We start from the raw sequence: 72,089 nt of genomic DNA, 5'->3' as shown, positions 1-72,089 counted from the left end.
TCAGTTACCGTGGTAACTTACTCTGTGAACCTAACCTGGTCAGGAACCTGTTTTATTCTCTAAACTAATGGAAGCTTACTGTAGAATATCGGGTATGCGGAGCATATTAGTAAGGCCACTGTATGCAGAGCTGTACAGAAAGTGTGCTTCGCTCTGAAACGCTGCACATTTGTGTAGTGTTTCCTGGCCACAAACCCCTGGGAGTCATCAAAGAGGAATTTTACAGAATTGCTGGTCTGTAGTGTTCAAATGTTTTTAATATGAAAAAATATATATGTTCAGTTAATGAAATTTTGCTGTGCCCTCTGAAAGTAACCTAATATTCAAAATTACCTTCAGGATTTCCCAATGTGGTTGGATGCATTGATGGCACGCATATCTTTCCTATCTTTGCACCAAGTGAAAATGAGGCATACTATGTTAACAGAAAGTCAATCCACAGTATTAATGTGGAGGTACACTGAGTTACATGCAGTTTAGAATGGTGAAATACCATATAGCAATACTATATCTCATATCTTATTCTTTCCACTGTGAAGATCATATGTGATGCTGCACATATTATCACCAATATTGAGGCCAAGTGGATCGGCTCTGTTAATGACTCACGAATATATATTGTGAGTCTACCCTAAGCAGTGGTAAGTAAATGTATGCATTACACACTTGGGCACTTCAATGCAGCACTAAACCAATGTAAACTTTTTTACAGCTGCTTTTAAAGCAGTTGACTGCTTTCTACTGGGGGATAGGGGCAACCCATGCCAGCCTACACTGGTAACCCCTTACCCAGAGCCTGAACAAGCACCACAGCATTGATTCAGTGTGGCACATAGTAAAACTAGAGGCAGTGCCAGTGCCTACGTCACCTCAGGGTCCCCTGAGAGGGCCTGCGGCATCAATGTGGCATGTGTAGTTCTCCATAATATTGCCATTTTTAAAGGGGAACAACAGCCTGCCCTACACATACATGACCCAGGGGAAGACCCCATCCACACTGCAGATTTCCAGGATAGAAGCGTGGTCCAAGACCGTATAAGCAACTATTCATTCTCTGATTAATTCAGCCACCACCACAAAAAAGAAAATTAAAGAAAAAATAGGTCACAACAATTTATTTGGTCTTTATTCCCTACAAATTAAAAAGCAACTGTTAAAATTCTATATTCTTTCCAAACTTTTATATAATCCACTAATCACAATACACACCTTAACTGTAGCTTGTGTTTCAGAATCTCGATTTTAGGACCTGTCGATTGTTTTTTTCTATTTGTTTAAGCAGATGCATTCTATATAACTTCTTTACTGGTAACTGAAAATACAGTAGATTAGGGTTACATTATGTTGTACATGACTTCCATTTAATTAAACTCTGGCGTTTACGGTACATCACTGAACTGTGCTCTCTGGATCAGCAGAAATGGTGTCCTCATCCCCTACATCCTGAGAAGATGAGCATTTGGTTTAGCACACTTTATAATATTACCCAACTCAATACACCAGAAATTAGGACACTTACAACTGCCTGGGTTTCTGTTAAGACAGGAGGATCCGCAAAAGGCAGACATTGCCATCAGAATCTTTTGAGACCAATCCAAAAATGAAAGAAAATAAGTACATTTTATATAGTGTGTGTGTGTGTGTGTATGGGTGTGGGTGTGTGCAGCCCTCTTACATTTGTGTCCTGGGGAGTGACTGGCTCTGATGAACACCCTACAGGAATTCCCTCAGCCACTGGCCTTCCAGAGTTCAGACTCAGGGCCATCTCCTCAGCATTTGTGAGTGGTGGTGGCGCAGGGCCTCCCCCAGTCTGGCGAGCGTCTGCCTTCTTTCTGTTGGCTGAAGAGACATCAAATGAAAAAGAGCACTGTATGAAAACGGCATTAGACATTTATTGCCATTTACATAAGTGTCATTTGTAAAATAAAAAAATACCTACATCCATGACATGCTCAAACCTTACCTGATTGAATTATGTTACAATTAGATTCAATACCATAGTTTTTCACTACTGGCTCTCAACCCCCCTCCTGCAGGAGGCTTCCCCTCCTGCTTCCCCACCTGCGGCCCCACCAGCACAAAGAAATGTCACCACAAATGTGAGTGTCGCATGTTATTGTTTTAGGGGGCCAGGACACATAGCCAGAGTCTATTATGCAGTGCTATGTGGTACAGCCAGAGGATGGCAGAAACGGACAATATATACTGTGTATATTGTGTTATTGATAAACCTCTCTTGAACAAGTGACAAATTTGCACAGTACTGTTTAAAATGAGGCGAAATATTTTGAGAAAAAATATTAATTCATAAATTACACTTCTCTGACGTGTCAATGATTTATTAATGAATTTCATGTCATAATATTGCAGATACTTCTTGTAGGTTTTCTGTCTATATTATGAGCCATTGCTTCAAGTTGTGGGAATAGGCATAGAGACAACTTCTGGCCCACAAGGTGGCATTACAGTCTCATTTTTGTGATTAACTTCCCCACCTGTTTCTTCTGTGTCCTGATCGACCTGCTTCACCTGCTTGCATTTAATTGAATTCAGCAGACACAATACAGCAAATTACGGCAAACTGCTTCTCTTTCTCTTGTCATGCAATTTTTGAATTTTCTATGATGTTTCAATAAAGGTTTTTGAAAAAGCGAGAGCAATTACACATTTTCTGTGTTAATTGTGGAATTGACATTTACAGCTGCTAAAACTGAAATCACAACCTGTCAGAATTTATTAAAAAATAAAACATTGAATGTATGCTTACATTTAACATTTTTGCATTTTATATTAGACAAATGGTTACTATTATCTCTCAAAACATCTCCGTCAAAAAATATTTTGCTGCACTATCTTTTGTGCACTGTGCCTTGGGACTAGCCTTGCTACTAGAAAAGACCTGATGTTAAATAGCCCACCTCAGGTGGACCCACCAAACTCGAGATATGAAATAAAAAAGATATTAATAGTAATAAACAAATATCTTTTGAATTTTATGAGCAGCTAAGGCATCAGCTTTGATCAGGAAATGTGCAGAAAAAAATGCACACCTGGTAGACCCTCCTAAACAAGATGATTGGCTCTGTGCAGTTCAGCCCACTCTAAGATCACTACAAATACAGCAGGAATTCTTCACACACACACTTTTGCTCTCACCTCTTGCACAACCTTCAGGAGTACGGGAATGGCTTCAAATCCTGTAAACAAGATTTTTGTGTACGAGCATCCTGACTTTCAAGGAGTGAGCCGGGAGTTCACTGAGTATTGTCCAGACCTTCGGGATGTTTAGTTTTAATGACTGTATCTCCTCTGTGAAGGTCATAGGGCAGCATGGGGTTATACGAACACCCCCCACTGTCAGGGTGCCCAGTTCTACTTTGAGGAGGGTGAATGTCGATCAGTGGGTGTGGCATGATGCAATTTCTTCATTGGAACAGGTGAAAGAAGATCCTGACAATCCTCCGATCACACTGTATGAGAATCAAAACTATGGGGGGTAGGAGCATTACCCTCAACTGTGAGACCAACTTATGTTTTGGCAGTTTCAATGATATGATTTCTTCCTGCCGAGTGGACAGAGGAGCATGGGTCCTCTATGAGCATCCAAACAGAGGTGTCGTCAATTCTGGTCAGAGGCTGGAAGAAATTTCCAAGCATAGGCTGGATTGACAACCAAGTGTCTTGGGTTCGTCCTCTTAAACCTGGGAGACCCAAGATAACAGCAGAGCTCATCTGTGGACAAGAAAGAAGAAAACACCAAATCAGTCGTCATTGACTCCATATGTGGTGTGAATCGTGGAAAACATGAGCAGACCTTCTCCTCTGAGCTCAGTCGGGAGTATGAAGGTTCTGTCACCGAGAGCTTCACTTCAGCAATGCTACACAGATAAGTTGTGGGGATGTCATTTGGGTTTGATATTGGTATAGTGAATCAGAGGGTCAATGTGTCTGTGAGTAACACTTTCACTGTGGAGAAGGGGGAGCAGCAACACCAAGACGGAAAAGAAGGGTGTGGAAGATCTCCATACCAGCCACCATTCATCCACACACCCAAGCTCACTGTGAATGTAGTGAGAAAAGAGGTTGATGTGAAGGTTTCCAGTCAAGATAACGATCCAGTCAGGCTATAGCTCTTCGACTGAATACGGGGACTACAGGTGTGCCAGGCTGGATAACTCGATCTTGGCTGAATACCAAGAAGAGGACATTTTAAGGCTTAAGTAAAAAAAAAAAAAAAAAGAATTATAACCCTATCATATAGACAGCAAACTAAATACTACTTACTAATAATAAACTTAATTTTTACTTTGTAATCTTATACGCCATAACCTATAGAGCATTTCTTGATTTCATTTTTCCATAACTAAAATGCTTAAAATGTAAGTCTGTCAGTCTTTATATATTGGTGTACCTCTTGTGATTTACATAAAGCTGGTGTGATTTTTCCTATATGTTAACCTAAATTTATTAGTACAAGTGAAAGTGATTGTCATTGTGGCAATTATTATTAATGATTAGCATTATTAAACTAAGCATTTTTTCTTTGATGCATTCAAATGTTAATTTCTTGTAGTTATGCATTAACTAAGGTCCAGCAAAACAATTATTTTATCCACATGCAATCACATGCCACTGGGGATGCCTGTTACTGTGCATTTGTTCATGCTGGTCCAAGCCACGGTAAACAGGGAGGGCTGCATCAGGAGAGGCATCCAGCATAAAAAAACTCTATTCATGCAGACAACCACACAAGTTGATCAGCAGTGATCTCCCATAACAGGAGATATCAAAGGGAGACTATGAACAGACAATACACAATAATTATGTATATTCTGGATAAGCAGATTTGCAATACCTATGAGAATCATGAGATCAGAGTGATATATTATGGAATAAAATAACACATATGTATATACAGATTAAAGAAATGAAAACAAACATCTAATTTCTGGAAATGTGTTCTCTTTTTAGACATCAGAAGCATTATTGTCTTCACAAATTTCAGAAGAGTTCAGGTTTTTCTCAGAACTCAGTGACTAAAACAACTAAAAGAAAGAAAAGCCTCGTTTTCATTTAAAATGAGTCACCAGTGGTTTAACACACCAGGGGCCTGTTTCAGAAAGGAGGTTACAAGTGAAAAATGTTAAGCCTGAAATGAGAGAAACTCTGGTTTTTCCGTTTCAAAGTGGCAGGTTTGTCAAACTCGAGAAAGCAGGGTAAGTCAAGCCTGTTTCTGAAAGAGAGGTAACTTTTACCCAGAGTCAGTTACCGTGGTAACTTACTCTGTGAACCTAACCTGGTCAGGAACCTGTTTTATTCTCTAAACTAATGGAAGCTTACTGTAGAATATCGGGTATGCGGAGCATATTAGTAAGGCCACTGTATGCAGAGCTGTACAGAAAGTGTGCTTCGCTCTGAAACGCTGCACATTTGTGTAGTGTTTCCTGGCCACAAACCCCTGGGAGTCATCAAAGAGGAATTTTACAGAATTGCTGGTCTGTAGTGTTCAAATGTTTTTAATATGAAAAAATATATATGTTCAGTTAATGAAATTTTGCTGTGCCTCTGAAAGTAACCTAATATTCAAAATTACCTTCAGGATTTCCCAATGTGGTTGGATGCATTGATGGCACGCATATCTTTCCTATCTTTGCACCAAGTGAAAATGAGGCATACTATGTTAACAGAAAGTCAATCCACAGTATTAATGTGGAGGTACACTGAGTTACATGCAGTTTAGAATGGTGAAATACCATATAGCAATACTATATCTCATATCTTATTCTTTCCACTGTGAAGATCATATGTGATGCTGCACATATTATCACCAATATTGAGGCCAAGTGGATCGGCTCTGTTAATGACTCACGAATATATATTGTGAGTCTACCCTAAGCAGTGGTAAGTAAATGTATGCATTACACACTTGGGCACTTCAATGCAGCACTAAACCAATGTAAACTTTTTTTACAGCTGCTTTTAAAGCAGTTGACTGCTTTCTACTGGGGGATAGGGGCAACCCATGCCAGCCTACACTGGTAACCCCTTACCCAGAGCCTGAACAAGCACCACAGCATTGATTCAGTGTGGCACATAGTAAAACTAGAGGCAGTGCCAGTGCCTACGTCACCTCAGGGTCACCCCTGAGAGGGCCTGCGGCATCAATGTGGCATGTGTAGTTCTCCATAATATTGCCATTTTTAAAGGGGAACAACAGCCTGCCCTACACATACATGACCCAGGGGAAGACCCCATCCACACTGCAGATTTCCAGGATAGAAGCGTGGTCCAAGACCGTATAAGCAACTATTCATTCTCTGATTAATTCAGCCACCACCACAAAAAAAGAAAATTAAAGAAAAAATAGGTCACAACAATTTATTTGGTCTTTATTCCCTACAAATTAAAAAGCAACTGTTAAAATTCTATATTCTTTCCAAACTTTTATATAATCCACTAATCACAATACACACCTTAACTGTAGCTTGTGTTTCAGAATCTCGATTTTAGGACCTGTCGATTGTTTTTTTCTATTTGTTTAAGCAGATGCATTCTATATAACTTCTTTACTGGTAACTGAAAATACAGTAGATTAGGGTTACATTATGTTGTACATGACTTCCATTTAATTAAACTCTGGCGTTTACGGTACATCACTGAACTGTGCTCTCTGGATCAGCAGAAATGGTGTCCTCATCCCCTACATCCTGAGAAGATGAGCATTTGGTTTAGCACACTTTATAATATTACGTACCCAACTCAATACACCAGAAATTAGGACACTTACAACTGCCTGGGTTTCTGTTAAGACAGGAGGATCCGCAAAAGGCAGACATTGCCATCAGAATCTTTTGAGACCAATCCAAAAATGAAAGAAAATAAGTACATTTTATATATGTGTGTGTGTGTGTGTGTGTATGGGTGTGGGTGTGTGCAGCCCTCTTACATTTGTGTCCTGGGGAGTGACTGGCTCTGATGAACACCCTACAGGAATTCCCTCAGCCACTGGCCTTCCAGAGTTCAGACTCAGGGCCATCTCCTCAGCATTTGTGAGTGGTGGTGGCGCAGGGCCTCCCCCAGTCTGGCGAGCGTCTGCCTTCTTTCTGTTGGCTGAAGAGACATCAAATGAAAAAGAGCACTGTATGAAAACGGCATTAGACATTTATTGCCATTTACATAAGTGTCATTTGTAAAATAAAAAAATACCTACATCCATGACATGCTCAAACCTTACCTGATTGAATTATGTTACAATTAGATTCAATACCATAGTTTTTCACTACTGGCTCTCAACCCCCCTCCTGCAGGAGGCTTCCCCTCCTGCTTCCCCACCTGCGGCCCCACCAGCACAAAGAAATGTCACCACAAATGTGAGTGTCGCATGTTATTGTTTTAGGGGGCCAGGACACATAGCCAGAGTCTATCATGCAGAGCTATGTGGTACAGCCAGAGGATGGCAGAAACGGACAATATATACTGTGTATATTGTGTTATTGATAAACCTCTCTTGACCAAATGAGGCGAAATATTTTGAGAAAAAATATTAATTCATAAATTACACTTCTCTGACGTGTCAATGATTTATTAATGAATTTCATGTCATAATATTGCAGATACTTCTTGTATGTTTTCTGTCTATATTATGAGCCATTGCTTCAAGTTGTGGGAATAGGCATAGAGACAACTTCTGGCCCACAAGGTGGCATCATAGTCTCATTTTTGTGATTAACTTCCCCACCTGTTTCTTCTGTGTCCTGATCGACCTGCTTCACCTGCTTGCATTTAATTGAATTCAGCAGACACAATACAGCAAATTACGGCAAACTGCTTCTCTTTCTCTTGTCTTGCAATTTTTGAATTTTCTATGATGTTTCACATCATAAAGGTTTATGAAAAAGCGAGAGCAATTACACATTTTCTGTATTAATTGTGGAATTGACATTTACAGCTGCTAAAACTGAAATCACAACCTGTCAGAATGTATTAAAAAATAAAACATTGAATGTATGCTTACATTTAACGTTTTTGCATTTTATATTAGCCAAATGGTTATTATTATCTCTCAGTACTTGCACTATCTTTTGTGCACTGTGTGCTGTGTATCACAATGACAATCACTTCACTTTCACTTCACTTAAAATCAGCCTCTGCAGTGCCCTGCACCTTCACACAGCCTATTAAGAACTTGCTGGGGCTCACATCCTGGTCAATTCTTCAGGTAAACTGCGATTGTCAGCCTGATAGCCCATGTGTTTCATCAAATCTCTTTTGAGATTTGGGGTCCTCAGTCCTTCTCTCATGATAGCGAAATATAGCAGAATACTAGAAGACCTAGTTGACATCAACAGTGATTTTGCAATGATTTAGAAATCGCACAAAAATCTCTTATTCAGCAAGTACAGCCTGATTATTCCATGTTAAAAAACGTCAAACAGGAACCAGAAGATGGCAGTAAAAGGCAGTGCTTGAAGTGGGAAAGCAGTATGACCATTCTTCATTTTTAAGGATTTTAAATTTTAAATGGAAAATTGTATCTTCACCACAATGAAGTTATGCACTTTTAAAATATGGGGGAAAAGCCTCAAGTCAGAGACCTCAGAGTTCTCTCCTGGCCTTCTGTCTGTACATGACAATTTAGTTTTCTATGTATTTAAAGCTTGCTAAGGATGCGCCAGAAGATGTTTGTAATTTTTTCACATTTATTACATGCAGAGTGCAAACATGACACCAGGCAGGAGCCTGGACCTCAAAAATGAATGGGGCCACCAAGCACAATTTATAACGCCCCATTCTTATTTGTGTTTCTCTGCGGCTGCTGCAGCAGCACGCAGTCTGCGGGGACCCTGCATGCCACCTGTTGACGTGGCAGAACCATGATACTAAAATTGGGATATGCATAAATGATTTCCAGACTTGTTAGTTTTCCAAATCTATATGCTTGCCGAACATGAATGCCATGTTTTACAATTACAAAAAACTCCCTATGTTCTGTCTTTGGTGCTTTTGGTATATTTAATCTTTTGTCTAATAACTATGCCATGGCGTGTGAAGGAGGTGCAAATGCCTGACAAAGAAAATTGTGATTTAAGTGCGAATAAACTGAAAACAAAGAAAGCAAACGAACACTGAAACAGAAAAGCATCATGGACAGTGAGACATCAAAAATGCAGGACAAAAGTGTGAAGGAGAAAACCAACATATAAAGAGTTCCATCGAGCAGCAAGTTGGGGTGATTAAAACCTGGCGAGTCCAAGGCTGCTGTAGCAACCCTTGGATCCCAAAAGTGATCCCTTAAAGTTTTCTTTGCTTTATTCAAAATTCATGAAAAAAGCAGGAATTCTTCACACACATACTTTTGCTCTCATCTCTTGCACAACCTTCAGGAGTACAGGAATGGCTTCAAATCCTGTAAACAAGATCTTTGTGTACGAGAATCTTAACTTTACAGGCCTAAGCCGGTCTATCGGGGTGAATACATCTTCTATGAGGAGGGTGAATATCCAACAGTGGAGTGGCATGATGCCATTTCTTCAATGGAAAAAGTGAAAGAGAATCTGACAAATCCTCAGATAATGTTGTATGAACATCCACACTATGGGGGTAAGAGTATTACCCTCAACTGCGAGACCAACATATGTTTTGGCAGTTTCAATGATATGATTTCTTCCTGCCGAGTGGACAGAGGAGCATGTGTCCTCTATGAGCATTTAAACAGAGGTGGAGGTTCAATTGTGGCCAGAGTTGGACAACTACGTCCCAAGTGTCTTGGGTTCGTCCCATTAAACCTGGGAGACCAAAGATAAGAGCAGAGCTCCTCTGGGACAAAAAGGAGGAAAACACCAAATCAGTCGTCATTGACTCCATCTGTTGTTTGAATTGTGGAAAACGTGAGCAGACCTTCTCCTCTAAGCTCAGTTGGGAGTATGAAGGTTCTGTTACTGAGAGCTTCAACTTCAGCAATGCTACACAGATAAGTGTGGGGATGTCATTTGGGTTTGATATTGGTATAGTGAAATCAGAGGTCAATGTGTCTGTGAGTAACACTTTCACTGTGGAGAAGGGGAGCAGCAACACCAAGACGGAAAAGAAGGGTGTGAAGATTTCCCTACCAGCCACCATTCATCCACACACTAAGCTCACTGTGAATGTTGTGAGAAAAGAGGTGGATGTGAAGCTTCCAGTCAAGATAACGATCCAGTCAGGCTACAGCTCTTCGACTGAATACGGGGAATACAGGTGCCAGGCTGGTAACTCGATCTTGGCTGAATACCAAGAAGAGGACATTTAAGATGGCAGGAGGAGTCAAGAAAATAAAGCATTATAACTATATCATATACACTGCAAACTTAATACTGTCACATGATTTCGTCATGTGACCGGGAGTAACACGGAAACGAGGTAACGTGACTCCTATATATTAGGCTGGAGAGCAGCTGCAAATTGCTCAGTCATTGAATGACGCACGCCATTCGACTCGGCTCCGAAAACCCGCTCCCAGTAAGACCGTACCTGTCCTCTCTGTTCTCCTGACCCTCGAACTCCTTCCTGTCGCCCTGTCCTGCCCTGTATCGTGTCTTAATACGCGAACGACAACATCAGTGTGGTGTTGCGGCTTGCGCCGTCCCCGTTCGCAGATTAACGTGGAGGAACTTACCTGCCTCCCTGCGTCCCACCGCACTGAGGTCTCTCGTTTCCTCCTACACGTCTCTCTCGTTCTGGTCCCGGTTCGCGTTACAGAATGACAGAGCCCCAACTACGCGCTTCACAACTCGCTGCTTTATGCGATCGAATAGCGCGGCAGGAGAATCTTTTTGGAAGTCTGTCGCAGGAGGTTCGCTTCCTGCGGTAGCGCGTTCATGAGATGACTGCCGCGCACCGAGACCATGAAGCGGCGAGTGCGGCGCAGAGCCCTCGCCCCCCCGCGGTTCCCGAACCCAGTTTGCCGCTCCCGGAGCGCTGGAACGGGACCGAGGGGAGCGGCGAGGTGCTCCTCACCGCTCTCTCGTTGATTTTCGAGCTGCAGCCTAGCCGCTACCCCAGTGCCCGGTCCCGAATCGCCTTACTCCTAACCCGGCTCGGTGGTTCCGCAGCAGAGTGGGCGGCTGCGCGAATTAGTTCCCCCAGTTCTGCGTCTCTCTCATATGCCGAATTCGTGGAGGAATTAAAAATCACCTTCTGTCATCCGGACGGTGTGGAAGACGTCGCGTCACAGCTGTACCATCTGCGCCAGGGTTCCTCATCAGTCAGCCAGTTTACCGCCAGATTCCGGACCCTGGCTGCAAAGACTCCGCTGGGCGACCACGCCCTCCGGATGATGTACTATGAGGGACTGGCCCCACGAATTCGTGGTGAGATGGTCAGCCGGGAGATGCCAGCAACGTATGAGGCCCTCATACAACTCGCGATGCGGATTGATCGCCACCTGCTGGCACTCCCGAAAACTGCGGCCCCCACTCCGACCCTGCATCAGACCCCTCGACCGCCTCTATCACCACTTCCGCCCACCGTCACTCCTCCAGACCATAGGGGGGAACCCATGCAGCTGGGACGGACAACCCTCACGCCTGAAGAGAAGCAACGGCGTTTTCGGGAGGGTTTGTGTGCATACTGCGCTTCCCCCTCACACATCCGCCTGACCTGCCCTATTCGTCCGGGGAAACAGGACGCCCAGCAGATCAGCACGGCGCGGCCAGCTAGGCCCCTTCCTCCACATCTGATGCCACCGACCTCCCGACTCACTCTCCCGGCCGTCCTGGAATGTAATCAGCGAGTCATCTCCACCACAGCCTTTGTGGATTCCGGGGCGGCTGGAAATTTCATAGACCACTCCTTCATCCGACAACATCACATTCCCCTGGAACTCCTCCCAAGTCCTCTCACAATCACCTCCGTGGATGGTCATCCTATCTCCGCAGGACCCATCATTCACCGCACGGTCCCTCTTCATCTCCGGCTCGACTCGCATGTGGAGAAGATCCAGTTTTTTATGACCAATATTATCACCTCACCACTCCTCCTCGGGTTCCCCTGGCTGTCCCTCCATGAACCCCACCTTTCCTGGTCATCGGGCGTGGTGTTGGAGTGGGGAGCGCACTGCCATCGCCATTACCTTCTGCCACAGCCCTCCCCGTCTGCCTCCTCGAACTCAGAACCGACCCGTCTTGTCCTAGACCATGTCCCCTCCTGCTATCACGATCTAGTCGCCGTCTTCAGTCCAGCCAAAGCTGCCCAGCTGCCTCCCCACCGACCAGGCGACATGGCCATTGACCTGCTGCCAGGAACCACTCCCCCGAAAGGACATCTCTACTCCCTCTCGAAGGCAGAGCAATTGGCCATGGAGCGGTTTGTGGCAGAGGCGCTTCAAAAGGGCACCATCCGCCCATCGACTTCCCCGGCCGCGGCAGGTTCTTCTTTGTGACCAAGAAGGATGGTGGCCTGCGAACGTGTGTGGACTATCGTGGACTCAATAAAATCACAGTCAAAAATCGAACACCTTTACCTTTAACCAACACCGCCCTTGACGCCCTCTCGGGAGCGAAATACTTCACGAAGTTGGATCTCAGGTCGGCCTACAATCTGATTCGTATCCGAGAGGGCGACGAGTGGAAAACCGCCTTCATCACCCCCACTGGTCATTTTGAATCCCTTGTCATTCCATTCTGTAAAAAACCACACACATGAAGACCATGTGGCGAGGAGAAGAGAATAGAGCGTGTAGAAAAAACTCTTTCTCCCTCCACACAAAGCACTGTATTCAACCACTCCAATTTGATGTTACCTGGCAGAAAGAGGCATGGCACAACAGAGGTTAAAAATGAACAGTTTCTAATTTATTAACATCGGTAAATAATTATTGTAGTTACATGTGAATATTGAATGTAAAAAGGTACCAAGGTTACAGAGAAAGTAAACATGAGAAGAAAGGGTAAAGAGGGAGAAGAGAAAGAGAAGGGAAGATAAAAGCCCCAGAAGCCTTCCGGCTTCTGAGGGAAAAACCCCCCTGAGCAAGATAGCTCAGAGGCCTCCTTTTCCACATGTGCGCAGACCTTTATACCCCTGGCCTACAGGAAGTTGTCACTGTCCTACAGGAAGTTGTCACTGGCCTACAGGAAGTTGTCACTGACCAATCAGAACCTGTTGTTTCTGATGTCACGCCCCCGGTGCCTCCCATTTGGTGAAGACAAAGAGGGTGGGCGGTCCTGACGGCTGATACTTCGCACGTTGATGTCGGACAAAAGGCATGTAAAAACCGGGGTGTCGAATCTTCACCCTCAACCATCGACACAGGAATGTCACACTTCCCCCTGCAGACATCTGTTATGCAAGACAAATCAGGCTCCCGCGATGAGGCCATTCAAGCGTTTCAATCTTTGTGTCGTCATTTCACCACCGCTCCCATTCTTCAACACCCAGATCCTACCCTTCCGTTTGTTGTAGAAGTGGACGCGTCAGAGGTGGGTGCTGGCGCCGTCCTCTCTCAACGCGGTCCGGACCGGAAATTGCACCCGTGTTGCTTCTTCTCGCGGAAGTTCACCCCTGCACAGCGGCGATACGGGGTGGGGGACCGTGAGCTGCTGGCAGTCAGGTGGGCCCTCGAGGAGTGGCGGCACTGGCTGCAAGGCAGTGACACCCCCTTTCTGGTCTGGACCGATCACCAAAACCTCATATCAATCAAAGCTACCAAACAACTGAATCCCCGCCAGGCGAGGTGGGCATTATTTTTCGAGCAATTCAACTTTCAACTCTCCTACCGTCCCGGATCCAAAAATCAAAAGGCCGATGCTCTTTCCCGTCAACACGCCCCAGACTCACCATCCTCTGACCCCGAACCCGTCCTTCCTCCTCATCGCATCCTAGGCCCTCTCCGGTGGTCCCTCGAGACGAAGGTCCGGGCGGCCCAGGCATCCGACCCTGGCCCAGACAACACCCCACCCGGGTGCCTGTACGTCCCAAATACCTGCCGGCCTGATGTACTGCATTGGGGCCATTCCTCCGTCCTCTCAGGCCATCCAGGACGCCAACGGACCCTCTCCTTCATTCGCCGAGCATTCTGGTGGCCTTCAGTACGGCGGGACGTACAGGCCTACGTGGATGCCTGTGACGTCTGCGCCCGGGCTAAGACTCCCAACACTCCGGCTGCTGGGCCCCTGCGTCCCCTTCCCATTCCTCATCGCCCCTGGACCCACCTCGCCTTGGACTTCATCACCGGCCTCCCTGAAGCTAGTGGTATGACCACCATCCTGACCATAGTGGATCGTTTCTCCAAAGCGGTCCACTTGGTCGCCCTGCCCGGCCTACCGTCCTCTGCCACAACCGCTGACCTCGTGCTTCAACACGTGGTCTGCCTCCATGGGTTCCCCCAAGACATCGTCTCTGATCGGGGACCCCAATTCGTCTCAGCTGTGTGGAAGGCGTTCTGTCGCCTTATTGGATCGACCTGCAGCCTCTCCTCTGGCTACCATCCCCAGACCAACGGTCAGGTGGAGAGGGCCAACCAACAGCTGGGACGATACCTGCGGTGCTTTGCGTCAGAACGCACCTGGCCCGGGTTTCTCCTGTGGGCGGAGCTGGCCCACAACCTGCAAGTCTCCTCCGCCACCGGCCATAGTCCCTTTGAGATCTGCCATGGATATCAGCCCCCCATCTTCACGCACCAGGTGCCTGCAGGCGGGGTCCCCTCGGCCCGTCAGATGATCCGCGGTTGCCAAAAGGCCTGGAAATCTGCGCGGTCGGCCCTCCTCATCGCCTCCCGAAGGATGTCCACCCAGCACGATCGCCGGCACCCTCGTCGACTGCACTTCCGAGTGGGACAAAGGGTGTGGCTGTCCACCAAAGACCTACGTCTCAGGACTGAGTCACACAAACTGTCCCCTCGATACATCGGACCATTCCGGATCCTCAGTCGGATCAACCCCCTCACATACCGTCTCCAACTCCCTCCTGCCATCCGCGTCCATCCTGTCTTCCATGTCAGTAAACTCAAACCCTTTGTCCGATCCTCGCTTCATCCTCCGGCTCCGGATCCGCCACGCATCGTCGACGGGGGACCCGCCTACACTGTGGAGCGCATTATTGCCTCTCGCCGCAGAGGTCGGGGGGTCCAGTACCTGGTGCATTGGACCGGCTATGGACCAGAAGAACGGTCGTGGATCCCGAGTCGTTTCATCCTGGACCCTTCTCTGGTGACTGAGTACCGGCAGCGTACCGCCGCCGCTCCGGGGCCGTCGGGGGTCGGCCCTGGAGGGGGGGGTACTGTCACATGATTTCGTCATGTGACCGGGAGTAACACGGAAACGAGGTAACGTGACTCCTATATATTAGGCTGGAGAGCAGCTGCAAATTGCTCAGTCATTGAATGACGCACGCCATTCGACTCGGCCCCGAAAACCTGCAACCCAGTAAGACCGTACCTGTCCTCTCTGTTCTCCTGACCCTCGAACTCCTTCCTGTCGCCCTGTCCTGCCCTGTATCGTGTCTTAATACGCGAACGACAACATCAGTGTGGTGTTGCGGCTCGTGCCGTCCCCGTTCGCAGATTAACGTGGAGGAACTTACCTGCCTCCCTGCGTCCCACCGCACTGAGGTCTCTCGTTTCCTCCTACACGTCTCTCTCGTTCTGGTCCCGGTTCGCGTTACAAATACTAGTTAAACATAAAATACTTCTTAATTTTTTACTTTGTAATCTTATAATGTCATAACCTATGAATCATTTATTGATTTTATTTATTTATTTTTTGTGTTCAATTTCAATGTATTTACTGTCTTATTATTTTTTCCCAATGAAAATGATATAACCCTGTTTTGTAACCCTCGGTGCAACTTCTCAAAAATATTCATACACTCAACATTGGCTCATTTTGAAAGTATTCTGCTTCAAGGGCCACAGCAAAAATGGGTATGGCAAGTCAGGATACAACATGCAGATTTTTTTTTTTATATTTGCTTGTAAAAAGATGACCCAACTTACAGTGAGGGGTTTTACCATTATGAAGCCACAGAGAATAAGCACAGCATATTTATTCAATGTCTGTGTCAAAAACCTGCAAACACAGCACATGGGGCACACAACTAAATGAGCCCTCTGCATTTAACCATCACCCTTTGTGAGCAGTGGGCAGGCATGAAAGGCGCCCGGGAAAAAGTGTGTCATTAGACATTCTAAAGAAAAACTGCATGTACCAAGAAACTGATCAAACTGAGCAGAGATCCAACACCCGAGAGTGCGTTGAGGGTGGTGTGAGTGTTAGGGGGGTCTGTTTCTTGATTGCTATCTTGTTGATGCTGTGGTAGTCAGTGCAGGGCCTTAACTCAACATCCTTCTTAAAACCAAAAAAAGAACCCTGCCGCGGCCGGTAAAGAGCCTCAGCCACAAATTGCTATATGGTCTTATTCTTGGATTTTAAGAGGGTGGAAGATGTGGTGGAAAGGGTGCTGCCTTAAATGGACAGAAGATGGCAGCCAGAACATGCAGAGTTACGGAGCAGTGCAAGGAGGCTGGTGAAATCACCATTGTTTTATTCTGAGACAGCGTTTCTTGTAACACCAACAGATTTTACTACTTGCGTGAAAAACACATAAGGAAAAGGCAAGACACAAACACAAGTAAGATGTCTGGACCAATCATCAAAACCTAATCACCATCAAAGCTTCCAAGCAACTCAATCCCTGTCAGGCGAGGTAGGCCATTTTCTTCGAACAATTCAACTTCCAACTATCTTACCGTCCCTCACTGTCCCGACAGCACGCTGCAGATTCCTTATCCTCTGACCCCGAACCCATTCTCCCACCTCATTGCATGTTAGGTCCTCTCCGGTGGTCCCTGGAGACTAAGGTCCGGGCTGTCCAGACGTCCGACCCTGGCCTGGCCATTATATAGATGTACCTATTGTAATTTGCATAAAGCTGGTGTGAATTATTCCATGTTAAATGTATTAAATTAAACATTTGACTTTGTTGCATCAGGTTTTAATTAACATTAACATTTATTTTCTGGTACTTAGGTATATATGGAGGGCTGCATCAAGAGGGGCATAAATTCTTTATGCAGAGAACCTCCCTTGTTGATCTACTGTGGCAACTCCTAACAGGGAAAGTGGAAGGGAGACAACAAATCCAAAAAAATTCCAATGCCTATGAGTATCATAAGATCAGCATCATGCATTTTGACTGTAGATAGGCATTCAGTTAAGTTTCACTGTACACATGACAATAAAACAGGAATTCGAATTTGGAGAAATGTTAACAGGACAAGCACAAACTTCTGAAAGAAAACCATATAACCCTGTCTTACAAGCCTCTTTGCACATTATAAGACATACTGATGCACTCAACATTAGCTCATTTTGAAATTATTTTGCTCCAAGTGCAAATATGCTGCATAACAAATCATGATACAACATGCAGGATATTTTTATTCTTGTAAAAGCATGGTGCACTGAGCATGCATGATTGACTTACAGTGAGTGGTTCTAGCTCTGCACAAGCACAAAGAATGATTACAGCACATTATTATTATTATTTAATGTTTCTGTGTCAAAAGTCTGTGGAAACTCAGTATGTTATAACCTTATTCCAAAATTGATTATTATTATTTTTTTCTCTTTTCCACTGAGGGCATTCTAACATTTCTGCAGGATCTGCTGGAGCAAGGTCACTCATTTTCAACTATAAAGGTTTATATGGCAGCTATTTTAGTTTGTCATGTTGGTATTGATGGTTGATGGTTAAGGTCATTTCGTACAAAACTGCATTGCTGCTGGCGTGGACATCAGCCATGCGAGTGGGTGACCTCACCTGAGGTGTATGCACTTTGCACCTGGTGATACTAAGGCCTCGTTTACACTGTCAGTTAAACGTGACCCAATCCCGATTTTTTGCGACAGATCGGATCTGTTCCATGATGGTGTAAAGTGTAAACACGTGCATTTGGATATTTTGAGATCGATTTCAGGCCTCGTTCATATGTGGAAATAAATCAGATATAAATCAGATGTGCCAATGCGACTGTAAATAGGCAGATCGGATTTTCGTAGACATTGCATTCTGTACGTCATTAAAACTGTGACAATTTAGTACTTCATTTTGGTTTAATGATGTCAAACAACAACAAACAGAAGAAACATGGGGGAGGAAAGTGCAGAGCAGTGGTCGATGGCTGAAGTTACATGCCTTCTTAGCCTGTAGGGAGAATAGTCAGTTCAAGCTAAAATTAAAGGCTCCTACAGAAACAAATCTTTTTTTGAGGATATTTCGGCTGCAAAGGAAGCCCGGCGAAATGTTGTGTCGTTGTAAGAGAGAAATGAAAACGTTGACACAGCAAATCGTAAGTTGGCTTGCTCATTCTAAAATTTCGGACCCACTGCTCCTCGCTAAAGCCCGCCACAATATTCTCCCACCAATCCTGAGATCTCTCACGCACCCAGACATTCCTCTGTATGGTCGAGGCCATAATAACTGAAGCATATGCGCAATAATTGCCCTTTTCCTTCTTCTCCGCCTCAAAGTCATCGTATTATTTGGCAAACTTTGCATATATCGCAGAGCTAGTATTAAGCATATTTTCACATTCGTCCATCTTGGCTATTGTGTGGCAAGTGTAAACAAGTGAATTGGATATGGGTCACAATTAACGTGTAAAAAGAAGGTAAAAAAAATCAGACATCGGCAACAATTAATAATTGAGCATCAAGATCTGCAGTGTAAACAAGGACTAAATTTACAAATATGGCCTATGTGCCTGAAGATATGCCAAAGTCTTTCAGTTCTTTGCCATTCGAGCTGCCCTCCCTTCCTCGACCACCTTTTGTGACGGACATGGAGAGGTGCCTTCATCTGCTCTGCCCATTTTGAACATTGCAGGCGTATGTGCTTCGTACTCAGGCTTTCCGGTCATGTGAGCAGCTGTTTGTCTGCGAAGCCAGGGGAGAGGCCAGCCTCTGTCAAGATTCAAGATTGGTCTATTGTCAGTACAACTGTCGGGCCTCTGTGTCTGTCACATGAGATTGTGGAGGCCAGCTTCTTGGCTTTTAGTTGCAAGGGAATGGTCCCACCAGATGGGGTTAGGGAATACTCTACCACCTCCATATAATGCTGTACATTAAATCAAAGAAATTAATTACCAGGAACAGGACGGACATGGACAAAAAGTTAATTAAAAATAAAGAATAAAAAGAAAACAGAGTAAAAGAGAAAACATGCAGCTATTTGAATTAAATTCAATAATTGTATTAAACATTTAAGGCAACATAGTAAAAGAGTTAAGAAAGGACTGCCTAAGAAAGCAAATAAAACACTGCATAAGAACACTGTATATGAACCACCTCACACTGGGTTAAAAGCCAGGATGTGAGTTTTTTAAACAAGATTTAAACAGTGATTGACGGCGGCTGTCTGACACTGATTGGTAGGTCTTTTAATAATTGTGAGGCAAAAGCTGCCATTAAATTGATAAGCACAAGTAATGTAGAGTTCCCAGAATCATTTGTTAAGAGAATGTCATTAAAAACTGTTAACAGAGCTGATTCTGTACTGTGATGTGATTTAAACCCATTTCTGGTAGGTAGTAGCCTAGTGGGTAACACACTCGCCTGTGAACCAGAAGACCCGGGTTCAAATCCCACTTACTACCATTGTGTCCCTGAGCAAGACACTTAACCTTAAGTTGCTCCAGGGAGACTGTCCCTGTAAATACTGATTGTAAGTCGCTCTGGATAAGGGCGTCTGGTAAATGTCCAAATGTCCAAATGTTCTGTTCAAAAAGGGCTGTAGCTGGACATGAACAACCCACTATGCCACCACTGGCTCATTGGTACAGAAACCGACTGAATTGACTGAAATTTGGTCCAAGTAGGTAAATATTATGCATCATGAATATGTATCATGACAATATGAACAGAGACAAGGAGGGACACATGGGCCAGACTAATGTGCAACAAAAGTTTTATTTACAGTGCGGGATGTGATGTATGCAATCAATCCAAATAGTGCTTTTTACACACCACCATTAAACCCTCAACCACTCAAGAACTATATACAACACCGGCACAGAGCCAGACACTCTAACAAAGGGGAATCCACGCACATACTGTAAAAAAGCACACATGAAGACCATTTGGTGTTGGAGAAGAGAATAGAGTGTGTAGAAAAAAACTCTTTCTCCCTCCACACAAAGCACTGTATTCAACCACTCCAATTTGATGTTACCTGGCAGAAAGAGGCATGGCACAACAGAGGTTAAAAATGAACAGTTTCTAATTTATTAACACCGGTAAATAATTATTGTAGTTACATGTGAATATTGAATGTAAAAAGGTACCAAGGTTATAGAGAAAGTAAACATGAGAAGAAAGAGTAAAGAGGGAGAAGAGAAAGAGAAGGGAAGATAAAACTTCCCAGAAGCCTTCCGAAACTCCCCTGAGCAAGATAGCTCCGAGTCCCCATTTTCCACATGTGTGCAGACTTTTATACCCCTGGCCTACAGGAAGTTGTCACTGGCCTACAGGAAGTTGTCACTGGCCTACAGGAAGTTGTCACTGACCAATCAGAACCTGTTGTTTCTGATGTCACGCCCCCGGTGCCTCCCATTTGGTGAAGACAAAGAGGGTGGGCGGTCCTGACGGCTGATACTTCGCACGTTGACGTCGGACAAAAGGCATGTAAAAACCGGGGTGTTGAATCTTCACCCACAACCGTCGACACAGGAATGTTACACCTCCTCCTGCAGACATCTGTTATGCAAGACAAAGCAGGCTCCCGCGATGTCCATTCTTACAGACGGCCGGTTGATCCCCTGGGGCACTCGAGTATTCAGGGTCCATGGGGATCACAATTGGGTCATGATTGTGTATCTGCTTGCTTCCTGGTCAGTCGGGAATTCAAATGCAGCCGATAGTTGTGGTTCTGTGTCCTTTGTGATCCTCAGGCGTCTGAGGTCACCCTTGTAGGGAAACCTGCCTTCTTGACATAGATCAAACACAGCAGCATACATAGAATATTCAACTTGATCCAGGGCTTTTCACACTTGGTTGGGTTCTTTGTCTGGAGTGTGATGAATTTAAAAGGTTGTAGGTTTGCATACAGATTGTGCATGTAGAAAAACAGTGTTCATCGTACATTAAAACCAAACCAGAAAAACAAATGACAACAATGATCAGATACTGTAATGCAAAAAACATGTAAATATAGTGGGAGGCTTAAAATGATATCAGGGAATTCATAACTCCGCAGATTTGCACTGGCTTATCAAGTCTAATCAACAACAGTGGCCGGAAAAATAAATACAAATAAATAAAAAAGTCCCGCTTGTTGCCATGTGATTGGAGAATTACACCTTTATTAGGGAATTCATAACTCTGCGAATTTGCATCGGCTTAACGAAGTTCAATCAACAACAGTGGCCGGAAAAATAAACACAAATAAAATCCCGCTTGTTGCCATGTGATTAGAGAATTACACCTTTATCACTAAAAGCTATTATTTGAGATTATGGCATTGTTGAGGTGTTCAGAGAGAGAAACAGTTTCACATAAATTTAAATTCTGATCCTAAACATGTTGATCATACTGAACATGAATTTAAAATAAAAACAATTAAGTTTAACAGTGCAATTTCCAATCCCTGATCAGTTATTATCAAATTGTTCACCGTGGGACATGGTTTATGATGTTCAATGTAATACCAGTAATCTAAAATGCCACAAATCCTGGTTATTACTGGTTACAGTTTGGTTTGTGGGTTCATCTATTGTGCCAGCCATATCTACATGCCACATTGTAAGTGATACAGTAATTAGTCTATGTTCATTTTATACCTTGTCGGAGTGGATCTGGATTTAGAAATGCCTCGGTTTCTACGGTCCCGGGCTTTTAGGATATGTAGATCCTTTTATTTAAATTAAATCACATAGATTCTATTCCTCCCTATGCAGTAAAATTCAGATAAAAGAGACTTACGGTCACAGATCCACATCCGAGCATAGGTATCACGTCGGGATCACCATTTGTAAAAAACCACACATGAAGACCATGTGGTGTTGGAGAAGAGAATAGAGTGTGTAGAAAAAACTCTTTCTCCCTCCACACAAAGCACTGTATTCAACCACTCCAATTTGATGTTACCTGGCAGAAAGAGGCATGGCACAACAGAGGTTAAAAATGAACAGTTTCTAATTTATTAACACTGGTAAATAATTATTGTAGTCACATGTGAATATTGAATGTAAAAAGGTACCAAGGTTACAGAGAAAGTAAACATGAGAAGAAAGAGTAAAGAGGGAGAAGAGAAAGAGAAGGGAAGCCCCGAGGGAAACCCCCCTGAGCAAGATAGCTCAGAGCCTCCTTTTCCACATGTGTGCAGACTTTTACACCCCTGGCCTACAGGAAGTTGTCACTGGCCTACCGGAAGTTGTCACTGGCCTACAGGAAGTTGTCACTGACCAATCAGAACCTGTTGTTTCTGATGTTCTGGTGCCTCCCATTTGGTGAAGACAAAGAGGGTGGGCGGTCCTGACGGCTGATACTTCGCACGTTGACGTCGGACAAAAGGCATGTAAAAACCGGGGTGTCGAATCTTCACCCACAACCGTCGACACAGGAATGTTACACCTCCCCCTGCAGACATCTGTTATGCAAGACAAAGCAGGCTCCCGCGATGTCCATTCTTACAATACCAATACACACACTGGCAGAGGTGGGTACACGTAGAAGGAAGAGCCAACATTAAAGTAAAGAACAAAGCACAATGAACAAACAACAATTCCAATCTCTCCCCTCTGAGCAGTACGCTACCGTCTTCTTGTTTCAGGCCTCCTCTTATCTGGCCTCCTGGCATCTGAAGACTAGCCACCAGCCAATGGGAAGAGCACTCCTGCCCCTTCCGGGCTTAAAAAAAAAAGAAAGCACACACACACACACACACACACACACACACACACACACACACACAAAAACAACAGAAAGACAATCAGACACAAAAAACCCAGGGAAGTAACAGGGGTGTGAGTAGAACACTGAAAGATTATGGTTGATGCCGTTTAACAAATCTTCAGATATTCAATATGTTTCTCTTTTTTATTTTCTTTAGGTATGTATACCCACAATGCATTACAGCAAGAACCTAGAACTCATATTGCACAACACACCAATGACACCCCACTATGAGTATGTAAAATTTTCTCCCCGCTCAGCAGGAACAACACAATATAAATAGGACACTGGTGTGGACTACCCAAAACACCAGCATAGCCATTTGGATTATTCTGGTACGTGACAGGCTATGCCTAGGCAGTGGTCAGATTGCAGAGACTAGAGGTCACTCATGAATGCATAGCAGTAGTCCATCGATGAAATCAACACTGTGGAAGAAATATTCTGGGAAATAAGATCTTATGGAGGCTTTAGTTAATGGTTGACTACTTTGGTGCAAACATGCTTATGAGATGATTGGTTCTTTCTCATAAAAAAGAAATCCATTCATCATACTAAGTGTTCACAAAGAGAATGTGTTTTTTTAATGTAACTCAGTGTTTATATTTGCTTTTTATAAACCAGTGTAAATGTATAAATTCTGAACAAAGTTCAGAACCTAACAATGAACAAACTGATAACCTAAGTCTAACACAGATAAGAGCTGTTCAGCTTTTGAAATCCATTGCAAGTTGTAACCGTACCTACCACCACATTTGCAGGCCTACAGCTTCTCTTTCAGTCAACACTTGTGATACCACCATAACAGAATACTTTCAAGGTGCAAATGCAGTTGATAGAGCATTATGAAAATAATTGATTAATTTATTATATGTAATATATATTTTGATTGAAAAGAAATTAGTTATATATCAGCTGTCTCACATATCTAAGGAAATCATTTTTATCTTATATTTTTCTTTTCTAATGTAAAGAAATACACACAAGCCCTGTATTTTAAATAGTGGTGGGCCGTTATTCGCGTTAATGTGCTGCGTTAACGTGAGACTCTTATCGGGCGGAAAAAAAAATATCGGTCGTTAATCTATTCACAAAGTTGGGTTGGGAGCTGGATCTATACTACGCAAGCTATTGTGCCGGAGTTAAATGGTTACACTAGATTTATAAGTATATTTCTTCTTTCTTGTGTCTTTTAGTTTCTTATTTCCTAAAGACTTTTATTTTGTTTCTGAGACCCGGTTTAGTTCTCTTGGACACATGGTGTGAGTTGTGAGGTGCGTGGGGTTTGTGTGCCAAAAGTAATTTCTTTCATTTAAATTTATGTACATATTAGGAATATTTTGCATTTTATGTTCTTTTAATACTGTATATTGTAGAGAGAGGTGCAGAAAGACGCGATGTTCTGACGCAACCTTGCTTTTTGTACAGGAATGCAGTATTGTAAATTGTGAATGCTTTATGTTAATGTTCAGTTCTCTTGGACACATGGCGTGAGTTGTGAGAGAGAGAGGTGCAGAAAGACGTGATGTATGACGCGATGTTCTGACGAGACCTTGCTTTTTGTACAGAATACACTTTGCACAGACAATCTCTTGGGTGTCAGCTCATCATTTGTGGTTCAAGAAACAAAATCAAAGAGTTACACAACGCAGAAGAAGAACCGCTACACTATGATTACTTTCACCTTGATATTTTATCACGGATGTATACCTAGCCGAATTGCACTGTAGGGGGCGAGAACGAGTCTTTGAACTGTGAAATTATCACATCAAACGTGACGTGGTAACATGGATGGAGCTATTTAACTGAATAAACAGTTGGTAAACACAAGTACATCTTATTGAACATAATTTATTTTCATCACCAATTAGAACAGCTTTCTCAAGCAGTTTGTGATGCACTTTGGAAACAGGAGATGAGCCCCTGGTCTAATGCGCCACCCGGCTTGAGAAACCTGTTCTCAAAGACTTACTTTTAGTCATTATTTGGGTAGTGCACATATTCTGAATGCCTTCGGCAGAATTCAAATGAGCCATTTTAATATATATTAATCTAGATTTGTCAGAATTGACTGCATCTGTGCTCAACACCGGTGGCCAATCCTGACGGTGCATAAAACCCCTAGATTTCCGCCCCTTCGAAAGGGACGACATTTTCGTGGACTCTACATGAACTAGACTTTATGTGTTATGTTGTGAGTTCTGGCAATCACCACACGCCTGCGGGTTTGTTTAAGTTTATTCCCCTTTATTTCCCGTTTTGGCCACCGCGGCATTCTTTATTTGTGTTTATTGTTTGTTTAATAATAAAAACCCTTCTCAGCATATCAAACCTCTGCGCTTCCTTCCCCCGTAAATCCGTAGTCGTGACAAGATTACTCTAGATTAATTACAAGATTACAGTGAGATTAATATAGATTAAGAAAATTAATCTATGACCACCTCTAATTTTAAAACACTCGTCTGATATTACTGGCATGAAAGAGGTATGGCACAATAGAGGTTACAAGAATGAATAGTTTCTAGTTTATTAACACCAGTAGATTACTATTGCAGTTACATGTAAATTTTATATGTAAAAATGGTACCAATGTTACAGAGAAACCCAACATAAAGGAGAAAGGGATAGAGGAAGAGAGTAAAAAGCCAAAAACCAAGCTGCAGAGAGGCATAGCGAAAGCAAGACTCAGAAACCCTGGGGAGAACCTCCCAGCTCCTGATGGAGCAGGAAGTGAAGAGCAACCTCAGTCCACAAGAGAAAACTCTTTTATACATTTGACTTCCAAAAAGTTCCCACAGACCAATCAGGATTTGACCTTGTCTTCCTCATCATGACACCCCAAGCCATTTGCTGGCTTTTGACACCTCTTGTTTGGGGATGTCACAGCTTGACAAAGATTCACTGTGTGAATGCAATGGCGCATGGAAAGTGGTGAAAAGTAGAGATGATGGACCATATGAGGTGCAGGCAGTGTTAGGCTGGATCATGAACGGCTGTTTGTTGAGCCATAGACGTTCTCGCCCGAAAATTCACCCGAGTGCTCCCACCGTGAAGAATAAGGTGGTAAATGCATGCATGTACATATCACCCATTGGCCTTTGAATTTCTAAAAGCATGTTGACAGTCATGTTGACCTTCCCCAAAAATCTACGCAACTCCTGTCTAGTGGTGGGTGTAGGAAACTCTTTGCTTCAAGTGTACGAACTTGACCATGCCCCACCTGATTCCCCAGATAGATAACTGTAGCTTTTCCATATTCACATTTTGCCAGGTTTAGAGTGAGACGCGTTGACTCGTGTACACGTGTACCGTGTTAAAACTGTACACAGCATCTCCACATGTTCAGACCATTGGATAAAGCTTTGTTCATTAACCGTTGAGGCACGTTCCTTAATCAAAATGGCATTACAATATACTGCAAAAAAAGTTATGGGAGGTTATGAGGACAGAAATGTCTGCAGCTCTTGGAGTTAGTAACTCCTGCCACTACTACAGGCTCTTATGGTTGAAGTCGAGGTGTAACTGGTGAGCATTGTAGAGACCAACAGTTTACTAATGTGTGACGTGCTGGCGATAGCAGCTACATACTGTTTCAAACATGCAGGATGGTGCAGCAGTCTGTAGTGGTATTCTTAACCTGGGAATATTGATGAAAAAACTCTGGCATAATAGGGGTATTGCCAACAAGAGTAGGTGCATTACCAACAATGATGATTGATATGAAGGAAATATGAATAGTGTCACAGTTGCAGATGTTAAAGTACAGCGCAGATTTTTTAAAGCGTGGAATTACAGAGACAGAGACCAGATCTGCACCTGCACCTGATTCAGAGCCCAAATAGCATTCATTCTTTCTGTCTTGGCTTTAAGAGAGCAGAAGTACTTCCCTGACCTCAAAAAAGAAAAGAGTCCATTGTCAGGGTGACAGGATGACAAATTAACTTTTTATTTTTTCTGGCAGGTGCAAAACCTGCAAGAATCAAAGTGGGATGGATGGTAGAATAACAACAACATTTATTTCTTATATAGCCCAAATACACATACAGTATGTCTCAATGGGTTTTGACAGGCCCTACTTTATAGGTCAAAAGTAGGATTTTGTAGTCAATTCTAAATTTGATGTGTAACCAGTGCAGTGATTGTAAGACTGGGGTGATGTGGTCAAATTTCCTTGTTCTATTTAGACAATCAAAGCAGTGTTTTGATAACATGATATAACATTACTGTTATCAGTTACACACCTTGTGGGAACAAGGAGATCATTTTTCACTTTTTTTAAGTCTGGCCAGTGTTCACTTTTTTCAGTATGGAATGGATTATCTCAACCAATGAGAAGTGATCACTAACGCAGATTTCGACAGATTTGAGATGAATATTTGAGATTTATGGATTGTTTGTGTATGAGTGTGGCGTGAAATTTCCCGTCTGGGGAGCTGCAATAAAGGAAGTCAACTGAATTGATTTTCCAAGTTTATTTACCATGGCCATGGGGGGAACTCGCAAGAAGAACTCCCAACTTCCTGATAGCAGTTCACAGCTTTTATACCACGGGACCTACAATGTCGAAACACAAGCTCACCCCAGATGGTGCCCATCAAGGTCATAGAACCTTCCTTTAATCAGCTTATGTTCCGCTTTTGCATCAACATGAAGCACAGAGAGAATCAACACAGGGAATGCTCGGCTGTAAGGACCTTTGCAGGTACAAGGACTAGACACATTCAGGCCTGGTCCACACGGAAACGATCTCTGAAATGGTACAATTTCTGTCCAATCTAGCCTTGCTTCCACATGGAGAGTGGAGGCATCACAGAGTGAATTTATCTTTTCCACATCTTTGTGCGGATGGCACAGTGGCTTTTCTGTGAAAGCGCCAGGGTATTAGTGTCACGTAACGCCCCGGGAAGGTGATATGTATAGTGTCACATTTGATCCGCTGATGAAAAAGTGATGCGCAGTGAAAATTTTCCGGATGCACTGTAATAGCCATTGCAGAGACAAATTGGTTTCTATTATTTTGTGTTAATTGATGGGAAATGTTGGAATGCTGCCCAACTTTCAGTTTCTCCAGAATGTCAGCCTGTCAGCCTGTACTTTATATCACAGGCCTTCCTATCACACCCCAAGGTTGAGGAAGTTCACATGTAGCTCCTTTTACACAGACAACCCATAGCTGTTGATAAAAACCTACAATTCACAGGACAGCTTATGGTTAAAATCTCTTCATCATTCTTAACAGGCTGTATAACCTGAACTCTGAACAGAGTTCATAGCCCAAACCTACTGACAGCAGTGATGATTCTCATTCATCACCTGTGGACTGCAATGAAGAGAATACTAATAAAGCAGTGTCTATGACAGTTAAAATTTATACACGTTGTGTGAATGGAAAAATGTGAAAGTGATCTTATCTCCTCATTCACACAACGTGTATAAATTTTAACTGTCATACACACTGCTTTGAATGTCCTAAGGTCCTGGTAAGCCAGGTTACAACATGTAGAGTTGTGCATATTTCTCTCATTAGTATTCTCTTCATTGCAGTCCACAGGTGATGAATGAGAATCATCACTGCTGTCAGTAGGTTTGGGCTATGAACTCTGTTCAGAGTTCAGGTTATACAGCCTGTTAAGAATGATGAAGAGATTTTAACCATAAGCTGTCCAGTGAATTGTAGGTTTTTATCAACAGCTATGGGTTGTCTGTGCTTTAAAATCTGCAACTGTGACACTATCAATATTACATTCATATCCACTATAATACTCCACTGCATATTGTTCTTAAATGTGTGTCTTGTTGGTAATGCATCTGCACTTTATCCTTATTGGCATACTGTTTCTATTGTTTTTTGGGTTTTTTTTGCAAAAAGCATTTAATTGCATGACACACAATGTATTGTGGTGTAGGGGACATAAACTCTGAATCTAATTTAGAGGTTGCATTGTATATAACTTTGAAATTTTGTACGTTATTTTAGTATAAAAAACAGGTATCTGCATGCTTGAAAGCTGCCTTGTTTGGAAAAATGTGAAAGTGATCTTATCTTCTCAAACAAGGCAGCTTTCAAGCATGCATAGCTGTTGATAAAAACTGCATAGTTGTTGCAGTTAGTTGTTGTTAAAATCTGCATAGTTATAAAGGGTGGAATTACAGAAACAGAGACCAGATCTCCACCTGGCCCTGATTCAGGGCCCAAATAGCCTGAGGGAAGAAGCTCTTTTCTCACCTCAAATGAGAAAGAGTCCATTGTTAGGATGACAAATAAAAAAAAAATTCTGGCAGGTGCAAAACCTGATAGAATCAAAGTAGGATAGATGGTACAAGTACACCAAGCTTTTCATGTGACTAAAAATGTTTTTAAAGACAAACCAAACGTGAAGTCAATGGAATTGTCTGTTGACCTGTCAGGATTGATGGCACCTGGACTTATCACCTGTGCCCAATCCGGACAGCGTTTAAAAGCCGGGAATTTCCGCCCCTTTGGGAGCGGCGACACTTTCGTGAACTTGACCTTGCAACTGTGTTAGTATTTTGAGTTCTGGCAATCGCCACATGCCTGCGGGTTAGTTTAAGTTGATTCCCCTTTATTACCCGTTTTTGCCCACCGTGCCATTGTTTATTTGTAATTTTTTATTATTATTAATAATTATTAATAAAATCCCCTTCCCAGCATGTCCTGCCTCTGCGCTTCCTTCCCCCGTCAGCTTGATGTCGTGACAGAATGTCAGAGCTGCAGAAGGGGTACAGTCTTTTAAAGGTGGTCAGAACTGGCTTCAGCTGTAGCGATCGCCTGGAGCCAAATAACGGCACGGTGGCCAAAAACGGGTAAAAAAAGGGGGAATCAACTTAAACTAACCCGCAGGCATGTGGCGTGCGGCTTTTAAACTCTGTCCGGATTGGGCACAGGTGATAAGTCCAGGTGGCGTCATATAGCATATAGCAGGTGTAACCGGTGAGCATTGTAGAGACCAACAGTTTACTAATGTGTGACGTGCTGGCGGTAGCAGCAGGCGGTGAGTTTCAGCTGTAGATTCTGTACAGAACATGGTACAGTGGGATGTGAAGCAGGAGCTGCTGTTGTGTTTCAAACATGCAGGATGGTGCTGCAGTCTGTAGTGTATTCTTAACCTGGGAATATTGATGAATAAACTCTGGCATAAGGTGCCTTAGCAACAAGACATACATTTAAGAACAATATGGAGTGATTCAGGGCCCAAATATTCTGAGGGAAGAAGCGCTTCGTCATTCTTTCTGTCTTGGCTTTAAAGGAGCAGAAGCACTTCCCTGACCTCAAAAAAGAAAAGAGTCCGTTGTCAGGATGACAGAATGACAAATTAACTTTACATTTTTTCTGGCAGGTGCAAAACCTGCAAGAATCAAAGTAGCATAGATGGTAGAAGTATGCAGACAACATCAACAACATTTATTTATTATATTGCCCAAACTCCACACAAAAAAGCTCTAGGAGAGAGAAAAAAGAAAGGAAGAAACATTGGGAAGGGGAAGGAGTGATACAGAGAGGGACCCCCTTCCAGGGTAGAGTGAGCCTGCAAGTGGTGTCAGTGCAGGTTTGTGATTGTCCAATAAGAGAATAAGGCCTACAGTTGTATAGGTGGAGAAGTCCAAAATAGTCCAGTGTCATGGTGTACAATACATGTCCCTTATGATGCTACTGGTCCATCGGAAAATCCCTGAAGCATTAGTTGTTACGGTGGTGGTGCCTGTGGTGACCCTCTGGTTCGTTTCATGCTGAGTCAGGAACCAGGATTTATCTGCTGGTCTCTTCACGGGAGTTTGCCAGTAGTCTAGGCGCTTGATTCAGTGTCTCGGAGAGAACAAACAGAAGCAGCGGCAGACGGTGGCATCGTACGACTGATACTGAAATATGTGGCTTTAATGGTATATTTGTGCTCCAGTGGCCCGATACCCTAACTAGGAGAGCCTAACTAAGGTGAATTTAACACTGTCTGTGCCTAACAAGGGTGACTGTGTGATAAAGTGGACTTTATAATTTACACTCTGTTTGGAACTTTAACAAAAGGGCAGATAAAATAGATGTGTTTTCAGGTTAGATTTAAACACTAAGACTGAGTCCCGAACACTGACCGGCAAGCCGTTCCACAACTACGGAGCTGTATAAAAGAAGGATCTGCTCCCAGCTGTGACCCTCTGTACTTTGGGTACCAGTAGTGACCCTGCATCCGTTGATCGCAGGGGGCGTGGCGGGTCGTAAATAACTAAAAGTTCACTCAGGTATTGCGGGGCGAGACCATTTAGAGCTTCATAGGTCAAAAGTAGGATTTTGTAGTCAATTCTAAATTTGATGTGTAACCAGTGCAGTGATTGTAAGACTGGGGTGATGTGGTCAAATTTCCTTGTTCTATTTAGAACTGTAGCATTCTGAACAAGCACATAGACACAGAGAGAACATCGCTACATGGAACACAGGGAACACTCTGGTGACAGGACATTTGCAGGTACTAGACACATTAAGGGTTAGGGTTAGGGTGAAAGTGCCGCTCTGGGAAGTCCTAATCAGGTAATTCCTAAAACATTAAGTCTAGCGGCCCACAATTCAGTGCTCAGTCATTGAGTTCAGCAAATTGCGTTCAATATTCTGCGCTTGCCATGGGGCTCAGCACAAGAAATTGGCATGAACTTTAACCACAGTGCATGCACAAGACTGCTGCAAAATCACTCTTGTGCCGCATCATGGCATCATGGTCTGAAAGTGGCCTTATTTCATCTTCAGCTCCACGACACGTCCCTGATATATTGGTCAGGCTGGAGGTTGGGCTAATACCCTTGAGCACATCATACATACAACAATGGCATATAACATGTTCATGGTTGTGCTACAGTGGCTACAGGACCTCATAAAGCAACTACAAGAAGTCCTCTCTAATGAAAAGGTAAGGCTGGAGACGCGATCTGACAGTTTAACCCATCGCAGAAGAGAACTATATGCAAAACAAGGCGCAAGAGCGGGGAGTTACATTGACATATTTAGAAACTGAAAACCCATTTTAGAGAAAATTGTTATTGTGTGGACGGGCCCTCAAGTTATACTTATACTAGCGACACAGGCGAACGCACTCAAGGATAATTAGGCACACGATGGACACAAAAACATGAGAAATACCTGACCCGGAGTGTCAGGACCAGTTCGGTTTGTGACCACTATGCCTAACTAATAACTTATGAAATAAAGATGCAGCTTGAGTTCCTTGTTCTTCTGACTCCTGCGTGCTGCCTCTACATATACAACGTAAGACACAAGCCATCCTTTATAAGGTTACTTAATTTGCACCAGAGTGTATAATAAGGATTATATGAAAAATCGTTCACTACAGCAGGTCAGTGTTGCATTGATTGTAAAATAACACTAAAAACATCAATTTTAACCTGAATGTTCAAGAAATGTCTGTTATTGTTTGTATAAAATGTTGCTTTTGCACAGTCACTGAAAAGCACAACATTAGGTAACAAATCAACCTGTACTTTTGATCACAGGCCTTCCTATCACACCTTCCTTTCAAAGGTTGAGGAAGCTAGGATATAGCTCAGTGGATTTAAGCTTTCTTGTACACAAACATCCCATATCTGTAGATTAAAAACTTATAATTCACAGAACAGCTTATGGTTAAAATCTCTTCTTCAGTATTAACAGATTGTATAACCTGAACTCTGAAAATAGTTCATAGCCCAACCCTAATCATGACAGCAAGATTTACAAGTCATCACCTGTGAACATTCCACCTTAGGACAATCAAAGCAGTGTGTATTGCTGTTATCAGTTACATACCTTGTGGGAACATGGAGATCATTTTTCACTTCGGCCAAGGATAAGTGCTCACTAACACAGATTTCGACAGGTTTGAGAACAATATTTGAGATTTATGGATCTTTTGTGCATGAAGAAAATATTTCAGATCTTTGGAAAATGGGAGCAAAAATTGTTGCATTTATTTGTTTGTTCAGTGTACTTTGGACAGAGAGCCACAGAGGCAGGATCACTGAAGACATTAAAGAAAGGCTAAACTTAATATATAGTTTTAAGTTATGAATATATGTTTACAATATGTTAAAATATTAAGTGTGACAGATTACTTAAATTTTTCCTGTTTAGGCTGGTTTACTCTTTTCACTGTGAGATACAGAGATAAAGCATCAAAAATAAGCACAGCAGTAGATAAATTAAATTGTGTCAGGATTGCCTGCAGCTGGGCTCCACACCTGACTTCAATCCTGACGCCCCATAAATGCCGGAAGCTTCCGCCCCTTCTGGGTCTCTGGCATTTTCGTGGACTCTCTGCATGAACTTGACCTGGTTTAATTTCATGTGTTTTGAGTTCTGGCAATCGCCACACGCCTACGGGTTAGTTTCAGTTATTTATTTAAGTTAAATCGTTTTTGGCCACAGCGCCATTGTTTATTTGTATTTCTTTGTTTATTGTATAATAAAACCCCCTTCCCAGTATGTCAAACCTCTGCGCTTCCTTCCCTCGTAAGTCCGTAGTCGTGACAGAATGCCAGCGACCCCCCCAAAAGCGCAGAGGTAGAAAGCAGAGGAGAAGAAACGCCGCGAAGGACGCAGCCCGGCGCGGCGAACGCGGACGCCAGGGGAGAGACGCGCCGCCCGTTCTGGTGGAGCCTTTTCTCCCCGAGAAGCCGTGGTACGCGGCGCCGCGTGATGACGTCACCCCCCGGGAAACTCCGCGAAACCCGGAAGCGACAACGTCGGCGGGTGAGTGGGCGGAGCGAGGACGTTGGCGTCGGCAGCAGCGAGGAAGTGACGTGGGCAGCGAGCGCAGAAGATGCGACCCCCACGATCTTCGCCATGTCGAGCCAAGAACTCTGCGCTCTGCTGGCAAGGCTCCCCGTGTACTGGGACGACACGGGCGACGACGAGAGCACGGGAGACGAGAGTTGGGCTCCGCCCATCGCGCCAGTCTGCGATCGTCGCAAGGTCCGTGGGGACCCACGTCACTTCCAGGGGGGTGAGAAGCGGCAAAAACGGCGGCGTTCCTCCAGCGAGGAGGTGGGCAGCCTCCAGCCCGAATGGCCAGAGTACTGCCCATGGGAGCGTATCGCGCCATGGGTCCAGGATGTCCGCAGGGTGGACGACCCTTGGAGTCACCGGTGGGAGGACACGGATGACGAAAGCGATGATGACGTGGATTTTCGGTGGGCGGTCGTTGCCGGGATGGCTCCGCCCAGCGTGCGCGTCCGAGATCATCGCGGCGTCCATGATGACCCATGTGACTTCTGGGGGTACGAGGTGGACACGGACGACGACCAGGATGACGCCGTTTGGGCAGTCGGTGCCGGGATGGCTCCGCCCATCGCGCCCACACCTGCTGGAGGAGACGTCCACCCCCCTCCACACCACACACCTACCACCATCTCCAGCGACGTGCCCAGCCCCGTGTGGGACAGCCCAATTGTCCCGGGACCCTTCAGTGGGGCAGCAGACACAGACGAGACCACCACCATCCTCGCGTGTCTGCTTGGGTCAGCATGGGGCTGGAGCGCAGCCCTCGGGCAGCAGGGAGAGACAGACAGCAGTTTTCGGGACTTCCAGCAGAGACTGAGGGCGGAGTTTGATAGGCCAGAGCCTGAGCCAGGGATCGAACTCTGCCCCTCCACCACATCCAGCGCCAGTCAGGATCCGGGGCAAGAAGACCAAGCAATGGTGGGCGACGAGAAGGTCGCACCTCCCGAGATCCTGGCTGTGCCCCCTGAGGAGGTCCCGGAGAGCCCAGAGAGGGAGCCAGACGACCCTCTCTTCTGTCTGTCTCTGTCTGTGTGTGTCTGTGTGGCATATGTGTCCGTATGTCGCCCCCACTTCCCCTCTTTGTGTCCACCAGATGGTGACCCAGCCGCGGAGCCGAACCCCAGGGAGGAGGTTCCTGACCCGAATGTGCTGGTCCAAGGCGAGGTGGACAAGCCCCAAGGTACCCCTAAGTCCAGCCGGGGGGGGTGCTCCCCCAAAGAATTTTTTGGGGGGGTGCAGTTCGGGTTGGGGACTCCTCCTGAGGGGAGGGTAGGTGGGGAAGCGATGGAGCTGGGTCCTCCGGTAGCCAGTGAGGAGGGCGGGCCAGGCATGGGCCTGCGTCTGCCTCCAGAGGGGTGGAGCGCCATAGAGCCCCCGGGTAGGCATGAGGACCCAGCTGGGACAGGCAGGAAGAGGGCCTGCTTGTCCCAACGGACGCAGAAGGGGCTAGCCGGATGGTCTGGCAATGCCCCCCCCTTGGCACCAGGGCCGGGCAGCGAGAGGGGCTGCATAGTCCCAGAAGGCACCAGCCTGGGGTGCCTGGAACAGTCGCCGGAGGTTCTGGGGACAATCTCCCTGCGCGGTGCAGGGGGTGACACAAGACGTGTCAGAGGAGACGTGTGGAGACAGGGCCCACACGTACCGAGATGGATCGGCCCTGATTATTGTGTGCAGGTACGAGGGTCCGGGGCCGCCATGCGGGACCACGCCGGGGAGCCAGGCCGAGGGTCCGGGGCCGCCACGCCTGACCACGCCGGGGAGCCAGGCCGAGGGACCGGGGCCGCCACGCCTGACCACGCCGGGGAGCCAGGCCGAGGGACCGGGGGCCGCCACGCCTGACCACGCCGGGGAAGCCAGGCCGAGGGACCGGGGCCGCCACGCCTGACCACGCCGGGGAGCCAGGCCGAGGGACCGGGGCCGCCACGCCTGACCACGCCGGGGAGCCAGCCCGAGGGACCGGGTCCACCAAGGGGAGGATACAGCAGGGCAGGAGCCCTGTGGTTGCCGCCGTCCGCCCCGCCGCCTCCACTGATGGTACTGTTGGGGCTCCGAGGACGTAGCCCTTGGAGGGGGGGGCTCTGTCAGGATTGCCTGCAGCTGGGCTCCACACCTGACTTCAATCCTGACGCCCCATAAATGCCGGAAGCTTCCGCCCCTTCTGGGTCTCTGGCATTTTCGTGGACTCTCTGCACGAACTTGACCTGGTTTAATTTCATGTGTTTTGAGTTCTGGCAATCGCCACACGCCTACGGGTTAGTTTCAGTTATTTATTTAAGTTAAATCGTTTTTGGCCACCGCGCCATTGTTTATTTGTATTTCTTTTTTTATTGTATAATAAAACCCCCTTCCCAGTATGTCAAACCTCTGCGCTTCCTTCCCTCGTAAGTCCGTAGTCGTGACAAATTGTCAATAACATATGCGGTCATTCATCCTTTGTCGCTGAGAGAATCAGTTCAGATTGCCACCCCCAGTACAGGAACCACATGGACAAGAGCCACTGGGACAGGAAACCGATTACAACACCGGCGGAGCAAGGTAATGGCAGGCCTCCTGTCTAACGTACACTGCATAGTACGTTAGATAATGTCGCTCTCCTCAAAAGGAAGGTAGTAAGAGATTATAATAATTCCAGATTCCTGTTTAACACTAGAGCCAATATAACCAGGAATAAGACAGAAACGGATACTACCACTCAGTATCATCATAGTAGAAACGATTTTATCAATGTACTTGCGCTTTGGAGCCACTTTCTTCAAGGTTCCTTAAACAAGTAGCACCCGATATTATAAATCCTATCCTCAAAATTGTTAACTCATCGCTTAGCACCAGCCATGCACCAAGTTCGTTCAAGGTAGCAGTCATTATACCCCTGATTAAAAAGCCTGATCTTGATCGCAGTCAGATTTCAAATTATAGACCAATATCCAACCTTCCATTTATATCAAAAATTTTAGTAAAAGTCATAGCCCAGCAGCTGAGCGCATACCTAGACTGTAACAATATCCATGAAGTATATCAATCGGGATTTAGACCTCATCATAGCACTGAGACAGCACTGGTTAAAGTTGTTAATGAACTGCTGTTGGCCTCAGAGACACATCTCGCTGCTTGTCCTGCTTGATCTGAGTGCAGCGTTTGACACTATCGATCACGCTATTCTCCTTGCCAGGTTAGACAATGTTATTGGGATTAAGAGAACGGCCTTTGAATGGTTCAGATCATATCTGACCGACCGTTATCAGTTTGTGGACATCAATGGTCATTCATCTTCACATAGTAAAGTAGAATTTGGTGTTCCACAAGGTTCTGTCCTAGGTCTGTTACTATTATCCCTATACATGTTACCTTTAGGTGACGTCATCCGCAAACATGGTATTAGCTTTCATTGCTACGCTGATGACACACAGCTGTATCTGTCAGCAATGCCAGATGAGAGGCAGCACCTGAACAGAATAGAGAATTGTCTGAAGGACATTAGACCGTGGATACTCATCAACTTTCTTCTTTACGACCCGCCACGCCCCCTTCAATCAACAGGTGCGGGGTCACTTCTGGTACCGAAAGTACAGAAGGGCACAGCTGGGAGCAGATACTTCTCATATAGAGCTCCGCAGTTGTGGAACGGCTTGCCAGTCAGTGTCCAGGACTCAGACACAGTGTCAGTGTTTAAATCTAATCCATCTGTTTTCTCAGGCCTTCTGTTAAAGTCCCAGACACACATTTCACTTCACTTTGACAGTGTCAATTATAAAGTCCAATTTATCACACAGTCACCCTGTTAGACACAGACAGTGTTAAATTCTCCCTAGTTAGGCTGTCCTAGTTAGGGTACCAGGCCACTGCAGCACCAATATCCTACTATTACCACATATTTCACAATCAGTCGTACAAATCAACCGTCTGCCGCTGCTTCTGTTTGTTTTCTCTGAGACACGGAATCAAGCACACAGCCCACTGGCAAACTCCAGTGAAGAGAACAGCAGATAAATCCTGGTTCCTGACTCAGCATGAAACAAACCAGAGGGTCACCACAGCCACCACCACCGTAACAACTACAGCTTAAGGGATCTTCAAATGTACCAGTAACATCATAATGTAGACATTACACTGGACTACACTCTGGAATTGTTCAACCATACAACTGTTGGACTTTTTTTTTTTATTTATTGGACAAATCATCAGAAACCCTGATCTGACACCATTTGCAGGCTCACTCTACCCTGGAAGGGGGTCCCTCTCTGTATCACTCCTTCTGTTTCACAGGGTTTCTTCTTTTCTTTTTATCTCTCGCCTACAGTTTTTTTTGTGTGAAGATTTTCCTTGTGTGCAGAAGGGTCAAGTGTGGGGGGTGTCAACAATGTTGTTGTTGTTGTTGGTCAACAGAGGCGTTCCCTGTTTTCTAAATGGACCAGGCGGCCTCTCTGCAGCTTGGTTTCTGGCTTTTCTCTCAGAAACTAGAAGTGCGGGAAACGCTCTTCAGTCAGTCCTATTATCATTGTCGCCAGAGATTAACTATCCAACTCTCAAGTCAGATCTCCCTAAATTCCATCAACATGTGGACTTTGCGAAAAGAAGGGATAACGCACTGGATATTGTCTACACTAAATTCACCAGTTCATACCAGGTGGAGCCCCGCCCCATCTCAGCCAATCAGACCACATCACTATTATGCTAATTTAGCATACAGACCACTTGTCCAACACACAAAACCTGTTCTGAAGCAGGTGAGAACCTGGCCTGCAGCAGTCGTTTCTGCTCTTCAAGAATGATACGAGTGCACTGACTGGCAAATGTTTAGAGACGCTGCAACCAACAGCGACAACATCATCAACTTGGAGGCGTACACGACATCAGTGAACAGCTACATCAGCAAATGCACTGATGACATTACAGTCTTCAAGTCCATCACCACATGATCAAACCTGTGGATGACTGCACAGGTATGTGAACTGGACTGAAACAGAACTAAAACCTGGGACAGTGACCCCTGGATCTTGGACTTCTTAATTGAGAGACCTCAGTCTGTTCGGATCAAGAACAGCGTCTCCAGCACCACCACACTCGGTGCTCGGTCCAATGCTGTTCACCCTGTTGACCCACAACTGTGCAGTGATCAGAAAGAACAATTAGTCAGCATAAAGAGAGGAGGTGCAACGACTGATGGACAACAATCTATTTCTGAACGTGGGCAAAACAAAGGAGATGATTGTTGACTTCAGAAGACAACGGAGGGACCACTCACCACTGAACATCGACGGATATTGTGTGGAGATAGTCAAGAACACAAAGTTCCTCTGTGTTCACCTAGAGGAGAACTGGATCTCAACACCACCTCAACAGCCAAGAAAGCTCTGCAGCATCTTCACTTGCTGCGAAGGCTGAGGAAAGCCCATCCCCCACCACTCATCCACACCACCTTCTACAGAGGGACTCGTGACGACAGTATCCTAACCAATTGCACCGTATTGGACCACAAGACCCTACGTTGGATAGTGAGAACAGCTGAGAAGATCATCAGAGTCTCTCTTCCCTTCATCACGGATATTTACCACACATGCTGCAGGAAAAGCCACCAGCAGGAAAGCCACCACCATTGTGAAGTATTCTACACACCCCTGACATGCACTCTTCACCCTCCTACCATCTGGGAAAAGGTACTGAAGCATTCAGGCCTTCACTGCCTGACTGTGCAACAACTTCATCCCACAGGCCATCAGAATCCTGAACACTCGGTAAATTTTTGACTCTGACACACACACTATCAGTGGTGGAATGTAACAAAGTATTTGTACTTCGTTACTGTACTTAAGTAGATTTTTACATATCTGTACTTAAGCAAAAATAATAATGCATACTTTTTAGTTTACTCCATTACATTACAATAATCTGTACTTTCTACTCCACTACATTTCTACAATTTATGCCGTTACTCGTTACATTTTATGAACACAATTTCCTCAAAATCTTGCATGGAATAATAGTTAGCTTATTGCGTTCTGCCGTTGTTTGCCATTTCCTACCAGTCAGGCTTTATTAGCTCCAATGATGGCAGAGCGCGCGTCAGTTGCAGCACGAGCTGGTAGACCGGCTTGATTTCAAGAAGACGAGACATTCAACATGGACCCAGAACCTGCATCAACTGAGCATGAACACGAGCCCTGCAGCTCTGAATCACAAAGAAATCCTTGGCCGTATTTAAGAAATTTATTTGAGTACAAAGAATGAGTCCTTGCGATTTCTTTGCATCCCATGCCAGCCTCAACATAAAGAATTGTTGGCATTTAAAAACTCCCCTTCAAATTTGAAAAAACATATAGAGGTAAGCTATGCTATGCTATGCTTTTGGGTATGTTATGACATGTTATGATACTATTATCTAGCGAAATGTATGTTGACTTACAGAAATAGTATAAAAATCACACCAGTGTAGCTTCATCATTTTTTTAACACGGTGGTAGGATAAAACTGGTTTATTAGCTCGGAGAAGATAGCTTAATGTCTTTGCTAGCATAGTGTCCAGCTCAGTGTTGTGCCAGTTCACACTGAAAAAGAACTAGTTCACGTTCATAGTTAATTTTTTACAATTTTGAAGTTCACAGCTGTGCCAGTTCACAGCTAAAAAAACGAACTAGTTCACGTTCGCTCTTTATTTATTTTTTTTTTTCGGACTCGAAGCACCAGCCATGCTAGCCTGTGATCAGCAAACTTTAAAACGTGAGCGCCGTTCAGTCTCGCCAGAGTGAACGTCATTCACATTCACGTTCATAATTTGTAAACTGATTCGTTCAGTTCAGCGTTCACGAAAAACAGGAACGCGTTCAATGAACCGTTCATGCACAACACTGGTCCAGCTTGGCTGGAAGGGGTGCTTTCCGCCTGTTTCACAATCAGTAGTCATCTCAGACTAGAGATGTGATCACAATAGACCAACACTCCTGTATTTCCTGGGTTTGTCACATATTTCTCTCGTAATTATAAGGTTTATATACATAGTTTAGCACAGTAAATAGGCCTAATAATATACTTGATTGTGCTAGTTACTTTGTTCGAAGATCTAGGATTACAAATGTTTTAAATTAAATTGTAAGAATGAATAATTAACACTTACAGTATATCATTGTTATTTTTGCTATCTATTATAGTGAAAGCACAGATCACTTCTGAAGGAGTACCTGGCTGCAACTGCAACTAAAAAGAGGGGAACATCATCTGCTGGTGAGGGTTCTTCAATAAAGCAGCGGAAACTTAACACCAAAGCCTCTCAGAAGACCATGGACCTTGCGGTGGTCAACTTTTTTTTTTTGCACCCTTTTGGTGTAGTAGAACAGCGTGAGTTCGTTAATTTAATGCAGCATAATCACCCAGATTACCCAGTCATGTCACGTACAACATTGAGAGAGAGAATAGATTAGCACACAAAGCGAATGAAAGATGGAGTGAAGAATGCAATGCAGACTTATGACATGCTAGCCAGTACTCTCAATGACATTCATACAGAATACAGCGTCCGTGAAAAAATTGTTAGGACCACTACAGATAATACCTCTGTCACGACTACGGACTTACGGGGGAAGGAAGCGCAGAGGTCTGACATGCTGGGAAGGGGTTTTATTATTAAATAAACAATAAACACAAATAAAGACGGGCGCGGTGGCCGAAAACGATTTAACTTAAATACAGACAAACTAAAACTAACCCGTAGGCGTGTGGCGATTGCCAGAACTCAAACTACGAACAGTGTTACCAACTAAAGTTCACGAAAATGCCAGCGACCCCGAACGGGCTGAAACTTCCGGCATTTATGGGGCGTCAGGATTGGATTCCGGTGTGGAGCCCAGCTGCAGGCAATCCTGACAGAGCCCCCCCTCCAAGGGCTACGTCCTCGGAGCCCCAACAGTACCATCAGTGGAGGCGGCGGGGCGGACGGCGGCAACCACAGGGCTCCTGCCCTGCTGTATCCTCCCCTTGGAGGACCCGGTTCCTCGGGCTGGCTCCCCGGCCGTGGTCAGGCGTGGCGGGCCCCCGGTGCCTCGGGCTGGCTCCCCGGCGTGGTCAGGCGTGGCGGCCCCGGTGCCTCGGGCTGGCTCCCCGGCGTGGTCAGGCGTGGCGGCCCCGGTGCCCTCGGGCTGGCTCCCCGGCGTGGTCAGGCGTGGCGGCCCCGGACCCTCGGCCTGGCTCCCCGGCGTGGTCAGGCGTGGGCGGCCCCGGTGCCTCGGGGCTGGCTTCCCCGGCGTGGTCAGGCGTGCGGCCCCGGTGCCTCGGGCTGGCTCCCCGGCGTGGTCAGGCGTGGCGGCCCCCGGACCCTCGGCCTGGCTTCCCCGGCGTTGGTCCCGCTTGGCGGCCCCGGACCCGCGGCCTGGGCTCCCCGGCGTGGTCCCGCTTGGCGGCCCCGGACCCTCGGCCTGGCTCCCCGGCGTTGGTCCCGCATGGTGGCCCCGGACCCTCGGCCTGGCTCCCCGGCGTGGTCAGGCGTAGCGGCCCCGGACCCTCGGCCTGGCTCCCCGGCGTGGTCAGGCGTGACGGCCCCGGACCCTCGGCCTGGCTCCCCGGCGTGGTCAGGCGTGACGGCCCCGGACCCTCGGCCTGGCTCCCCGGCGTGGTCAGGCGTGGCGGCCCCGGACCCTCGGCCTGGCTCCCCGGCGTGGTCCCGCATGGCGGCCCTGGACTCTCGTACCTGCACACAATAATCAGGGCCGATCCATCTGGGTATGTGTGGGCCCTGTCTCCACACGTCCCCTCTGACACGTCTTGTGTCACCCCCTGCACCGCGCAGGGAGATTGTCCCAGAACCTCCGGCGACTGTTCCAGGCACCCCAGGCTGGTGCCTTCTGGGACTATGCAGCCCCTCTCGCTGCCCGGCCCTGGTGCCAAGGGGGGGGCATTGCCAGACCATCCGGCTAGCCCCTTCTGCGTCCGTTGGGACAAGCAGGCCCTCTTCCTGCCTGTCCCAGCTGGGTCCTCATGCCTACCCGGGGGCTCTATGGCGCTCCACCCCTCTGGAGGCAGACGCAGGCCCATGCCTGGCCCGCCCTCCTCACTGGCTACCGGAGGACCCAGCTCAATCGCTTCCCCACCTCCCCTCCCCTCAGGAGGAGTCCCCAACCCGAACTGCACCCCCCCAAAAAATTCTTTGGGGGAGCACCCCCCCCGGCTGGACTTAGGGGTACCTTGGGGCTTGTCCACCTCGCCTTGGACCAGCACATTCGGGTCAGGAACCTCCTCCCTGGGGTTCGGCTCCGCGGCTGGGTCGCCATCTGGTGGACACAAAGAGGGGAAGTGGGGGCGACATACGGACACATATACCACGCACACACACACACACAGACAGAGACAGACAAAAGAGAGGGTCGTCTGGCTCCCTCTCTGGGCTCTCCGGGACCTCCTCAGGGGGCACAGCCAGGATCTCGGGAGGCGCGACCTTCTCGTCGCCCGCCAGTGCTTGGTCTTCTTGCCCCGGATCCTGACTGGCGCTGGATGTGGTGGAGGGGCAGAGTTCGATCCCTGGCTCAGGCTCTGGCCGATCAGACTCCGCCCTCAGTCTCTGCTGGAAGTCCCGAAAACTCCTGTCGGTCTCTCCCTGCTGCCAGAGGGCTGTGCTCCAGCCCCATGCTGATCCAGTCAGACACGTGAGGATGGTAGTGATCTCGTCCGTGTCTGCTGCCCCACTGAAGGGTCCTGGGACCATTTGGCTGTCCCACACAGGGCTGGGCACGTCGCTGGAGATGGTGGTGGCCGTGTGGCGTGGGGGGTGGTGGACGTCTTCTCCAGCATGCGGGGGCGCTGGTGATGCGCTGCCGTTCAGCTGGGGAACGTCCGAGCAGAGGGAAGGCGGGTCGGCGACTGGAGCTGGGAGGGCATCTTCCCTGTGAGGCAGTTCCGGCAGTGCAGTTGCTGGCTGGCGACCTCCTGTCGCCCTGTTCCACCAGCTTACCCCCGCATCGCTGTCCTCCTCCTCACTGTTGTCGCACCTCTGGGACTGACGTGGGTTTCCACGGACCTCGCAACGATCATGGACGGGCACGATGGGCGGAGCCATCCCGGCACCGACTGCCCAATCGGCGTCATCCTCGTGTTGGTCCGTGTCGACCTCATACCCTCGGAAGTCACGTGGATCTTCACGGATGTCGCGACAATCTCGGACGCGCGCGCTGGGTGGAGCCATCCCGGCCCCGACTGCCCAACGAAAATCCACGTCATTGTCGCTTTCGTCATCCGTGTCCTCCCACCTGTGACTCCGAGGGTCGTCCACCCTGCGGACATCCTGGACCCAGGGTGCGATCAACTCCCAGGGACAGTACTCTGGCCATTCGGGCTGGAGCCTGCCCACCTCCTCGCTGGAGGGACACCGCCGTTGTCGCTTCTCACCCCCCTGGAAGTGACGTGGGTCCCCACGGACCTTGCGACGATCGCAGACTGGCGCGATGGGCGGAGCCCAACTCTCGTCTCCCGTGCTCTCGTCATCGTCCGTGTCGTCCCAGTCCACGGGGAGCCTTGCCAGCAGAGCGCAGAGTTCTTGGCTCGACATGGCAAAGATCGTGGGGGTCGCATCTTCTGCGCTCGCTGCCCACGTCACTTCCTCGCTGCTGCCGACGCCAACGTCCTCGCTCCGCCCACTCACCCGCCGACGTTGTCGCTTCCGGGTTTCGCGGAGTTTCCCGGGGGTGACGTCATCACGCGGCGCCGCGTACCACGGCTTCTCGGGGAGAAAACGCTCCACCAGAACGGGCGGCGCGTCTCTCCCCTGGCGTCCGCGTTCGCCGCGCCGGGCTGCGTCCTTCGCGGCGTTTCTTCTCCTCTGCTTCAAACCTCTGCGCCTTTGGGGGGGTCGCTGGCATTCTGTCACGACTACGGACTTACGGGGGAAGGAAGCGCAGAGGTCTGACATGCTGGGAAGGGGTTTTTATTATTAAATAAACAATAAACACAAATAAAGACGGGCGCGGTGGCCGAAAACGATTTAACTTAAATACAGACAAACTAAAACTAACCCGTAGGCGTGTGGCGATTGCCAGAACTCAAACTACGAACAGTGTTACCAACTAAAGTTCACGAAAATGCCAGCGACCCCGAACGGGCTGAAACTTCCGGCATTTATGGGGCGTCAGGATTGGATTCCGGTGTGGAGCCCAGCTGCAGGCAATCCTGACAACCTCAAACTTTATTAAGGCCTTCAGAGTTTTTGCATGTGAAGATGAAGGAAGTTTAACTGAAGAACAGAGGGAAAATGTAAATGACAGTGTGGAGGAAGATGATCCAGAAGAGGAGACAGAGGGTGTTGAAGTTGAGGCTTTGATGAAGGAAGAAGATGAGTGCTCTGAATATCAACTCCCAAAACATCACTGTTGTGCCTGTCATCTTTTGAATTTGATCTCAACTGTGGATGCTAAAAAAGCTGAATCAAATGTTGTGTACAGGAAGATGTCTCGTGCAGCATTTGCCAAGTGCTCAGCTCTTTGGAATAAGAGTGCCCGCTCATCTATCGCTGCGGAGGTTATTGAAAGGGAGTGCAAACTGCAACTCATCTGTCCAGTTGATACCAGATAGAACTCTCTCTTCCTTGCAGTTGAGCGGCTACTGAGGATATTTAGAGAAAGTAGGGAAGGAGCTGTCAGAGCAGTGACCATTGCACTTAAAGTCCCCATGTAAGTTTGACTTGGAGCAGATGCACAGTTATGATGTGGTTGGCTATGGATTGTGTGCCATAATATTGTTGTTCACTAATCATTTACACCTCGTTTAATTGAACTGCAGTAGTAGAGCCTATAATTATTTAGATAACTTAGTACACAATAAGCATATCAGTCATGTCTGTTTCATATCTATGCTGACAGGCCACAAATTCATATTTTAACAACTTTTTGCAGACACAATCTGACATAATTAAAAATAGTTTGTTGAATGATGTGTGTAATAACATTATGTATATCTAGGTGTGTGACAAATTCCTTATATCACTTGTTGACATTCTGCATATTCCAATACTGTGTATTACAGGTTCAGCCCTGCAGAACTTGCTTTCTTAACAGAATATGCATCAACCATGAACCCAGTATCCATGGCAGTCAACATGTTGCAGGCAGAGGTGGATGTCCACATGTGATGGCTGTTACCAACTATAACCGTCCTGACTGTGAAGCTGGACCGCCTCCAAAAGTCATCCAAGTTCTGCCAGCCACTGATCTCTGCCCTTCAAGAAGGAATACAATGGCGGTTTGGTGACATGCTTGCTGACCCTGAACTCATGCTGCTGCAATTTTACTTCCAAAGTTTCGCACATCGTGGACAAGCAATGAGGATTTGCTAAGGTTGGGTAAGTAATTTAAATCATTCATTTCATTGGCAAGTGTTTAATTGATAAGGAAACCTTGCAAAGAACCTTTTCTGATCCTGCCAGTTAATCTGAAATATGTTGTTGCATCTAGGAGATCATAGGAAATTCCAAAGTGATAATAATGGTTTTTACAAGGTTAGAGAGACAGTACTCTTCATATAAGCTTAATGTTTCCTGTATTCTGTGTTTGGGTTGTTGTTATGTAGGCATGGACTACACCAAGAGTCACTTGGAGGAGTACCAAGCCTCATCACCAGATAGCCATTCTGGGTCAGAGGAGGAGGACTTCTTTGGCCATATGAAGGGAAATGTCCAAGAAACCACAAGACAGCTGGATGCCTACCTGGCCAACTCAGCTGCCTCCATAGATACTCTAAAGTCCAGCAGGGCACATCTTTTCTGCAAAAAGAGGCAGGCTAGGGTCAAAAAACTTGAAATTGAACAAAAATCACTGGTAATGCTGTGCTTATAAGGGCACCAAATGGCACTTATACTCTCATGTTCGTGAGAGAGCCATTTTCACCCTCTGATCTTTGATGGCCTGGCCAGTGGTAAAGTTTTCATTTGATGGTCCTTCATTTTAAGTTTCTTATTCTAAGATCTGCCTTTTGTATTTGTATTGTAAGTGTTGAGTTACACAATATTGTTTTTTTCTGCAAATAATAGATCATTGACAAGATTTACAATTACATCTGTTTTTCATATAGACTCGTGTTTTGTTAAAGAAAAAACTAAACAAAAAGTATTGATAATTCTAGGTTGATTAGGGGTCTGAATGGCATTTATACTGGCATATTCTTAAGAGAGCCACACCCCAGTCAACGGTCAAAATTTTTGTTGTTTCTCATTCTAACATCTGCCTTTTGTATTGACTAAGTGTTGTGTTATCCATTATTAGGCCAATGCTTTTTGCTTTTCTGCAATCATTGGAACATAAACTTTGTATTTACTAGTTTTACAGTTGCGCTACATTTTTTTTTCATGCAAGCCAGGGCAACTCTTGTTGAACAGAATGTGCTGATGATACGAAGTTGATTAAAGGGCTCGCAATGCCACTTGTACTGCCATATTCTTGAGAGCACCACCCCACCACTGGTGTTTGGTTACTGTTGTGTTGCCCTTTTACCGCTCTTAACAGAAGTGTTGAATAGTTTTGCAAGTACATAAATGATTTAAAGATATATCATGTCCTGATTGGTTTATCTTAATGGTATATTAGTGGGTAATACCTAGTATATAACTTGTCATCCACATAATTCTAAGGTACACACAGTATTGCAGAGTGCATGCACAATAAGCACACCAAACTTTCCAATACACATATACTGTATAATTGCTTGTAATTATTCCGAGCAATGACATCAGTACAGGCATAAGTCAGTATATGTACTATGCTTTTACAAAATGGCACACCCCAGATGTTGAGACAAACCATTGTGTGAGTACTTTTACTTAAAAAATATACTTTAAAGTAAATTTAAAAGTAAGTACTTAGGACTTTTACTTAAGTAAGATTGTTGATGTAGCACTTCTACTTTTACTTGAGTACATATTTTGCAGGTTACTTGTACTTTTACATAAGTACTAAGCTTCTGTACTTCCTCCACCACTGCACACTATTAGTGCACCATTCAAAATTCAAAGTTTGCACTATTTTACTTTGAGCATTTGTTACTCATTTCTATAATTTAGTGCTGTCTGTCTCATTGTTGTCTACATCTTGCACTGCCTGTATCCCCTGTTTGCACTTTATGTAGCACAGTTTGTCTGTGTCACACATGTGCACTTTGTCACTATGTAACTTTTTAATTGTTCAAATGTTACATGTAGCACCAGGTTCCAGAGAAATGATAATTTGTTTCACTTTGTACCATCTAACATGTATATAGCTGAAATAACATTTGTCAACATTTAATAAATACCCCCGTTCATTGTCAAAATTCTGCTGCAGCCTGCCACTGAAGGAGCTGCTCAGTGCTGTCAAGGTCTCCTGCATAGGGTGGGAGATGTTGTCTAAAAGGGATGATAGCTTATCTACCATTCTCCTGTCACTCACCACCTCCACTGGGTTCAGAGGGCATCCTTGACCAGAGCTCTCCCTCCGGATCAGCCTGTTCAGTCTCTTTCTGACCCCAGCAGAGATGCTACCTCCCCAGCAGACCACACCATAAAAGATAGCTGAGGCCACCACAGAGTCATAAAAGAGTGGGCCCTTCACCCCAAATGACCTGAGCCTCTACAGGAAGTACAGCTTGCTCTGCCGTTTCATTTAGAGGGCATCAGAGTTGTGAGTCCAGTCTAGTTTATTGCTCAGATGAACACCAAGGTACCTGTAGCTCTCCACAGCCTCAATGTCCTTACCCTGGATGTTCAGTGGTTGTAATGGAGGAAGTTTGTGCCTGCGGAAGTCTACCACCAACTCCTTGGTCTTTCCAGTGTTGATCTGGAGGTAGTTCTGCTGGCACTAGTCAAAGTCCCGAGTCAGTTATCTGTACTCCTCGTCATCCCCATTTGTGACTAGGCCAGCTATTGCAGAGTCATCAGAGATCTTGTAGGTTGTAGGTGAAGTCTACAGTGTAGATGAAGATGGTGAAGAAGAACGGTGCCAGAACCGTTCCCTGTGGGGCCCATCCTACTGCAGACCACCCTGTCTGACACACAACCCTGAGTTCTCACATACTGTGGTGGGTTGGTGAGGTAATACATGTTGTGAGGTGATGATTCACTCCTGTGTTCTCCAGCGGGAGACAAATAAAAGAAGACGATTCTCACAGTGCTCCCAGCGGTCTCCAAGTGAGAGAGGCTTGTAGGCAAACTGAAGTGGGCTGTGGAGTCTCAAGACTCAGATTGTTGCCTCAAGACTACAATCTGACACACATGGAACTTCTTCACCATGTCAATGAAGAGGCAACAAATCACCCCAAAAATAATTTAGGTTGGACCCTGACACCCTTCATCTCAGATTTAAGAAAGGTCTTATTTTACTTTACAAGATCAGAGGGATCATTCTCTGTCCAAACTGTGTAAGGGAAGTTGATTAACAAAGCATTGGTAGCTCTATGGGATTACTCTAGTACTTTACTCACTGCCTGCACTGCTCTCATTGCTACTGATTTAGGCTAGTTCATCGAGTCAAGTGTCAGGTCATGGGGCCACAGCACCACCAGGTGCCATCCTTACCTTGTCATAGCATGTGCTATCCTACTACGTTTATGGCCCTTTATTATCTTTTTGATACATAAATATGTAGTTTAACTAATCTCTGGTGTCGCACTCAACTTTTTTGACTTAATCAATTTGAAGAAAGTCATGCCAAGTCATGTCACATGTAGTGTAAAGTCCCTGACAAAGGTCTTGTCTCTTGTGTACAAATTGACCTCAAGTGCTAAAAAGTTGGGGGTTTTTTTTACAAGAAAAGGCTAATTTTATTCCCAACAGCTTTTGTAATAATATTTCAGTGCAAAACAAAATGGTCAAAAAGTATTTCAATAGTGAAAGCTTGCTAAAGCCCATTGAGTCAATTTTTGCAAAGACATAAGTGTTGTCGCCTTGTCATATGAGCTTCATTGACTAATAATGAATAATTAGGTCTCAGGTGTGTATAAAAAGAAACCCAGTACACTAGACCTTCACATCAACTGCAACACGCCTAAGATTCACCCTGAGACTAAAGTGTCGATTATCAAGAGGCTGAAGACCAGATCCACTGCTGATGTGGCAGACACCTTCAATGTGTCGCAGCGTCAAGCACAGAGGAATAAAAAAAAGATCTGAAGAGACTGGAGACGGTTTTGACAAGCCCAGGTCAGGCAGACCCCGCAAGACAACTGCTCCGTTTGTTGGCTCAAAAATCCAAGGCCAGCCCATTTCATACAAGGTCAACCCGAAAAAAAGGAGTCAGGAGCAGGTGGATGGCATGGAGCATTATCATTTTTGGGCAATGTCATTTTTTTGGGGGCAATTTGGGGTTTTTGGGTAAGGCTTAGCAGCAAAGTGAAATAATCAACAATGAGGAAGCAACGTCCAACATGGCTGCCAGGACTTAATGTTGGATGATGAACTGCTTTGTTCCAGTTCGTGGTCGTTGGTCTCTTGGGCACTGCAGTGCCCCCTGTGGGCCATGAGATGACATGATCGCTATGACATAAGACCACTTGTATATATGACAGAAAATTAAAGCTATTCAAACAGAAAAAACCTGAAATAGCCCACCTCAGGTGGACACGCCTGTAGCCGAACTTGAGATATGAAATAAAAAGATATTAATAGTAATAAACAAATATCTTTCAAAATGTATGAGCAGCTATGGCATCAGCTTTGATCAGGAAACGTGCAGAAAAAATATGCACACCTGGTAGGCCCTCCTAAACAAGATGATTGGCTCTGTGCAGTTCAGCCCACTCTAAGATCACTACAAATACAGTAGGAATTCTTCACACACACACTTTTGCTCTCAGCTCTTGCACAACCTTCAGGAGTACGGGAATGGCTTCAAATCCTGTAAACAAGATTTTTGTGTACGAGAATCCTGACTTTCAAGGCGTGAGCCGGGAGTTCACTGAGTATTGTCCAGACCTTCGGGATGTTAGTTTTAATGACTGTATCTCCTCTGTGAAGGTCATAGGGCAGCCATGGGTGTTATACGAACACCCCCACTGTCAGGGTGCCCAGTTCTACTTTGAGGAGGGTGAATGTCGATCAGTGGAGTGGCATGAGGTAATTTCTTCACTGGAACAGGTGAAAGAAGATCTGACAAATCCTCAGATCACACTGTATGAGGATCAAAACTATGGGGGTAGGAGCATTACCCTCAACTGTGAGACAAACTTAATGTTTGGCAATTTCAATGATATGATTTCTTCCTGCCGAGTGGACAGAGGAGCATGGGTCCTCTATGAGCATCCAAACAGAGGTGGTCGTTCAATTCTGGTCAGAGCTGGAAGAGAATTTCCAAACATAGGCTGGATTGACAACCAAGTGTCTTGGGCTCGTCCTCTTAAACCTGGGAGACCCAAGATAACAGCAGAGCTCCTCTGGGACAAGAAAGAAGAAAACACCAAATCAGTCGTCATTGACTCCATCTGTGGTGTGAATCGTGGAAAACATGAGCAGACCTTCTCCTCTGAGCTCAGTCGGGAGTATGAAGGTTCTGTCACCGAGAGCTTCAACTTCAGCAATGCTACACAGATAAGTGTGGGGATGTCATTTGGGTTTGATATTGGTATAGTGAAATCAGAGGTCAATGTGAATGTGAGTAACACTTTCACCGTGGAGAAGGGGACAAGCAACACCAAGACGGAAAAGAAGGGTGTGAAGATTTCCATACCAGCCACCATCCATCCACACACCAAGCTCACTGTGAATGTAGTGAGAAAAGAGGTGGATGTGAAGGTTCCAGTCAAAATAACGATCCAGTCAGGCTATAGCTCTTCGACTGAATACGGGGAATACAGGTGCCAGGCTGGGAACACGATCTTGGCTGAATACCAAGAAGAGGACATTTAAGGATGCAGTAAAAGTAAAAAAAAGAATTATAACCATATCATATACACAGCAAACTAAATACTACTTACTAATAAAATACAGAATTCTTACTTTGTAATCTTATACGCCATAACCTATAGAGCATTTCATTGTTTCATTTTTCCATAACTAAAATGCTTAAAATGTAAGTCTGTCAGTCTTGATATATTGGTGTACCTCTTGTGATTTGGTGAAACTGGTGTGATTTTATCCCATATGTTAACCTCAATGTATTACTGAAAGTGAAGCGATTGTCATTGTGACAATTATTATTAAATGATTAGCATTATTAAACTAAGCATTTTTGTTTTTGTTGCATCAAAAACAAAATACCCAAAAATTATGTATATTCTGGATAAGCAGATTTGCAATACCTATGAGAATCATGAGATCAGAGTGATATATTATGGAATAAAACACATATGTATGTACAGATTAAAGAAATGAAAACAAACATTTAATTTCTGGAATGTCTGGAAACGTCATAACTGCATTGTCTTTTTAGACATCAGAAGCATTATTGTCTTCACAAATTTCAGAACAGTTAAAAAAAAAAAAAAAGCCTCGAGGGGCCCATTTCAGAAAGGAGTTTACAAGTCAAAATTGTTAAGCCTGAAATGAGAGAAACTCTGGGTTTTCCGTTTCAAAGTGGCAGGTTTGTCAAACTCGAGAAAGCAGGGTAAGTCAAGCCTGTTTCTGAAAAAGAGGTAACTTTTACTTAGAGTCAGTTACCGTGGTAACTTACTCTGTGAACCTAACCTGGTCAGGAACCTGTTTTATTCTCTAATCTGTGAGTTTCTGTTGGTCTCCTCCCCTGTTTTAAAGATGAAGCAGTTAAGAGAAATGCATGTACTTTTTTGGATGAGGAGACTGTATTAATTCGAAGAGAATTACATTGACGCCGGGCAAGGACTTTGAGACCCAGAGTGGATTTCTTTTCTTTTCTCCATACATTTGTGTTTGAGCGTTACCGTTTTACGTTGCAATCAATTACATAAATCCATAATCTAATCCGTTCTTAGATTACTAACATTACCCATTGTGGCCGCGCTCTTACATCCGGGCAGATACTATGTGCAGCTTTACGTTTCTTTGCTAGGGGAAGATTACTGTAGATTATTGGGGATGCTGTGCATATTAGTAAGGCCACTGTATGCAGGGACACAATGGTAGTAAGTGGGATTTGAACCTGGGTCTTCTGGTTCATAGGCAAGTGTCACTCACTAGGCTTCTACCACCCACTGATAAATGCCTTAAATGTAAATAGATAAAGTGTATCCAAGTATTGCTCCCATGAAGCCTGGGCTCTTGAGCTTTTGTGAGCTGCAGGCTGTGCTTCGGCACCTGTCAAGAGAAATTAGAAAGTTCCACACCTACATCAAAAAAAAGCTCACTCCCAGGTTCACGTGAAATCAGAGCGTGCTGTAGATGTGAAGGTGGTGGAAGTAAAAGAGATCTCCGTACTGACAGAGGTGACTGCATTAGTCCAGAAACTGGCTCTCAACCAAGAGGAGCAGATGGATAAACTGTCTGTCTGTTTATTAAATTAATGAATTTCATGTCATCATATTGGAGATCTTTCTGGTATGTTTTCTGTCTATATTATGAGCCATTTCTTCAAGTTGTGGGAGACTGTTTTCTGTTTGCAGAATATAATACTAGAATAGGCATAAAGACAACTTCTGGCCCACAAGGTGGCATCACAGTCTCGTTTTTATGATTAACTGCCTCACCTATTTCTTCTGTGTCCTGATCGACCTGCTTCACCTGCTTGCATATAATTGAATTGAGCAGATGCACTACAGCACTTCTTAATCACCACAAAATGCTTCTCTTGCTCTTGTCCTGTGTCATTTTTTTAATTTTCAATGATGTTTGACATCATAAAGGCTTTTGAAAAAGCTAGAGCAATTACACATTTTCTGTGTTAATTGTGGAATTGACCTTTACAGCTGAAATCACAGCCTCTAAGAATATGTTCAGTTGAAAAACTATACAAATGCCCCACCCAAGGTTACTATAATTATTATTACTTACAGCAGTAATGTTGTCAGCTTCATAAAACATACAATTGATAGTTTAAAACAGTGGTTCTCAACCGCTGCAAGTAGGTGCGAGTGGACCACATGATGGGAGGCAAAAAAAAAAAACTAATTTATGATCTTTGTTTGGATTCATCAGATCTATTTTCGCTGCTAAAATAGACCAAAACAGTCATTATTTCATCAAAAATGTAAGTGACTTAATATTATTAACTTGTTTGTCATATGAAATCAGTGTGAAATTAGTGAGGTGATGGTAAATTAAGTGGTGGTCAATTGTCAGCTCTCTTGGTCGAACTGTATTGTTAACTGCATAAAACAAATAAACTAGTCAGAATATAGGCTACAGTTAAAGCTTTCCTTTAGTTTTTGTGAAACACACGCAGCCACGCACACACAAACATGTTTAAATACACTTATGTTGGTAATAAATGAATAACAATAAATTGTTGTAACAGTAATATATGCAAGTTTTGTTTTACACTGTAAAAATGTAATGATTTGCCAATGCAAAGAGAGTACCGGCACCTTTTCTTCCCACTTCAAGCACTGATTATAACACAAACAACTCATCCTCCTGGCAACTTTTTTGTCAAAAGCGACAATCCAGTGACTTTTACTGGTGTTTTTGGAGACATTTGTGGTGTTTGGAGACTCGAAAGCATGAATCACGCAGTTATGCATGGATGGTGCACAGGCAATGACGGGGCGTCAGCGTGGTCTAGCTGCTCGCGTTCAGCACGTAGCTCCACTTGTGAAATTGAAGTGCCCACATTGCATGGTTTATTGCGAAGCACTTCTTTTTGACTCCGTGCTTAACAAATCCATGAAAAAAAGTCTCATCAAATCACAGCCACTTAACACTCGATTGTTTGGGGTCCTCTGCCAGCCTTTATGTGCACAGCAAATGAGCTTTAAATTAATATGCAGGAACATATTATTGAGCTGAAGAGTGACAGAAGACTGAAGGAAGTCTTTAGCTCCTGCCCTATTTTGTCATTCTGCGCAGCCTTGATGCTGGAATATCCTGAACTCTGTGACGTCATCTTTAAGATTCTCCTTCCTTTTGCGTCAACATATTTGTGTGAGGCAGGATTCTCAAAAATGACAGCCTCAAATCATCCTCGATTTGTGCACGATTGTGGTATTTAGTTTTGAGTGCAATGTTCATCAAACATTGAGCCAAGAATTGAGGATCTTTGCAAGGCAAAGCAGGCTCAGGTCTCTCATTAACAACACCTACCTGCAAGCTTCTGTAAAAAATGCAGATGATGCCTACTATTAGGCCTAGTAATAACAACAATAATAAAGCATAAATTAATATCAGATATAATTCCCAATTATAGCAATAGCCTAGTGAAGATAATAGACCTATACTGATGGTGGTAAAAATAATAATCATAACAACAATAAAGCATGTAACCTCATATAATTATATAGCAATAGCCTAGTATTGATGAAAGGACTACCTACCGCAACTGATGATAATAATAATAAAATAATAATAATAATAATATGGGCCTAAAAATAATAGCACCGCACCCAATCTATCTATCTATCTATCTATCTAGACAGGAGACAATGTAGTGGTGCCGTGTTTTACAGTTTACCCGCAATTTAATTAGCGAAGCTGGAGTTCGGTTAAGCCTGCTGAGTTAAAAGAACAAGTGGTTGCACATGTATTTTAGTTTTACTGATTCCGGAGATGAAAATCTTTTCATGCATAAAGGTGCATAGCGCAAGGCGGAGGTTCGCCGACTTTCTGGAAAAGTAGCAATTACTACACAGGACAGAAGTGCACGTATTTCTGTGCACGTGGCGGAGGCCGGGAAAACCCGCACGGCAGCAGACGGCACGGTGCTGCTGAGGCCTTGGACCACGCGAGGAGCGAGGACTTCTGATGCATAAAGGTACATGAAGAACTGCACCGACTACAGGATTATTTTGCAGACGGCGGAAGGGCCATCGATCGTGGGTACAGTACTGGAGGAAGTTGTGAGTAGACTCAACACACATATTCTCCACCAGTTTGAGCTCCACCAAGCGTGCCAACGATAATAAAAGGTACCTAGACTGTGTGAATATTTAAAACTCGGGTATTTTATATCAAAGGCTGGTTTAAATGATTCACACTCACTCCCAAAATTCCAGCTCTTCTCTGTGTGCTTGTGTGTGTGCTTAGGCATATCAATTCATATTACATTTCTATGATTTTAGTTTACAATTAAGAGCTTAAAATATAAATGCATAATGAGTTGTGGATATTTATCTCATCAGTATTCTTTTCATTGCAGTCCACAGGTGATGAATGAGAAAACCTTCTGTCAGTAGGTTTGGGCTATGAACTCTGTTCAGAGTTCAGGTTATACAGCCTGTTAATAATGATGAAGAGATTTTAACCATAAACTGTTCTGTGAATTGTAAGTTTTGTAAGAATTGTAAGCTATGGGTTGTCTGTGTAAAAGGAAGCTTATATTTATTGAGCTACATCCTAACTTCCTCAACCTTGGGGTGTGATAGGAAGGCTTTTGAAATAAAGTACAGGCTGACATGCAGTAAGGTCTGTAGGAAAAACTGAAAGTCAGTCAGCATTCCAACGTTTCCCATCAATTAACACAAAAGAACAAAAGCCAATTTATCTCTGCGATGGCAGTGCATCCGGAAAATATTCGCAGCGTTGTGTGCATGTGAGGATAGGAGCTCATCGAAAGGGCATATAAAGTTTTAAACTGAACTCGCATGGAAAGTCATGCTCTGTGCTTGCTGCACAGGCCCACAAACATACAATGGGATTCAAAATATGCCATATTGAATGCTGAGCTGAAGTCAATAAACAGCATTCTGCCGTAAGTGTCTTTTTTGTCGGGGTGGGAGAGGGTTGTGTGAAAGCAGTTTGGCTGGTAAGCGAACTGAAACGGTCCAGATTCTGTGTCTTCATGTGCCTCTCAAAGCATTTCATCATGATGGGTGTGAGTGCTATGGGCTGCTAATCATTGAGGCAGGACACAGTTGATGTCTTTGGCACTGGGATGATGGCAGTTTTGAGGCAGGTAGGCACGACGGCTGAACTCAGCGATGTGTTGAAGATATCTGTGAAGATGTCTGTTAAGATTGATATTGCTTGCCTGATATGAAATTGAAGTGATTGTCATTGTGAGACACTGCAAGCACAGATATGATTGTCCATCAAAATGAGGAGATAAGATCACTTTTACATTCTTAATAAACACATTAAAAAACATACACAGTTGCAAAGTTAAACACAATGCAACCTTTAAATTTGATTCAGATTTTGTCTTATACACAATCAATCATAGTACACCATGCAGTGAAATGTTTTTTAAAGTAGGACATTGCAAAAACAGTACAACAAAAAAACAGTAAGGATAAACTTGTCACACGAACCGGGATCAGAACAAGAGAGACGTGTAAGAGGAGACGAGACACCGCGGTGCGGCGGGACGCAAGGAGGCAGGTAAGTTCCTCCACGTTAATCTGCGAACGCGTACGGTGTGAGCCACCAACACCACACTGATGTTGTCGTTCGCGTTTTAAGGCACAAGACAGGACCAGTGGGGGTGATGAAGGCTGTCTTCCACTCGTCGCCCTCTCGGATGCGAATCAGGTTATAGGCCGAACGGAGATCCAGCTTTGTAAAGTACTTCACTCCCGAGACGGCGTCGAGGGCGGTGTTGGTTAGGGGAAATGGCGTTTTTTTTTTTATAGTGATTTTGTTGAGTCCACGATAATCCACGCACGGTCACAGACCACCATCCTTCTTGGTAACAAAGAAGAACCCTGCCGCGGCCGGGGAGGTCGATGGGCGGATGGTGCCGTTCTGAAGCACCTCCGCCACAAACCGCTCCATGGCCAATTGCTGTGCTTTCGAGAGGGAGTAGAGATGTCCTTTCGGGGGAGTGGTTCCCGGTAGCAGGTCATGTCGCCTGGTCGATGGGGAGGCAGCTGGGCAGCTTTGGCTGGGCTGAAGACGGTGACTAGGTCATGATAACAGGAGGGGATGTTGTCCAACACTGGACGGGTCGGCTCTGGGTTTGAGGTGGCAGACGGGGAGAGCTGTGGCAGAAGGCAATGGCGATGGCAGTGCGCTCCCCACTCCAACACCACGCCACGCCGCTGCATTTCTTCCTGAGACAGGGTTGACCGTCCCAGGTGCATGGGTTCCCCCCTATGGTCCGGAGGAGTGACGGTGGGCTGAGGTGGTGAGAAAGGCGGTCAGGGAGTCCGGTGCCGGGTTGGAGTGGAGGCCGCAGTTTTCGGGAGTGCCAGCGATCAATCCTCAGCGCGAGTTGTATGAGGGCCTCATACGTTGCTGCCATTTCCCGGCTTACCATCTCCCCACGAATTCGCGCGGCCAGTCCTTCAATATAAATCATCCGGAGGGCGTGGGCGTCCAGCAGAGCCTTTGCAGCCAGGGTCCGAAATCGTGCGGTGAACTGGCTGACAGATGAAGAACCCTGGCGTAGATGGTAAAGCTGTGACGCGACGTCTTCCACACCGTCCGGACGGCAAAAGGTGTTTTAATTCCTCCACGAATTCGGAATATGACATGGATGCTGAGTTGGGGGAGCTGATTAGCGCGGCCGCCCACTCCGCCGCGGGACCAACGAGCAGGGTGAGTAGGAGGGCGATTCGGGACCGGGATCTGGGGTAGCGGCGAGGTTGCTGCTCAAAAACCAACGAGAGAGTGGTGAGGAGCGCCTCGCCGCTCCCCTCGGTCCCGTTCCAGCGCTCCGCGAGCGCCAAACTGGGTTCGGGAACCGCGGGGGGACGAGGGCTCTGCGCAGCGTTCGTCGCTTCATGCACTCGGTACGCTGCCGCAGGAAGCGAACCTCCTGTGACAGACATTCAATGAGATTCTCTTGCCGCACTACTCGATCACATAAAGCAGCGAAATCTGAAGCGCGTACGGGCTCGGTCATTCTGTCACACAAACCGGGATCAGACAAGAGACCTCGGTGCGGCGGGAAGTTCCTCCGCGTTAATCTGCGAACGCGGACGGCGTGAGCCACAACACCACACTGATGTTGGACAGGTACGGTCGTACTTTGGTTGAGGGTTTCGGAGCCGAGTCTAATGACGTGTGTCATGCAGCTGGCAGCTGCTCTCTAGCCAATTTATAGGAGTCACGTTACCTCGTTTCCGTGTTGCTCCAAGTCACATGATGGAATGACAAAAGCCAACAAGACATACATTTAAGCATGATATGGAGTGCAGTATTAATGCGAAAATAAATGTGATTGTCATGGGTGGGCTGGACATGGCGATGAAGGAGGACGCATTCGCACGATTTCACGCGACAGGGGGTTTAATACAAACTACAAGCGAGACAAGGGAACATCAACACGCACAATGACCCGACGATGAACAGACACGAACAGGATAGTTTTATACAATTATACAAATATACACCAGGTGAACACGATCAGGGAACATTACACGAGACGAACATGAAACTCCGGTCCGGACTCCGGATCCGGAGTAACCCCTGCCGGTCCGGATCATGACAGTGATATGGATAGTGTCACAGTTGATGCACTGATGAAAAAGTGTGTGAATGAGGAGATAAGATCACTTTCACATTCTTCAAGCATGCAGAAACCTGTTTTTTATACTAAAATAACATACACAGTTGCAAAGTTATATACAATGCAAACTCTAAATTAGATTCAGAGTTTATGTCACCTACGCCATAATATGTTGTATGTCATGCAGTTAAAAGCTTTTTGCAAAAAAAAATAATGTAATATGGATAGTGCAGATTTTAAAGCACAGCGCATAGTTATAAAGGGTGGAAATACAGAGACAGAGACCGGATCTGCACCTGCACCTGAGTAAAGTAAACCTTTGAAAGTTAACCTTTTCATGTGATGTAAATGGAATTGTCTGCTGACCTCTGAGACAAGCACAGTGGGATGTGAAGCAGGAGCAGCTAAGTACTGTTGTGTTTCAGACATGCAGGATGGTGCTGGAGTCTGTAGTGGTATTCTTAACCTGGGAATATTGATGAATATAATAGATTCAGAGGAAATAACTGAACAGGATGAGCTTGGGCATCTTGTATTGGGGCTGTGGTTGAGGGGGTATGTATATGTCCAGACTGCATTGTCCCTGCTGTTGGCAGATGTTTTCCATTTTCATATTCACTCCCTTGTCGCATGTTATTGTCCACTGCAGTAGGGGCTCTGATCTGATGTTCCAAGTGTCTTGGTGGAGTGCCAAATGTCTGTGGCATTTGGTAGAGGTACAATATCAGGGACCTTCTGGTCATTAAACAACTCTTTTTCTTCATTCAGAAAAGAAGAGATATGTTCAAGCTGCTCTTGGTGGCAGTCCTGTCTTTCCTTATGCTGTGACAGCTGATTAATGAAACATACGATCTGCACTGCTTCCTCTCTGAACAGAGAGCTCTCTCTGCTCCTCTCTGATTCAAACTCTGTCTGAACAGACTTCATAGCCCAACCCTAATCATGACAGCAAGACTTCCAAGTCATCACCTGTGAACATTCCACCTTCCACCAATCAAAGCAGTGTGTATTGCTCTTATCAGTTACACACCTTGTGGGAACATGGAGATCATTTTTTACTTTTTTTTAAGTCTGGCCAGTGTTCACTTTTTTCAATATGGAATGGATGATCTTGGCCAAGGAGAAGTGATCACCAACACAGATTTCGGCAGATTTGAGAACAATATTTGAGATTTATGGATCTTTTGTGTATGAAGAAAATGTTTCAGACCTTTGAGTTCAGCTCATGGAAAACGGGAGCAAAAAGTGTTGCATTTATCGGTTTGTTCAGTGTACTTTGGACAGAGAGCCACAGAGGCAGGACTGAGCTGCTGGAAGTACACTGAAAAAAATTAAAGGCAGGCTAAACTTAAAATATAGTTTTAAGATTTAAATATATGATTACAATATGCTTAAAATATTAGGTGTTTACTGTTTTCACTGTGAGAAAAGTGATGCACTGTGAATATTTTCCGGATGCACTGTAATAGCCTGTCACGATCCGGTCCGAAAAGGGGTTCACTGTTGTCATGTGTAATGTTCCCTAATCGTTTTCACCTGTGTAAAATGTATAAAGCTGCCCTGTTCGTTTCTGTTAGCTGTCAGGTCGTTAAAGTTATGTTCCATGTTCACCAGTGTCAACGTCTCGGATGTCTCCCCTGTCTTGTACTTCACCATTAAACCCCGGTTTCGTGATGTCAGGCGATTGCGTCCTTCATTCCTCGTCTTCTCGTCACTCTTCGTCCTCCTCTCTGTACACCCACCTCGTCATGCCCGCATAGTTGTGACAAATTGGTTTTTGTTCTTTTGTGTTAATTGATGGGAAACATTGGAATGCTGACTGACTTTCAGTTTCTCCAGAAAAGGGAGAGTTTCCTACAGACCTTGCTGCATGTCAGCCTGTACTTTATATCACAGGCCTTCCTATCACACCCCAAGGTTGAGGAAGTTAAGATATAGCTCAATAGATATAAACTTCATTTTACACAGACAACCCATAGCCTTTGATAAAAACGTACGATTCACAGGACAGTTTATGGTTAAAATCTCTTCGTCATTATTAACAGGCTGTATAACCTGAACTCTGAACAGAGTTCATAGCCCAACCCTACTGACAGAAAGTTTTCTCATTCATCACCTGTGGACTGAAGAGAATGAAGAGAATACTGATGAGAGAAATATGCACAACTCTACATGTTGTAACCTGACTTATCAGGACCTTAGGACATTCAAAGCAGTGTGTATGACTGTTATATTTTATACATGTTGTGTGAATGGGGCAGTGGTGGCCTAGCGGTTAAGGAAGCGGCCCTGTAATCAGAAGGTTGCCGGTTCGAATCCCGATCTGCCAAGGTGCCACTGAGGTGCCACTGAGCAAAGCAACGTCCCCACACACTGCTCCCCGTGCGCCTGTCATGGCTGCCCACTGTTCACCAAGGGTGATGAGTTAAATGCAGAGGACAAATTTCACTGTGCTGCTGCGTATCACATGTGACAATCACTTCACTTTCAAAGAAAGATTTCAAAAGAAAGATGAATGAAGAGATAAGATCACTTTCACATTCTTCCAAACCAGGCAGCTTTCAAGCATGCAGAAACCTGTTATTTTATACTAAAATAACAAAATATCAAAGTTATATACAATGCAACCTCTAAAAGGTTATATATTTATTAAGGGTGGAATTACAGAGACCAGATCTGCACCTGATGCAGGGCCAGAATGGACTGAGGGAAGAAGCTCTTCCTCGTTCTTTCTGTTTTGGCTTTAAGGGAGCAGAAGTGCTTTCCTAACCTCAAAAGAGAAAGAGTCCATTGTCAGGATGACAAAAAAAAATTCTGGCCGGTGCAAAAGCTGAAAGAATCAAAGTAGGATAGATGGTACAAGTACACCAACCTTTACATGTGACTAAAAATATTTTTAAATACAAACCAAGCATGAAGTCAATGGAATTGTCTGCTGACCTCTGAGACAAGATTGTCTCAAGGCACAAATCTGGGGAAGGTTACAGAAAATCTTTTGCTGCTTTTAAGATCAGTGGCCTCCATCATCCGTGAATGGAGGAAACCAGGCACTGCTGATCACCAGACCAATACCATCCCTCCAGGAAAGCATGATGGTGGCAGAATCATGCTGTGGGATGATTTTCAGCAGTAGGAACTGGGAGACTAGTCAGGATAGAGGGAAAGATGATGGCAGCAATGTACAGAGACAACCTGGATGAAAACTTGCTCCAGAGCACTCTTGAACAGCCCACAAACACAAACAACCCATAGCTGTTGATAAAAATGTACAAGTCACAGAACAGCTCATGGTCAGTGTTGGGGAGTAATGGAATACATGTACCGGCGTTACGTATTTAGAATACAAAATATGAGTAACTGTATCTCGTTACAGTTTAAATGAGTGGACCACGCAGCGTGTTCTGTGTTCTGTCGAAACATGCTGCCTATCAAGTTGTGCTTCCTAGCAGATCTGCGCATGCGCAGTCCGTCATGTTTGTGCTCTGTTTAAGTGCCCATAAATCCATGCTACCCCTGAAATTGTAAATAAATATGATTTGATTCACTATTACACCATGCTCTTTATACTGTTACAGTGCACATGGACTGAGTGTGTGTAAGGTGACACGCCTTCACCCAGTTTAACCTCGCCGCTCGGAGGGTGGAACGGAGACGGCTGTAATTGGCCGCTTTCTGCCATGAGGAAGGTCGGTCCTAATCAAAAAGAGGGTAATTTTTCTTGTGCAAGGCTACTTTTTATTTTAACTAAGTGATGTAATATGTTGGTGACCATAACAGTAAATACTTTTCAATGGCATATTTTATGTTTCTCTTCCACTTTTCAGCTTTATAAATAAAGAAATGGTTGGTGAAAAACAGGGATTTTTATTATCTGTGATTGCAACATTCATGTAGTTGTAAAAAGCATGACAATATATTAAGTAATCCAAAGTATTCAGAATACATTACTCACATTGAGTAACTTAACGGAATACGTTACAAAATACATTTTGGGGCATGTATTCTGTAATCTGTAATGGAATACATTTCAAAAGTAACCTTCCCAACCCTTCTTATGGTTAATATCTCTTCTTCAGTATTAACAGGCTGTATAACCTGAACTCTGAACAGAGTTCATAGCCCAACCCTAATCATGACAGCAAGATTTACAATTCCTACTATTCCACCTTAGGACAATCAAAGCAGTGTGTATTGCTGTTATCAGTTACACACCTTGTGGGAACAAGGAGATAAGATCATTTCTTATCGAAACATGCTGCCTATCAAGTTGTGCTTCCTAGCAGATCTGCGCAGTCCGTCAAGTTTGTGCTCTGTTTCAGTGCCCATAAATCCATGCTACCCCTGAAATTGTAAATAAATATGATTTGATTCACTATTACACCATGCTCTTTATACTGTTACAGTGCACATGGACTGAGTGTGTGTAAGGTTGTCACGTCCATGCGGGCATGACGCGGCAGGTGAACGTAGAGGAGGACGAGGAGTGACGAGGAATGACGAGGAATGGAGGACGCTTTCACCTGACATCACGGAACAGGGGTTTAATGGTGAATCACAGGACAGGGGAGACATCCGAGACGTAGACACTGGTGAACACGGAACATAACTTCAAAGACCTGACAGCGAACAGAAACGAACAGGGCAGCTTTATACAATTAACACAGGTGAAAACGATTAGGGAACATTACACAGGACAACAATTAAACTCCGGTCCGGATCCTGATCCTGACCCGGACCGGAGTAACCCCCATTTCGGACCGGATCCTGACAAAGGTGACACGCCTTCACCCAGTTTAACCTCGCCGCTCGGAGGGTGGAACGGAGACGGCTGTAATTGGCCGCTTTCTGCCATGAGGAAGGTCGGTCCTAATCAAAAAGAGGGTCATTTTTCTTGTGCAAGGCTACTTTTTATTTTAACTAAGTGATGTAATATGTTGGTGACCATAACAGTAAATACTTTTCAATGGCATATTTTATGTTTCTCTTCCACTTTTCAGCTTTATAAATAAAGAAATGGTTGGTGAAAAACATGGATTTTTATTATCTGTGATTGCAACATTCATGTAGTTGTAAAAAGCATGACAATATATTAAGTAATCCAAAGTATTCAGTAATCCAAAGTAATCAAAGTATACATTACTCACATTGAGTAACTTAACGGAATACATTACAAAATACATTTTGGGGCATGTATTCTGTAATCTGTAATGGAATACATTTCAAAAGTAACCTTCCCAACCCTTCTTATGGTTAATATCTCTTCTTCAGTATTAACAGGCTGTATAACCTGAACTCTGAACAGAGTTCATAGCCCAACCCTAATCATGACAGCAAGATTTACAATTCCTACTATTCCACCTTAGGACAATCAAAGCAGTGTGTATTGCTGTTATCAGTTACACACCTTGTGGGAACAAGGAGATAAGATCATTTTCACTTTTTTTTAAGTGTTCACTTTTTTTTAGTATAAAATAGATTTTCTTGGCCAAGGAGAAGTGCTCACTAACAGATTTCAATATTTGAGAACAATATTTGAGATTTATGGATCTTTTGTGTGTGAAGAAAATGTTTGAGATCTTGGAGTTCAGCTCATGGAAAACGGGAGCAAAAGTTGTTGCATTTATCTGTTTGTTCAGTGTACTTAGGAAAGAGAGCCACAGAGGCAGACTCAGCTGCTGGAAGTACACTGAAAAAAATATAGTTTTAAGTTATAAATATACCTTTACAATATGCTAAAATATTAGGTGTGACAGATTCCTTCAATTTTATCCTGTTTAGGTTGGTTTACTCTTTTCATTGTGAGATACAGAGATAAAGCATCAAAAATTAGCACAGCAGTAGATAAATTAAATTGTCAATAACATCTGGGGTCATTCATTCTTTGTCGCTGAGAGAATCATTTCAAGTGGCCACCACCAGCACAGGAACCACATGGACAAGAGCCACTGGGACAGATTACAACACAGCAAGGTAATGGCAGGCTTCTTGTCTGGTCAACAGAGGATTCTGCATGAAGGGCAGAGACAGTAGATGAACAGAAGGGGCCTGTCATGTGCACCTCCAGTCAACTGTCATGTACACCTCCAGGACCTCTGTTAAGCCCCCAGTGGTTCTACTTTCCATTCAACCAAATCTGCTAAGTGCTACAAAGTAAAAACAGCTAACAAAGATAAAACCAACAAGGGTATGCTCTATCAAAATTGTGGGTTTTCAGAGGACACAATTCATTGTGTGCACCATGTATTTCATTTAATCACTTCAATAAAAAAAAAACGAAAAAAAAAACCATGTTAAATATTTTAAATAATATCAACCTAAATAAAACAAACTTTTGCCACCAATTCCATGGGAGGTGCTGCTCGTGTTTTCTGTCTCTGGGACGTCCGAGGAGGACCCACACCCATATGTGCGGTGTGCTTTTGACCTCTTCTCCATATTAAATTTTTCTGCGCCAACACAGGACAAGAAGGCGAGAAACAGCTCCCTGGGTAATCTGGAGGGGGCTAATACAGTGTTATTGAGATTCCCTGCAGCTTCATGCTACTGCACCACTCACACTTGCCATACATCCTTGCACCAGATCACTTGCACTATTGGATTGAGCATCTAATCTGAGGACCCCATGCATCTAATCCTACTCCATGCACCACACCTGTGCACAGTCTGCTCACACACCTTTAAAACTCTGGTACACCCGTTAATGACTGTCTGAATTTCAACTGGTAATGTGGCTGAGTGGTTCTGTTGAAAGTTATATTTGTTTTGTGAATAAATTTTAGTCTTTGACAAAACTGCATCTGGGTCCTGTGCATTGGCTGCTCTCCCCGTGACATTACACTTCCTTTTTCCCAGTCTTCAGTCCACTGTGCAACCTTGTTTTGGCCTCCGTTTTTAAACAGGCATAAGAAGACAGCAGCATGGTCCATTAAGACAAAAATCAGATTGAGCTGTTTTCTTTTGTAACCTTCTGAGAATATTGCTATTGCCTATGCTCTAATTCTAATAAACAAAGTTTAAAAAAAAAAAAAAAAAAAAAAAGACAAAAATCAGATCTGTAACGGACCTTAAACAGTGTAGCTGTGAATTAATTTCTTTTTACCTCTATGGGGGGGTGATTTTTAGCCTGTTGGCCTGTTTCCGGTAAGACGATGGCGCAACAGCTCGCAATGGTGCTTTTTTGTACACCAGAAAAAGACACATGGACATCAGGAAAACAAGGACCATGTCTATCAGAAACAATTCTTCCATCTTCATCATTCTGACCTACAGATTGACTTTCCGGACTTTCAAGGACAACTGCATGCTAGTCTAAGAGCTGATCCCAGTCAACCGGCTCTCCAGTCCGTCCTATTATCCAATGTCTCTTCCCTGAACAATAAACTGGACTACATCAATCTACAGCGGAATATAGAGAGTGCTGCGTCATTGATTTTACTGAGATGTGGCTCAGCTCAGCTTACAGCATTTTGTGCCGACAGGAATGCGGCGTTGTGCGGCCCGCGGCGGCGGTGCCAGAATGATGCCAGAACTCTGTGCATCGCTGGTGGACTTTGTGACTGATATGCAGACCTTTTTATCTACCAAGGGAATTCACCTCACTTTTCATTATCAAAGTGTACATTCCACCCAGCGCTAATGCGAAGGCGGTGCTCAAAAATGAAAATGCTCCATGCCATCCACCTGCTCCTGACTCCTTTTTTCGAGTTGACCTTGTATGCCCTTTTTTTCACATCTGATGTTGCTGACCTTTCACTCCGTCTCTGTCCCTGCCTCGTCCTTGGATGGACCTGTTTGGTGCTCCACTGACTCATGCTGCCTCTACTACCCACCAAGTTCCAGTACAGCTATGCCATGGTAATGCCAGCTCTCTCTGCTTCCTCTCGTACTGCAAACCCTGCCAATGTTTAGAGACGCTGCAACCAACGGTGACAACATCATCAACTTGTAGGCGTACACGACATCAGTGAACAGCTACATCAGCAAATGCACTGATGACATTACAGTCTTCAAGTCCATCACCACATGATCAAACAAGAAGTCATCCACAGGTATGTGAACTGGACTGAAACAGGACTAAAAACTGTGACAATGACCCCTGGATCTTGGACTTGTTAACTGAGAGACCTCAGTCTGTTCGGATCAAGAACAGCGTCTCCAGCACCACCTCACTACGCACTGATGCTCCTCAGGGCTGTGTGCTCAGTCCAATGCTGTTCACCCTGTTGACCCACAACTGTGCAGTGATGCACAGCTCCAACCACATCAAGCTTGCCGATGACAACCGTGGTGGGTCACATTAGCAAGAACAATGAGTCAGCATAAAGAGAGGAGGTGCAACGACTGATGGACAACAATCTATTTCTGAACGTGGGCATAACAAAGGAGATGATTGTTGACTTCAGAAGACAACGGAGGGACCACTCACCACTGAACATCGATGGACCTTGTGTGGAGATAGTCAAGAACACAAAGTTCCTCTGTGTTCATCTAGAGGAGAACTGGACTCTCAACACCAGCTCAACAGCCAAGAAAGCCCTGCAGCATCTTTACTTCCTGTGGAGGCTGAGGAAAACCCATCCCCCACCACCCATCCACACCACCTTCTACAGAGGGACTCTTCAGAGCATTCTAACCAGCTCCATCCCTGTCTGGTTTGGGAACTTACGGTGGATAGTGAGAACAGCTGAGAAGATAATCAGAGTCTCTCCATAATGGATATTTACCACACACACACATCAGGAAAGCTGCCAGCATTGTGAACGATTCTACACACTCCTCACATGCACTCTTCACCCTCCAACCATCTGGGAAAAGGAACTGAAGCATTTGGGAAGTCACTGCCAGTCTGTGCAACAGCTTCATCCCACAGGCCGTCAGACACCTGAACACACAGGAACTTTTGACACTGACACACACACTACCTCTGTTATATTGAGTGATATTATCCATCTGTAATATTATCTATTAACGCACCGTTCAAAATGCAATGTTTGCACTAATTTACTTTGCACATTTATTTGCGCTGTCTGTCTCATTGTTGTCTACATGTTTTAGTTAAAAGCTACTCTTGCACTGCCTGTGTCCCCTCTTGGCACTTTATCTAGCACAGTTTGTCTGTATCACACATGTGCACTTTATGTCACTATGAAACTTTTTAATTCTTCAAATGTTACAGGTAGCACCAGGTTCCGGAGAAATTATCATTTGTTTCACTTTGTATCATCTAACACGTATATAGCTGAAATTAAAATAAAGTTCAACTTCAACAATTTGTTGGTGGAGGTTAAGAAGTGTACATTAAGGGTGATTTTATAGATGTCTACTGTTTCAATTAGCACACATTTCAAGTTGATTGTTAGGTGCTGAACGAAAGCCTCATGTATAGATATATATTTAATTTGTTAGAACAAATTAACTTTAACATGGCTGTGCTTCCTTTATTTTATATCTTTGGGTTTGGCCTATGACACTTACGCCAAATTCATCCTTGCCATAATACATTTTTCAGCATTTTGGGTTGTGTCATCAGAATCATATATTCCTCCCAACTGAACACACTATAAAAACTATATAAAACCATTTCAAACTAAAATAATTGTGTTATTAATAGTATGTCATTAATCCTGTCAGTAATTATTTAAAATATTTAGACTGACAACCCCAATAAATTATTAAACGTTAAAGGACAACTCTTTTCGCATTCAAATGTAATTTTTTTTATAAAACACAGAATTTTTGGGCAGCGTCCAACATGGCTTCCAGGACTTAATATTGGATGATGAACTGTTTTGTTTCAGTTCTGGGTCATTGGTCTCTTGAGCAATGCAGTAAATGTAAATTTAAATTTAAATGTAAATGCAGTGCCCCCTGTGGGCCAGGAGATGACATGATCAACAATGATCCCTTGTATGAATGACAGAAAATTAAAGCTATTAAAACAGAAAAGACCTGATGTTAAATAGCCCACCTCAGGTGGACCCACCAAACTCGAGATATGAAATAAAAAAGATATTAATAGTAATAAACAAATATCTTTTGAATTTTATGAGCAGCTAAGGCATCAGCTTTGATCAGGAAATGTGCAGAAAAAAATGCACACCTGGTAGACCCTCCTAAACAAGATGATTGGCTCTGTGCAGTTCAGCCCACTCTAAGATCACTACAAATACAGCAGGAATTCTTCACACACACACTTTTGCTCTCACCTCTTGCACAACCTTCAGGAGTACGGGAATGGCTTCAAATCCTGTAAACAAGATTTTTGTGTACGAGCATCCTGACTTTCAAGGAGTGAGCCGGGAGTTCACTGAGTATTGTCCAGACCTTCGGGATGTTAGTTTTAATGACTGTATCTCCTCTGTGAAGGTCATAGGGCAGCCATGGGTGTTATACGAACACCCCCACTGTCAGGGTGCCATGTTCTACTTTGAGGAGGGTGAATGTCGATCAGTGGTGTGGCATGATGCAATTTCTTCACTGGAACAGGTGAAAGAAGATCTGACAAATCCTCAGATCACACTGTATGAGAATCAAAACTATGGGGGGTAGGAGCATTACCCTCAACTGTGAGACCAACTTATGTTTTGGCAGTTTCAATGATATGATTTCTTCCTGCCGAGTGGACAGAGGAGCATGGGTCCTCTATGAGCATCCAAACAGAGGTGGTCGTTCAATTCTGGTCAGAGCTGGAAGAAAATTTCCAAGCATAGGCTGGATTGACAACCAAGTGTCTTGGGTTCGTCCTCTTAAACCTGGGAGACCCAAGATAACAGCAGAGCTCATCTGGGACAAGAAAGAAGAAAACACCAAATCAGTCGTCATTGACTCCATATGTGGTGTGAATCGTGGAAAAACATGAGCAGACCTTCTCCTCTGAGCTCAGTCGGGAGTATGAAGGTTCTGTCACCGAGAGCTTCAACTTCAGCAATGCTACACAGATAACTGTGGGGATGTCATTTGGGTTTGATATTGGTATAGTGAAATCAGAGGTCAATGTGTCTGTGAGTAACACTTTCACTGTGGAGAAGGGGAGCAGCAACACCAAGACGGAAAAGAAGGGTGTGAAGATTTCCATACCAGCCACCATTCATCCACACACCAAGCTCACTGTGAATGTTGTGAGAAAAGAGGTTGATGTGAAGGTTCCAGTCAAGATAACGATCCAGTCAGGCTATAGCTCTTCGACTGAATACGGGGAATACAGGTGCCAGGCTGGAAACTCGATCTTGGCTGAATACCAAGAAGAGGACATTTAAGGCTTAAGTAAAAAAAAAAAAAAAAAGAATTATAACCATATCATATAGACAGCAAACTAAATACTACTTACTAATAATAAACTTAATTTTTACTTTGTAATCTTATACGCCATAACCTATAGAGCATTTCTCGATTTCATTTTTCCATAACTAAAATGCTTAAAATGTAAGTCTGTCAGTCTTTATATATTGGTGTACCTCTTGTGATTTACATAAAGCTGGTGTGATTTTTCCTATATGTTAACCTAAATTTATTAGTACAAGTGAAGTGATTGTCATTGTGGCAATTATTATTAAATGATTAGCATTATTAAACTAAGCATTTTTTCTTTGATGCATCAAATGTTAATTTCTTGTAGTTATGCATTAACTAAGGTCCAGCAAAACAATTATTTTATCCACATGCAATCACATGCCACTGGGGATGCCTGTTACTGTGCATTTGTTCATGCTGGTCCGAGGCCACGGTAAACAGGGAGGGCTGCATCAGGAGAGGCATCCAGCATAAAAAAACTCTATTCATGCAGACAACCACACAAGTTGATCAGCAGTGATCTCCCATAACAGGAGATATCAAAGGGAGACTATGAACAGACAATACACAATAATTATGTATATTCTGGATAAGCAGATTTGCAATACCTATGAGAATCATGAGATCAGAGTGATATATTATGGAATAAAATAACACATATGTATATACAGATTAAAGAATGAAAACAAACATCTAATTTCTGGAATGTGTTCTCTTTTTAGACATCAGAAGCATTATTGTCTTCACAAATTTCAGAAGAGTTCAGGTTTTTCTCAGAACTCAGTGACTAAAACAACAAAAAGAAAGAAAAGCCTCGTTTTCATTTAAAATGAGTCACCAGTGGTTTAACACACCAGGGGGCCTGTTTCAGAAAGGAGGTTACAAGTGAAAAATGTTAAGCCTGAAATGAGAGAAACTCTGGTTTTTCCGTTTTCAAAGTGGCAGGTTTGTCAAACTCGAGAAAGCAGGGTAAGTCAAGCCTGTTTCTGAAAGAGAGGTAACTTTTACCCAGAGTCAGTTACCGTGGTAACTTACTCTGTGAACCTAACCTGGTCAGGAACCTGTTTTATTCTCTAAACTAATGGAAGCTTACTGTAGAATATCGGGTATGCGGAGCATATTAGTAAGGCCACTGTATGCAGAGCTGTACAGAAAGTGTGCTTCGCTCTGAAACGCTGCACATTTGTGTAGTGTTTCCTGGCCACAAACCCCTGGGAGTCATCAAAGAGGAATTTTACAGAATTGCTGGTCTGTAGTGTTCAAATGTTTTTAATATGAAAAAATATATATGTTCAGTTAATGAAATTTTGCTGTGCCCTCTGAAAGTAACCTAATATTCAAAATTACCTTCAGGATTTCCCAATGTGGTTGGATGCATTGATGGCACGCATATCTTTCCTATCTTTGCACCAAGTGAAAATGAGGCATACTATGTTAACAGAAAGTCAATCCACAGTATTAATGTGGAGGTACACTGAGTTACATGCAGTTTAGAATGGTGAAATACCATATAGCAATACTATATCTCATATCTTATTCTTTCCACTGTGAAGATCATATGTGATGCTGCACATATTATCACCAATATTGAGGCCAAGTGGATCGGCTCTGTTAATGACTCACGAATATATATTGTGAGTCTACCCTAAGCAGTGGTAA

The 72,089-nt window shown here is 44.5% G+C and overlaps 1 protein-coding gene and 3 long non-coding RNA genes across 6 annotated transcripts; 2 read left to right on the top strand and 2 right to left on the bottom strand.

Moving 5' to 3' along the window:
• Positions 1–1,254: 1,254 nt before the first annotated feature.
• Positions 1,255–1,883, bottom strand: LOC114775574 (uncharacterized). The gene is made up of 3 exons (XR_003745073.1): positions 1,676–1,883; positions 1,520–1,580; positions 1,255–1,443 (listed from the first exon to the last, which is right to left on the bottom strand). It is a non-coding gene; the product is annotated as an uncharacterized LOC114775574 (long non-coding RNA).
• Positions 1,884–6,518: 4,635 nt separating this feature from the next.
• Positions 6,519–10,710, bottom strand: LOC114775573 (uncharacterized). The gene is made up of 4 exons (XR_003745072.1): positions 10,655–10,710; positions 6,947–7,110; positions 6,788–6,848; positions 6,519–6,707 (listed from the first exon to the last, which is right to left on the bottom strand). It is a non-coding gene; the product is annotated as an uncharacterized LOC114775573 (long non-coding RNA).
• A 27,245-nt stretch (positions 10,711–37,955) lies between these two features.
• LOC114775571 (uncharacterized) lies at positions 37,956–47,211 on the top strand. Of its 3 annotated transcripts, XR_003745070.1 has the most exons (4): positions 37,956–39,431; positions 40,842–41,028; positions 45,694–46,009; positions 46,237–47,211. It is a non-coding gene; the product is annotated as an uncharacterized LOC114775571 (long non-coding RNA). The 3 variants fall into 3 exon arrangements; XR_003745071.1 differs by lacking the exon at positions 37,956–39,431 and having other exon boundaries at positions 40,381–40,914; XR_003745069.1 differs by lacking the exon at positions 37,956–39,431 and having other exon boundaries at positions 40,381–41,028.
• A 3,260-nt stretch (positions 47,212–50,471) lies between these two features.
• On the top strand, positions 50,472–51,851 carry LOC114775572 (epidermal differentiation-specific protein-like). The gene has a single exon (XM_028966568.1). The coding sequence runs from the start codon at positions 50,516–50,518 to the stop codon at positions 51,533–51,535; it is 1,020 nt and encodes a 339-aa protein (XP_028822401.1). The 5' UTR covers positions 50,472–50,515; the 3' UTR covers positions 51,536–51,851.
• The last annotated feature ends 20,238 nt before the right edge of the window (positions 51,852–72,089 follow it).

The sequence above is a fragment of the Denticeps clupeoides genome, unplaced genomic scaffold (genome assembly GCF_900700375.1).
Source record: "Denticeps clupeoides unplaced genomic scaffold, fDenClu1.1, whole genome shotgun sequence".
Classification (NCBI taxonomy): Eukaryota; Metazoa; Chordata; class Actinopteri; order Clupeiformes; family Denticipitidae; genus Denticeps; species Denticeps clupeoides.
Note: the sequence above shows the minus strand (reverse complement) of the source record. Positions and strands in the feature narration are given on the sequence as shown.

What these genes read in the sequence shown, in the direction of transcription:
- LOC114775572 (XM_028966568.1), top strand. Translation starts at nt 50,516, where the DNA reads ATGGCTTCAAATCCTGTAAACAAGATTTTTGTGTACGAGAATCCTGAC.